This window comes from Nannobrachium achirus (genome assembly GCF_963921795.1).
Source record: "Nannobrachium achirus genome assembly, chromosome: 1".
Lineage (NCBI taxonomy): Eukaryota > Metazoa > Chordata > Actinopteri > Myctophiformes > Myctophidae > Nannobrachium > Nannobrachium achirus.
In genome coordinates, this window is record NC_137810.1 from 3,873,400 (window position 1) to 3,945,488 (window position 72,089).

At 42.2% G+C, this 72,089-nt stretch overlaps 2 protein-coding genes across 2 annotated transcripts; one reads left to right on the plus strand and one right to left on the minus strand.

Annotated features, from left to right (window-relative positions):
* Positions 1–4,684: 4,684 nt before the first annotated feature.
* LOC308306242 (general transcription factor II-I repeat domain-containing protein 2-like) lies at positions 4,685–5,866 on the plus strand (the record flags this gene model as incomplete). Its single annotated transcript, XM_080751141.1, has 1 exon — positions 4,685–5,866. The coding sequence occupies one exon, from the start codon at positions 4,685–4,687 to the stop codon at positions 5,864–5,866; it is 1,182 nt and encodes a 393-aa protein (XP_080607267.1).
* A 20,341-nt stretch (positions 5,867–26,207) lies between these two features.
* Positions 26,208–50,599, minus strand: LOC308306324 (protein NLRC3-like; the record flags this gene model as incomplete). Its single annotated transcript, XM_080751261.1, has 2 exons — positions 26,208–27,988; positions 50,461–50,599. 2 exons carry the CDS (start codon positions 50,597–50,599, stop codon positions 26,208–26,210), a joined length of 1,920 nt encoding a protein of 639 aa, XP_080607387.1.
* Positions 50,600–72,089: the final 21,490 nt, after the last annotated feature.

Here is a 72,089-nt window from a genome sequence, read left to right on the forward strand (position 1 = left end):
CCTGGTCCCAGGGTATGGCAGCTGCATACCCCTGGACCCCCCTGGGCCCAGGGTATGGCAGCTGCATACCCCTGGACCCCCCTGGGCCCAGGGTATGGCAGCTGCATACCCCTGGACCCCCCTGGACCCAGGGTATGGCAGCTGCATACCCCTGCCATACCCAATTGACGCCCCTGGAGTCGGCCTACTCTGTCCATCTCTGGTGTCCTGTAACTGTTAGGCCCATAGCCAATCAACTGTGTCCTATTAGACTCATAGCCAATCAACTGTGTCCTATTAGACTCATAGCCAATCACGTGTTAATTGCCCACAGTGTTCAGCTGTGTCCTGTTAAGAGTTGTCTATATATACTCCAGTGTGTTTGCCCGCCCCTGGCTTAATGTGAGCCAAACTGTTGCAGTGTGAAGATGTGTGTTGTTATGAGGAAAGGTTACTGACCGATGGCCTGTATAGGTCCGGAACGGCAGCCTTTTTATCGATTTATTTTCTAGATATTAGGGCAAGGATGGCAGACACTAGATGAAGTTAGGCTTGGTCCAATCTGCCTATTAAAGGTGGTTGAGCAACCCAGAACATGTGAACACAAAAGACCGTCCCATTTAATTTGACAAACAATGAGCCAAAAACTAACCAACATGACAATTCACTTGTCAAAATAACAAACTAAAACATCCAGATACACACAGGGAAAATGTATAGGCCTACAACAAAAATTGCAAATGTCTACAACTTCAATTGCTATATTTTTGTAACTTGGTCTTCTGTTAATTCACATCTTGACAGCAGACCCAACATGAACTTAACTTGAAAAAACTAAGGATTCTACTCCAGGCTGTAGAAAGAAAATCTAAATGCACACCTAATTAACTGTAATGTTTCTAATAAGACAAACGCATGGCAGCAAGTCAATAATGTATTTATATATACCTATAGGCATGTTCAAGACAGCCTGCTGCTAAAACAAGTTAAAAGTATGTTTTATTTATAAAACACAAAACCAAAGGTTCAGGTTCAGGTTTATTAGTCACATGCATATCCATACAGGTACAGACATACAATCAAATGCTTGTGCCAGGAGCACTCTCAGCCTTATTACACACAAAAACATCAACCCACAACAACAAGACAACAAGTCACCCAAGACAACCCAAAAGGCAGACCACAGTGCTGCACAGCATAATTGTACACAAGATGTAGCCGCCATCAGATGTTTATATATCCACCTCTTTCCGCGGGAATTTACTGGAGAATGTTTTGCACCACACTTCCGGTTAACAGCAGACATACAAGCTCATGTCGCGTCGCAGATGCAGCCGTTGTGAGCTTGTAGATCACACTCGGCTGCAGCGCCGGAAGCTCCGTCCAATTTCTGCGCAATGCACGATGGGATCTTGGAAACTTGTGGATATATATTTTCTTTTGTTTTAATAAGGTTGAATACGTTCATAATGTTCTTGTTTTGGTCCATTTCATGTTTCTATGTGTCTTTGTTTTCCTCCTGTGTACTGAGGTTTTACCAGCCCAGGTCACACTGACTTCTTGACAGCTGATTCAGATCTGTTGATGAGCAAGGGTGCTTTAGGAGCTCTGTTAATTAGAGCTGAGGTAGAGGCAGTTCATAGTTCTGAACAGAGCACTCTGAGGCAACACACACACTCTCAAAACAGCAATATAACATCAGCAGTGCTCTCTGCTGTTCTTTTTTATTGCTGTTTTGAGAGTCAAGAGATATATGATGATTAAGAGTCAAATGAAGATCAAGGAAGAGTTTAGGTTACAGAATATTTCAAGATTTATTTCCCCACACACACACACACACACACACACACACACACACACACACACACATTTGAAATGTTTATTTATGACCACATAAAGAGAAGTACAAGGGTGCCTCATACAAAGGTCATAAACAATGACAGTGCAGTCAGAAAATATGAAAGAACAGCCAGTTACAAAGAGCCTAAACGGCAGAACATTGAAACTGTACATACAGTATAGATGACATACTTGTCAGACACAGCGGACATAAGTCATGGATAAAGGAAACAACGCCTCCTCCAGATTGAGCGGCTTCCTATAATGGCTGACACTGAGCAATATTTTGCTAACTGTTTGGCCCTCCTTTTGGAGAGGCCTGCTATTTGTAAGCCCCTCACAACCAACTTGTGCACATGCCCTAGGCTCCCAAAGATAAAAACCAAAAGTGTACATCTGTAGCCTAGCTGTGAGATGGTCTGCACTAGCTGTTGATATTTCAGCACTTTGGTTAGAAAGGCTTCTTCCAAACTGTAATCAAAAGTGCAGCCAACCTCGAGAATAGACACCTCCCTAAGGGTTTCATTCACAACAAAGACATCAGGGGTGTTAGCTGAAATGTTAGAGAACACAGAATCATCATTACACAGGTTAAACATGCTCGGCCTCACAGAAGAGTGCTTATACAGCAGGATGGAGGACCCAAAAATAGAAGAGATATCTTTTGATATCAAATCTACAATTCTGTCATGCCTACATATGTAGAGGCCCCTGTATACATGGCAACCATTTAAGATGTGGGACATGGTTTCAGCTATTTGCTCATTGCCATGATGAATACAGTGAGGGGCATGATTGCCTGGAAACCAGATGGAGAGATTAAGTTTAGTTGGCAAAACCTGTAATCTTGCTTTCAAAGTAAAGACAACGATGCACTCATCTATGGCAACATTTTTGAACACAGAGTGAGAGACAGAATGGTCCGCAGCAGGGAGACAAGCGGTCATCCCTTGCAATCTCAACTGAGTCCAGTGCTGCCGCTGTCTTTGCTGTTGTGCCCACAGGAGGCGACCTCGGGCATTTATCAGTGGAAGTTGGTGTTCTGTTCCACACACAGTCATAGTTGCTCTCACAGAGATACTGGGGTCAGATATGACATTCTCTGAGGCAGCTACTGCCTCAGAGTTAGACCCTACCCACTCCAGAGTAACATCAGCCCAGCAACACAAGTCATTTAAGTCCGGCCAGTCTGACCACACACCAAAGCCAGGGGAGCGACTGTCCAGCTTTCCATTCGCTTTCCTCTTAAAACCCAGGAAGTTAGAATCCGAACCACGTGCCAGGGGGACCTTGCGTCTTTTTAAGTCCAAAAAAAGAGAAGAACGAGCAAGCCTTCACACATACTGGTCGTCACTGTTCAGCATGTTCAACAGATGGGAGAGCCGTGTAGCAACATGGGAACACCCAGACCACCCTCACTTTTATTATGAAATATAATGTCGCGTGTTGTGTGAGTGTTTAGGCCAGTCCACTGCCTCACTAGATGTACAGTTTTATCAGTCAAATCACTTAGTGATTTTCGTGGGACATGTACATTGGAGAATAGGTGTTGTACTTTGGCCAATGCCATTACTCGGACTGCCTCCAGCTTCATGATGAGTGGCAGGGGCGATGCATGTATTAAATCAAGTCTACTGGAGTATTCAGAGATGATTTCATCGACCTGATCGACCACACACACACACACACACACACACACACACACACACACACACACACACACAGTACAGTAAACAGTATACAGCAGGCTGTAAGTCATATTGAATCATTGTCTCACCTAGTGTAGAAGTAAACGCCTGTTCTTGCGTCCTGCATATACATCCACAATCTTCTCAGGCGACAACTTTGCCGTTAAGTCAGACATGGGCAACATACGGCCCGCGGGCCGGATACGGCCCGCCGACCTTCTCAATACGGCCCGCCACGTCTTCAAAGGAATAATAAAAAACTTTGCAAAAATATATATGCAGCATTATATCAATGGCTTTCAATGAAATGTATTTTTTTTTAAATCCAACAGAGGGCGCTGACGCATTTGCAACTGTGTTCCAGCAGAGGTCACGTGCCGGTCATGCTCAAAAAATAGCAGATTTACAAGCTCAGAATCCTTGTGGCTGTGACACATTGTGAGCTTATAGATCGGCTCGTTTTGGAGCGTGACACTGACACCACGGCGCGACCGGTACATGTTCAGGTTGTGTTGTGTGGCAGAAACAGCGTTGAGATGGATGCAAAAAAAAAGCGGAAAGTTGACTCCGAGTGTCGTGTCTTTAACAAAGAATGGACCGAAAGGTATTTTGCCACAACTGTAGACTCAAAGTTGATATGTATGATATGCAACGAGAGTATTGCTGTGAACAAAGAATACAACATCAAGCGACATTATACGGCGAGGCATGCCAAATATGGCGAAAACATGTCATCGCAAGAAAGAAAAAAAGAAGCAGAGCGCCTGGTCAGACAGTTAACTAACCGCCAGAATACTTTGACAAAGCAGTCAACCATTCAAGAAACGGCAACTAAAGTAAGCTACGTTCTGTCACACAAGCTTGCAAAACATAGCAAGCCTTTCTCTGATGGTGAATTTGTTAAAGACTGCTTGTTGACGGCAGCTGACATGGTATGCCCTGATAAGAAAACAGACTTCGAAAATATCAGTCTCTCTCGACGTACAGTCACACGGCGTGTGGAATTAATTGATGAAGACTTGTCTGCTGGATTGTCAAAAAGGGCAGAGGACTTCACATATTTTGCCATAGCACTGGACGAGAGCACAGACATCAAAGATACTGCACAGCTACTTATTTTTATTCGAGGGATCAATGACAAGTTTGAAATAGTGGAGGAATTTCTTTCCATGGAGTCAATGAAAGGGACAACAAGAGGAGCAGATCTATACGAGCAGGTGGCAGGGTGTTTGGAGAGGCTGAACCTGCCGTGGGTTAAATTGCTGAACGTGACAACCGATGGTTCTCCAAACCTCACCGGCAGGAATGTCGGTCTCCTGCGGAGACTGCAGGACCGGGTGAAAGAGGAAAACGCCAACGCAGATTTGATCTGCCTACATTGCATCATTCACCAGGAATCCCTGTGTAAATCTGTTTTGCAACTTGACCATGTCGCTAAAACGGTGGTAAAAGCTGTCAACTTTATTCGTGCCCGAGGGGGCGGGCTAAACCATCGCCAGTTCATCCAACTACTTGAGGAACGTGAAACGGAACACAAAGACGTGCTGTACCACTCCAGTGTTCGCTGGCTGAGCCTGGGTAAGGTGTTTCAACGTGTCTGGGAGCTGAGAGGAGAAATAGCTACGTTCCTGGCCACTGTTGGTAAAGCTGACGAGTTTGCAGAGTTACAAGACCCGGATTGGTTGTGTGACTTTGCATTCGGGGTGGATCTATTGGGGCATCTTAACGATCTCAATCTGAAGCTGCAGGGAAAGAATGCATTTGTGCACGAGCTGTTTTCAAGCGTGAAAGCCTTCAAAACCAAGCTAATTCTGTTTTCACGACAAATGGGTGCCAAGCTCTTCACGCATTTCCCGACGCTTGGTACACTGGATGTGCCCGCCTGTCACACTGAGAGATACAGCACCACACTCACAAACCTCCACACAGAGTTCAACCGCCGCTTTTCTGACTTCACTAAAATAGAAGCAGAAATGGAGCTGGTGTCCGCTCCCCTTTCATTCGACAGTGAGAAAGCACCCCCAGAAGTGCAACTAGAACTGATCGACATCCAGAGTGACGCTGCTCTCAAAGAAAGCTTTTCCAAATGCACGCTGGACAGTTTCTATGGCTCACTGAACGAAACGCAGTTTCCCAACCTGCGCAAGCACGCACAGAGGATGCTTGTCTTGTTTGGCTCCACTTATGTGTGTGAACAAACCTTTTCTGTAATGAACTACAACAAGTCACGCTACAGATCGCGTCTGACCGATGAACATCTGTCCTCTGTTCTGCGCATTTCCACAACAGACATGACGCCTGACTTTGATGGGCTTGTGAAGAGAGCTGAGCGTCCCAATTGTTCCCATCGCGCTAAATAACGGGTAGGCAAAGCCTTCCATGCTGACTGTGTCATTCATAACCCAATTCTCATATTTGTTCGCCCCTGCTGTGCTTATTGTTACACAAGCAAAACAGAAGAGACAATGACTGTTATTGATTGATTGATTGATTGATTGATTGACGAATTTATTAGAACTAAGTTTGCAATAGAAAAAAAGTACAGTTTCAAAGTACAGTTGCATGACAGCACAAATCACTGGTAAGGTCAACTAATATCAAATACAAAGGCAGAAAATGGGAGGGTGGGTGGTTGCATGGGGGGGTTATGTATACAAAATGCTGCCAAATAAATGTTTTCTGTTTGAATTACTGCAGGTTTTTTTGTTCGTTCCCTGCTGCTTATTGTTACACAAGCAAAACAGAAGAGACAGTGAATGTGATTGATTGACGAATTTATTAGAAGTTTGCAATAGAAAAAACTACCGTTTCATGACAGCACAAATCACTGGTACAAGGTCAACCAACATCAAATACAAAGGTAGAAAAAAGGGGGGGTGGGGTGGGAGCATGGGGGCTATATTTCAAATTGCTGTCAAAATGTTTTCAGTTTAAAATACTGCTTTTATACTTTTTTATTATTATTAAATAAAGTTGTATAATTGTGAAACAGTCAGCCTTGTGTCCATGTGTTTCATCAGTCATATGAAGTGGTGAATTTCAACAACTGGCAAGATGTATAATTGCACATTTAAAAGTTGATAATGAGCTAAAGTGGATGTTTATCTTTTCATTGCAAACACCAGTGTGACATACAGTAACAGAAAATGATTGTGTTGTGAAGTAAGGATGCAGGCCTTCAGGCTTGCTTAATATCCTATTGTATTTAACATCATTCAGCGAATCAGCGCTGTTTCTAGTGTGCGGCCCTCAACTCACTTCATAAAACTCAATGTGGCCCTCAGGAGAATAATGTTGCCCACCCCTGCGTTAAGTCATCCTCAATGTTCAGAATGGCAAGTGTTGTTGAGCGCAGCCAACATGGAATCCTCCTCATGGCAGAGAAACTCCTCTCTGTGGTAGCAGATCCAATTGGCAGAGTCAGTGCCAACTGTAGCATCTTGAACAGATTGGGATAGCTGTCCTTTTTAACTGTCTTTTTAAGATGGTCAAGGTCAAGTGAAACTGTTGTGCTTGACGAGGCGAGGCTTTCACCAGATCCATCTCTGCTCCAAGCAGGACAGGATGGATTTTCAGTGGCTGTGCATATCTTTCTAGGAGAGGTTCCACTCTGTTCTTGTCACATTTAAACACTGCTGCACATGCCTGTGCAAGTTCTATTGACTCCCCCGTGAACCGCCTGTCAAGTTCAGCGATCAGAGAATCCAATACGGGCAGATAAAGGTGTTGGTGAAATGTGTCACTCTCTGTCACACTCTGACTCACTTCTGTGACTGTCTCACTTTCATCATCCATTTGGCGTTGGCCCAAAGTAGACGTTATCAGGAAACCCGACAGGGAGGAGGGGGGTGGAGTCACTGGAGTGGTCTGCAGTTGGGCCAGGGGCAGGGGCTGCTGCTGCTGCTTCAGCATCCTCCTCAGTTACAGTCACCGCCGCCACGTCTTTCACCTTGTCCTCGCTGAACCTTTTCTCTGATTCCCACACCGTGCTCCACGTATCAGTGTTTGCCTGCCTCAGAGATTTGAAGTGAGCTTTTAGATTTTCTGCAGCCTGGCAGAGCGTGGAGTTGCTGGACTGCAGGGCCTTGTGTGTAACGTGGATCACACGCAGTATATCCTCAGATAAAACCAGACATGCAATGAATGACATTCTTGTCATGTGTTCATTTAGGCCAGTGGCATCAACAGCCCATCTCCCTCCCTCATCACTAATGTCTTTTAGGCACCCAGTGATAGCAGAGTAGTGGGTTTTAACTGCATGCACGGCCCTCCACTTCCATGCCCATCTCGTCTCACTGGGCTGTACCATTTCCTTTTTTTCATGTGCAGTGATTTCTGGATTTCAATACATTTATGGTGATTTGACGGTTGTGCAAATACAGAGAACAGTTTATCAATAACGTTCAGGAATGTTTTCACGCTGCGATTGACAGTGCAACACTGATGCGCTGCTGTACTCCTGACAGGTGCCCCGACATTACAGAGGCACCATCGTAACTCTGTGCAACAATTGGGATGTTTTTGAGACCACCCATCTCCAGTCCTGTGTTTATAGCGTCCACGATCCCAGCCGCATCACGAGATGCTGAACAGTCAAGGAAACACAGAAAACGCTCCTTGATGTCAAGCTGCTCTGTTTATCTTAAACACATCGACAACTGTTCCGTTTTGGAGGACCTGGCCTCGTCTGCCATAATAGAAAAAATAAAACAGTATCCTGCACAGTTTTTGCAATGTCTGCATAAACCAAATTAGCACATATTTCAATTATTTCATTCTGGAATTTTGGACTTGTAGAATTAAAATAATTTGACTGCATGCTTTCAAAATCAGAAAATTGCCCTGTGAGTCTGACTCTTTCCCCTCCCTGTGTCCACGGAAAGGCAATCCAAGTTTAGACAACAGACAACAGACATCAACCACTTTGCACAAATAAGATCTGTTCTTCTCAACAGTATAGCTTTATGACTATCTGATAGTTTAGCTGCAATAGAGCCTGTAGACTCTAACTGATGGCCCCGGGCTGGGTGGTGGTTCTGGGGCTGCTGCTAGCGGCCGGGCCTGCGGGCCTGGCGGCTCTGCTGGGGCCGCTGGTATCTCGGCAGAATCTGCTGCTATGGTCGGGACCGGCTGCTGTTGGCTGCCGTCGTCAGGCGGCTGCGGCTCCTGTGTTGGCGTTTTACGCTTCAGAAATCGACGGATATCCATGTTTGCTGCCTGTTTGCTGCCTGTTTAAGCTATCAGTCACGCTACAGGTACACACCACAGATATAAAAAGCTAGATACCTCGTCCACCCACTGCAGTTGATTGGAGCGACCCGTCTCGCCTTGGTGGGCTCAAAAGAGGAAGTGTCGAGGGCAGGCTGCCACTCAAAAACACTACTGGCCAATCACAACGCGTCTTTTCCGGGACTTTTCCATTCAAACCTGCCCACCGACCTTACGCACACAGAAGAATTCCAAGCCTGTCAATCAAAAATGCCCACCAAGGCGAGACGGGTATCAGAGAGCCGGAAGAGGCGTCGACCTTTTTATGTCTGTGGTACACACAGGTTCAGGTAGGAAGAGGGCAGACTCACTTACTTCCGTCTTCCATTCCATCGCACGTGAATGCCAAAAGAAAATCATGTCACATGACATGACTAGGCCTATACTCTTAAATTAAATTATTACAAAACAACTAAACATAATAGAATTCATATGTATTTCCCACAATTGTTTTATTTTTATTGATAGTTAAAAAGTGCATGCAAAAAATATATTTTATTGAACATGTTTTGTCTAAAGTGCACAAGTCTGCCCGCCTGTCCCCCTGGCCATTTTGAGTGCTCTCCTTTTTTTCATTGGTTGAACAAATGTATTTAATTTAAGGTAGATATTTGTTTTGTAGAAAGCAATATATGTTTTTCTAAATTAAGAGATGCTTATAAAATTTGGTATTTTTCCTTCTTTGATGTGATGCTATACACTATATACAGACTAATTTAGCTGTGGACCTCCTTGAACCCCCTCAAGGACCCCTGGAGGTCCTCGGAACCCCACTTTGAGAACCACTGGCCTTTAAATAAAGACAAAAAGTAGTAGGATGAAAGATTAGACCTGCACACTGCCTCTTGCTAGTTCAAGACAATCATGTATTAGAGCAACATTACAATTTACTGCAATCCCTAACTTTTTGTCTCCACCAGCCGAAAGGCATGGGGAGAGACTCTGTTTTCGCCCCTGTCCGTCCGTGTGTGAGTGTCTGTGTGTCTGTGCGTCCGTCCATCAGGTTTTACCAGCTAATCTCTGGCGCCGTTGGCCTGGTCACTGCCAAACGGTGCACACACACTCCCTGGATACCAATTCAGAACCTCTGCCCCACGTTTTTAATTCACATGGGCCTGTTCTAGCGCCACCATGAGGCAGACTTTTGCAAAACTAACTTTTGCCAGTACTCCTGCAGATTTTGTCCAAAAATCACACAAATGGGTAGACAGTATCTCTACAGGCAGCTTGTGATTACAGAGACATTCTGCATGCACATTCCCACTAGCTCAAGGAACAACCACTCTTTTCACATTGGCCTGTTATAGTGCCACCAGCAGGTCGACTTTTGCCAAACACATTTTTGGATCAAAATGCCTCAAATCATGCATGCAATCATGTCACATTGCTGTTAAAGGCCAAAGAAACATGACACCCTTTTCACATGTAGCGGCGCGCCACCAGGACCTACCTGACCTGGTGGAGACCTGTGCTCGGAAGAGCACTGCTTCTAGTTTTTTCTTTTGTGAACAGGACATTATTTTGACCACTCTGGAGTATAGAGTATGTTATGTTATGTTCCTGTGGTCTGGTAGGACACCTACAGGTTGAAGAGGGGTACTGCAGTAACTAAAAACAGAAGGTGATAAATCCATGCTGAAACATGAACGTTAATCTGATTGTATTGAATGTTTCCATTTCCCACAAAAGAATATTAAAAACTAAATGTATTAGTAGGACAGTATGAGTCACCAGAAAAAAGGGTGTTTTTGATGACTTTATCCTGGTTAAAATGGAGTTTGAAGTTACAATGGGTGTGTATGGGAACGGGCCCAGACAGCATAATGCATTTCATATTAATCACACAGCTGATTAGACTTAATGAGCTTGACCCGAGGATTTAAAGTACACCACTATTAAGGAAACTGTAAAGATTTGGTTGTATTCAACATTTATTTTTTATAAAAGTAGAAAAAAGGTCCACAGTAAATGGGAATTGTCTGATGGATATAAACATATTGGTAAAATAATTTGTGACTCTCCCTCTGGCAGAGTCACCTTCCTTTGTTGCAAAGAACAAAAACAAATCACACAACAAATGCTTCACACAAAATTAAAATAATGCATAAGTAAAAGCAAAAACATAGCAATAATAATAATAAAAAACAGTAATAGACACTAGGACAGTGCAAATTGATTGTCATACAAATTATTGCAATCAATGATTTGTGTATTTGGCTTTGGACATTGGAACATTTAAATCAGACTTGCCTTTTAGCTTTGTAAATAAAAGTTGCACAGAACATAAAAAGGTAAATGGTGCATTTATACAGCGCCACCTACTGCTCATCAGGAGCAACTGGGGGTTCAGAGTCTTGACTTAAATATACAAATAAATGACTGACAGTGACTGCGACCAATCATCAACATACATAATGGACTACGCCCACAAATACAACAACCTCTTAACAGACACAAACCCCTGAAGATGTCACATGACTCCTTACAGCAAGGGTCTTCAACAGGGGAGATTTTTTTTCTTCTTTTTTATATTAACCACTTGAACCCAAGCGTCCATATTCAGAGAACTTTAGCCAAAAATAGCAAAAATAGTAGATCTGCTATTTTCGGCAAAGAGGTTTGGTGTAGAGGACAAAAAGAGCAGACCCAGTACAGAGTGAAAGGCCAAATGTATTATGTATTGACGGTTCAAGTGGTTAAATATCTGAAAACACAAATTGACATGAAACCAAAATACACTGATGATTGTGCCGTCAAACGATGAAACTCTATGGAATCTATGAACAGGTTGTGGGGGTCCCTGCTTCATCTCTCTCTCAACTAAGGGGTCCCTGCTTCATCTCTCTCTCAACTAAGGGGTCCCTGCTTCATCTCTCTCTCAACTAAGGGATCCTTGGCCTGAAAACGTTGAAGACCCCTGCCTTACAGGGTATTGTTTGGACCAGAAATTGTTTTTCCAGTGGAAGTTATGCTAAACATAAGCAACAACGTCACGTGCAATATAAACATGGAATGCATTTTTAAACGTGAGTGCAGTGACCACTTATCCATTGCATCATATGGGCAGTGGGGTTCATTTGGTGCAGACCTGCGCGTGCATTTACTGTTAAGGCATCTATAGAGACACACGGGAACCTACAGATTCACACCCACAATTGAGACAGTGACACCACTTGGGGTAAGGGAGAACGGTGCACTGCAAGCCAGCCCATAGAAGTCACATTGCAATTCAACTGTAGTTAGCCTACTTTTAAAATAATCCTACATGAACTGAAGACAATATTGAAGTAAAAATATGTTTCCAAATGTATGGACTGTCTTAGTCAACATATCTTCCTGTTTTCTAAATAGATGAAGTGTTTAACATTTAATTTGATAGTTGAATGTGTTAGCCATACAGAGCAGAGGGGAGACGGCAGACAGAGAACATGTCTAGAGCACCGCGGTGTGACATTACATTGCTTTGATAATGTAAACATAATGGGCCCTATTATGATCCAGGTCTTATGCCTTATGCCTTAACTTCTTTGCCTTTTTTTTACTATTTTGTTTTTGTTTTTTTTAATATTTCAAATAGCTGATCTGCAAGTTCACAATGTGCAGATGTAGATCAGCATTTTAAGTATTTAAAAACGTTTTTCAAAATAGTGAAAAAAAAGGTAAAGAAGTTAAGGCATAAGGCATAAGACCTGGATCATAATAGGGCCCAATATGTTTTCTCATGCCAATAAAGCCCTTTGAATTGAAATTGAAAATTGATTCTATAGAGACACGGACACCTACACATTCCAGCCCACGATTGAGACACCACCACCACTTTTGGTAAGGGAGAACTGTGTACTGCAGCTGCATCCTTATGAGAAGAGGAGGCAGCGGCATTCTGGACCATCTGTAGGCGTCTGAGTAGTGCTTGGTCTATACTGACATACAGGGAATTACAATAGTCCAACCTAGAGGAAATGAAAGCATGAATAACCTTCTCAAGGTCATTATGGGATAACTATGGTTTGATTTTTGCTAAAAGTCTGAGGTGAAAGAAGCTGGTTTTGATGACAGAACTAACCTGTTTGTCCAGTTTGAAAGCTGAGTCAAAAATGACACCGAGGTTTAGGTTTTTAACAGAGGAGTGGATGTATGGACTAAGGGGACCAAGGATGTCAGGGGGGGATGGCAGAGTCTCTAGACCAAAGGTGATAATTTCAGTTTTACTGTCATTGAGATTAAGGAAGTTTGAAGCCATCCATGATTTAATATCTGCCAGGCAGTTTTGTTTTTCAAACCTGTCACCTGTCACGCTGCGTCGCGTTGTGAGCTTGCAGATCTGCTATTTTCAGAGAGCAACACCCGAGCGCAACCAAACATAAAATGACTTGTCTTTTAGTTCTACTGGATCTCTTCTCCACTAATAGTCCCTCCCTGACATTTTATGAAATTGACAATTCTATATTTAGTCTTAGTTTTAGTCATCATAACTCAGTGTTTGTTTAGCTTTAATTTAGTCAGTGAAAAAAGGTAGTCGACAGAAGTTTTTCGTCGTATTTTTAGTTGACAAAATCAACTCTACTTTAAGTACATTTTGATGCCAATACTTTTGCACTTTTACTCCAGCAAATTTGGAATTCCAGACTTTTACTTTTATCAGGGTATTTCTACGCAGTATTGACTGTACTATGGACATATATACCCTATATACATAAATATATATACCCTATATACATACATATACATACACTATGTACATAAATATATATACCCTATATACCGTACATAAATATATACATAAACTATGTTGCTGTTGGCTGGAAACCTTGGATGTCCAAAATGCTTCCTGTGTTCAAACACATCCATAACAACCATATTGGTTGATGTCAACTCATCAGAGACATTATCTGTCCTCACAAAGACACACTGAGGAGGAGGAGTAGGAGGGGGAGGAGTAAGGAAAACTAAACCCAGGGTAGAGTGGTTCAGTGAATGTGGACTGGAAGGTATAAATGGGTGTCAGTGAGTCAGAGGACACCTTATAGAAGGACAGAGTCCCAGCAGCATGGTCTACATACACTGCTACTCTGTTGGAGTCAGAGGTATCAACAGGGAGGAGAGTGTTCCTACTATTGTGAGAGACACTGTAAAGGTAACTCCCACAGAACAGACTCCAGGACAGATCATTGTATCCAAGTCCATTAGGACCCTCTCCTCTCCTGCTGATTCCTCTGTAAGCCACTCCTATACTAACATGTCCACTAGTCTCTACTTCCCAGTAACAGCGTCCAGTCAGACCCTCTGTACACAGAACCTGATCACACTCATCATCAAATCTGTCCTGATGATCAGGGTATGACTGAAGCTCCTCCCCCTCTGGCAGCCGAGTCACCTTCCTGTTGCTCTCAGACAGACAGAGTGTTCTGCTCGCTGTGTTTGGATCCAGTGTGAGACGATGGAAGTCTGATGAGAGAACAAGACAGGAAACATAAAAAAAAAAATCAATATTTAGTATTACCATTCACTGAGAGAGAGAGAGAGAGAGAGAGAGAGAGAGAGAGAGAGAGAGAGAGAGAGAGACGCACACACACCCACACCCACACCCACACCCACACACACACACACACCCACACACACACAAACCCTAAACCTCTATGGAAGTGCTGCCACTCCGACAATAAGAAAACACTGTCGGAATGGAGAGCAGTCACTACATTTCAAAGATACATACTGTATTGTACTTTTAACTCCACTACATTTGTAGAAAGAGAGAATATTATGCCCTATGTTTTATAGTAAAAATAGCTTGTAGATCGGCTATTTTTATTATGATTGATAGGCTATTAGTGTTGATTTTGTCAACTAAAACTATTACGAAAAATGTTTGTCGACTTGTTTCACTGTGGAAAACTAAACACAAATTGAATATGACTAAAACGAAATGTACTGATAATTTTTAAAAAAATACATAAAAATAGACTAAAATGTTAGGGAGGGACTAGTGGAGAAGAGAGCCAGTAGAACTAAAAGACAAGTATGTGCTCAGCTCGGGTGTTGTGCTCTGAAAATAGCAGATCTACAAGCTCACAACATGTCACACATGAGGCCAGTGGTGGACGAACTATTCAAATGTTTTACTTGCCAGTAAGACTCCCTAATCGGGAGATAAGCGACCGTCACGTCGCATACACAAACTTTAGAAGGCAATCGTAGCAAATCAGGAGGGAATATGGGAAATGGGACAGATCCATGCTGATGACATGACTTTAGAGATACGTGTGCAACGTTTGGCATGGATAGGGGCAATGGTGGCAGAGATAAGAATAGAGCCAAAAGTGTGACGTGACGTGTGACGTGACAGACAGACGGACAGACAGCCGGTGGAGCTTTTCATAGTAACTTGCGACCTAACGGTCGTAATTAAGTAAACATAGTAATACCACAGCCGGTATTCAGAATTTTACTTGAGTAAAAGTACAAAAGTAACAGAATCAAAATATACTCAACAAAGTTTAAATATACCAACAAAGTAAGAGCGCTAATGTTTTTCATTTTTCTTTCATAAATAGCATATCTACAAGCTCACAACACACCTGAGATGCAGCGCATTGTGAGCTTGCAAATCTGCTATTTGTTTGAAAAGTCAAATTATAGGCTTTTTAGTTTCTGTGTGTATTTTATTAATAATTAAAATCTGAAAAGTAACTATCAGCAAACCCTGTCAAATAATTGTAGTGGAGTAAAAAGTACAATATTTGCCTCAGAAAGTATGGAGTATAAGTATAGGCTACAAAGTATTGAAGAAATGAAACAACCTGGTAAAGTACAAGTACCTCAATAATACCTGAGGACTGTGAGGAGGCTCTGTCTTAATAAACATTTCTGTTTGTGCATAAAAGCTGGTCTGATCCTCTAAACTGTATGTTTTTAGGTCAAGGTTCATAACAGCATGTTTGTGTTCAGTGCAACTTGCATAATACTGTACCAATTGAGCATAAGATGGTGCCGTTATCACTTTATTAAATGACAACTTTGTTTTTTTACAATAAGGTTTCATATTTTAGATTGTAATTAGAGAAAAGAAAAAGTGAGTGTTAAAATGTTTTCATTTGCTTCGTTCTATTGTTTTATCGCGTTTACCGTGCTAAAATGTGGGGCATGCGTACAAGTGGCTAAATATGTCTTTTTAGACACAATAAGCCAGCAGTTTCTTTATTGCTATTTACAGTAGCACTTCTAGACCCCATAAGTCACATCCAACCATGAAAGGTTACGTTGTATCTTGGGAATGGGCTTATTCTGTGTAAAATGACATATTTAGCCACTTGTACGCATGCCCCCAACCACTGAAATAAGAATCTCTAAAACAATAGATAGAAGTAAATGAAATCAATTTAACACTCATCTTTTATATTCTTTAATTACAATCTAAAATATGAACCCTTGTTGTAAAAAACTAAAGTTGTCCTTTAACACATTGCCTGCCCCACGTTTTTTATTAAACTCTTCCAAAACATGTCAGGGTTTTGGAGCATTTTGACTAATTTTCAATGAATATTTAAAAAATGTGTTTCTTAGCTATGAACAAATGGAGTATACCGATGGAAAGATGAAGAAATATACTTTTACCAATAAATAAATGGGGTTTAAATGTTGTTTCCTGATTTTTCCCTGATTTTTTAAGTGACTACTGTACTGGCCCAACATGGGCTAATTTGAATAAAAAAGCCTAAAAAAAGCCTTTTTATGAAACCAGCATGAATAAGTCGCTTATTTAGTTTCAAGCCAATAGATGGCGCTGTGGTACTGTGTGCTCACTCAACACACGCACACACACTCACTCACACTCACATGCACGCGCATGTCTCAAGCAACAAGGAAGGTCACGTGATTTCTCAGATAATGAAACCATGACATTTTAGGGTAAATGAAACCAAGTGCTTACACACACACACACACACACACACACACACACACACACACACACACACACACACACACACACACACACACACACACACACACACACACACACACACACACACACACACACACACACACACACACACACACACACACACACACACAGACGAGCCCCCCCAGCTGATCCCTGTGTTCAGTGGCGTCAGTTCAGAACAAGCTAAGGTATGGCAACATGACTGGTGTCACCAGGCATGTTGCCATACCTTAGCAACAGGCACGATGAAAAGTACATTTTTATTATTTCCCCCTGTAGCCAAGGTATGGCATTGGCAGCTGCATACCCCTGCCATACCCAATTGACGCCCCTGCCTGTGTTATGTCACGTGATTTCTTAGCTAACGGAAACTCAGATCGATGCAGAGAAAAGTTTGCTGGACCATTGGATCATTTTCCTTACTGTTGTTTAGCCACATGGATTATAGTTTTACGAGCCAGCAGACTGTTTGTTTATCAATGGAATATCTTTACGAGCCAGGAGTGCACTGGGGGGGAGGAGGTGACAGTGTATCAGGTAGGACCCTGGTTTTTTCCGTTTTTTTCATTGTGTGTCGTGTCGTATGGATGGATGTTGTTTTGCTGCGTGTGGCCAGGGGTGTCCCACCAAAATCTGGGCCCTGGCCACAAGGATTCACTGCGGGACCCCCATGATTGTTCTTCATAGGGGGGATTTCAAAAATAGCAGATGTACAAGCTCGCAGAGTGCCGCGCTGTGAGCTTGTAGATCTGCTATTTTTCAATAGCTAAAGTATAAAATAATTATGTCCCCTCCACCTTGGGCCCTAGTAGTGTAGGGTTTCCACTCGCACTCCCCCCTTGTGACACCCCTGTGTGTGTGCGCGTCCTCCTCTCCCACTATAAATACAGAGTGCCTTCACCTAAATACACTCAAATCTAAACGAATTCTACTGTCATCTCTAGGCTATCAATCAACTATCTAAACTCTAACTCTAACTATAAATATCCTATATTCAAATCTCAACCAGCCTCCCAACCGATCTTTTTTTTTTCTTTTTTCTCCTCAGCTGGCTAGCTGGCTAGCCTGGCTTGTCGCGTCTAAAACAGCTGCAGACTTTTTCTCCCTCTCTCTCTGTTGTATTTGGATTGCCTGATAACATGTATTTCAATGCAGTTTTTTGACCTTTTTTCTTCATTCACGTGAATGACCTGGTTCCCTTTGATGTTGCCCTACTGTATTAAGTCACAGGCAGCACGAGAGCACCATCAATTGTAAAACAATGAAAAGACTATAGAACGTTTATAAACGGGCTGGGCGGTAAATAGCTGGGCAAAATAGAACGTTTATAAACGTGCTGGGCGGCAGATGAGTTAAGGAATATGAGCTTGTTCAAAATAGGGCCTAAAAGTCTCCATTTCCAGTCTTATTTGCATCTTGTTCCAGTCATGGTCTGTAGCCAACTGAAAGGAGGAGTGACCCAGAGACAGTGGCCCTCATTTATCAATGGAGTGTAAAAAACAGTTTTTTTCCCCAACTTTTGCGTAGGCCAAGTTCAAGTGGCATTTATGAACACGTCCTAAACAGACACACCTGGCGTACATTTGATCCCAGCGTTGATAAATAAGCAGGCCCGACTTTACGACCAGAACAAACGGAATACGTCCTAACAACAAAAGGAAAGCTAATATGTCCCTTCATGTCTGCGTCCCAAACCGACATGAATGACACAAGTCACTGCCATGAATACTTTGGGATATTAATTTAAACCATATCCGCGCGCGTTCATTTGGTTACAAACAACCATAATTCCCCATGGTCATGATCTCACAGGCTCGCCACATTAATGACAGATATCCTGGAAACTAAAGGTCATCTGAATGCAGTGGTTGCAGAATGAATGAGGCTCTAAGCATTGATGGATGAAGGCTGGCTGGTGTTGAGTGATCTCCAGGTGGCATAAATAAATCCACGGCGCCCACGGGGAAGATGGTGCGCTGTGGGCACAGGTGGAGCGTCGGGTTTCATCATTAACTCCAGCATAGTGTACAGTAGCTACTGTATACATTGAGAGACCCCACGGTTATGTTTGGATATTCATTTTAACCCAATATCGGCGAAGAGCGCAATGCACGTTTGAGTTTTCAAACTATAGCAATCATGTACCGGTATATACAATTCCCGTGGGCCGTGGACCCCCAAATAAATCATCCACAGCGTGATCTGGCCTGGGCACAGCCAGGTTTGGACCTTCGGGTTTTATCCTTAATAAAGGACTCACGTCACTTTTGGAGGCTCACGGTCCACGAAAATGTAAGATTACAGCCGCGCCGCACTCTGTGTGTGTTAAAACACTTAATGTAGATTGCTTCCATATCGCTAGATTTTAATTGCTTGTCATTGTAACTTGGAAATAAAATCAGCGTGCATGTCCATGATGTAGCCGGCTATATGCTTTTATAAAATTTTATATTTTCACAGGATTATTTATTAGTGTGTTAGATATGCATTTTCGAGTGGATACATGTGTCCATTGCCTGTCAGATAGTTAGACAATGCTGCCCCGCATGTCTACAATGGAATAAGAGGTGTAAGATGAATCCTACACCACCTCTGAACTTGATGTGAGATTTGATCCTACCCTACGCCAACGTCAAAGTCACATTGAAATGATAAATGCAGAGACTTGCCTAAATTTCGGTGTACGCCAAAAATGTTATCTGCACCACGTTGATAAATGAGGGCCAGTGTGTTTGGGGGACATTAAGCAGAATGTGTGGCAGAAGGAGGGTTGAACATTACAGAAGGTGTGTCAGGTAGAGGGAGTGTTTTGTAAACAAGCATCAGCTGGTGTGAAGGACCAGGCCAAGAGCAGAGAAACCTCCTGCATTCACTGGAAGCTCTACTGAAGAGCTTTCAGGACAGCATCCAGGGAGGGAGGGGCCAACAGAGGATAACACACTGTATACAAATACAGACAGACAGACAGACAGACAGACAGACAGACAGACAGACAGACAGACAGACACTCACATCTTGTAAGGAGTTGAGGATTAGGATCAGAATTCCAGAATTCTCCACCATGTTTCACTCTGTAGGAAGTAGAACAACAATGCATCAATGTCTGAGGCTGGACTCACACATATGCGTGAAACATCGTCTGAGAATGGCCACTGGGGGCGCCGTACTAATGCATTGTCAATGCAAGGTTGTTTGGTTTTTTGTCGTTGCCGTGTCTCAAGCTAGCTAGGCTAGCTTGAGACACGGCAACGACAAAACACCAAACAACCTTCCACTGACAATGCATTGGATCCCCCCCTCATTCTGACACGATAGCTGTCGCAAATGTGTGTGGCGCGCCTGACTGTCTAACACAACGTCTCCACTACCTGACACTACAGTGTTTCTGTTACTAGTGAAATGACAGGAATTTGCTAAAATTGTGGGAACTTGCAAAAGAAAAATATGTGATTTGATTAAAAAAAGGTGATTGAAAAGGTGACTCACCCTTTTCTTACTAGGCTACTGTAGTATAACTTTATGAACAAAGTACTCTGTTACAAGTAGCAGTCCAGATTTCAAAATTTACTTGAGTAAATGTATGAATGAATGGAACATTGTAAGCGCTTTGAGTTCGCAACTTGCTTAGAAAAGCTCTATAAAATGCAATCCATTATCATTATTATTAAAAGTACAAAAGTATTGGCATCAAAATCTACTTAAAATACTAAAAGTAAAAGTCCAAAATGTTTGAAAATAGCAGATCTACAAGCTCACAAGGCGGCGCGATGTAACGCGTTGTGAGCTTGTATATCTGCTATTTTCAAATAGCCTCTGTATAAAATAGGGCTAAAGTGGTTTATGTATGTTTTAACATATTAGTAAGTAACTAGTAACTATAGTTTTAGTATTGGAATTTGGAAATACAAACCTCAAAACTGTAAATAAGTACAGTACTTAAGTAAAAGTGGTGTAAAGTAGTTACTTTACACCACTGAAAAATGCAGGGTTAATGAAATCATGCAAGCCCAGCTTATTTTATGTATTTTGCCAGGATATTTTACTGCAACAGATTATACACATAAACATGAATCTTCAGCAGGTGCATGACTGTATAAATGGGGTGGGAGGAGGGGATTGTTGGGGCAGACTAGCACAATAGACGTTATGCCATTGGAACATGAAACAAGGGAATCACTGCACTAACCAACATGGACACAGTCCAAGTCTACTCACTGCAGAGACTCCAGTCCAGAGAAGTTCTTCAGTCCAGACACCGGCAACACGTTGAAGTTCAAGTCTAATTCTCTCAAATGAGAAGGATTAGATCTGAGAGCTGAGGCCAGAACTTCACAGCTTCTCTCTGACAACCAGCAGTTCATCAGTCTAAATGAGAAATAAAACACACAATGTTTGATTGTCTGCTATAAAATACATTATTCTGAGAACCTGCTTACAACCACCTATTAAAGGACCTGGTCTGGATGGACTGTCTGGGTTTTAGAGTAGAAAACCAGACAGAGTAACATGAACTAAATAATCTTTACTTAATCTCCCAACAGACAGGAAACAGCAACAGGTTGAAAACAGATGATCCAGCAAAGTGACTGAAAACAGAGTTTCTAAATGGTCAGTTCCAATACTTGATTCTGATTGGCTGGTTTCTGATTAAACCAGTGTCTAAATGACACAATAATCCACACCTTGAATCAGTTTATATCAAACCCAGGTGTGTTATTTCTTTCCACAGTGTTGTGAAGCTGAACTAGAGAAGGGAGTGCTTGCTTAAATCCTGCCGTGCGGGGCTTCTAAGCACCACCCACTAGAGTTCTCAAATTCTGCCCGAACCCAACCATAGCCGAACCCGACCGGCATTTAGGGTAGGGTAGGGCCTAAAATGTATGCTAATTAGTTGGGCCGGTAGGGCCTCAGGCTCAATGAAAAAAGAAAATATATATTTTTATTTTTTTATTGCTAAATTCTTTCCAAACCCGACCAAACCCGAACCCGACCGACATGTAGCCCGAACCCAACCATAGCCGAACCCGACCGGCATTTAGGCTAGGGTAGGGCCTAAAATGTATGCTAATTAGTCGGGCCGGGTAGGGCCTCGGGCTCAATGAAAAAATAAAATATTAGTTTTTATTATTTTATTACTATTACTATATGATAGACCCGACCATGACACTGGGGCAGTCATTTCTGAAGCCACTACTTTAGACCAGGGCTGAAATTATTATTATTATTATTTTGTTCCTAAAATGTGATAAAGCCACAAAAGCATGTCATAAATATCGGGCTACATTTCACTTAAACGCCAGAGCTTAACTCTGCATGTAAATAAGACTTTTTTTTAATTAATGTGAGAGATCGGGACATAATTCTGTTGGTCCTCCCAAATTTAGTACTTGAATATCTCAAAAGTAGTATTTCAGCATGGCATCATTCTATAAGCCATATCTTCAAAACTGTTGGGTCAATCTCCACAACCAATATATCATTTTGTAGCTATGATTCCCAGCTTTCAAAAAAATGAAAATGAAAAAAGAATTCAATGACTAGCCGTCAGCCGCGCTGGGACACATATACCCGACTCGACCCAAGGTTTTCGGGCCGGGTAGGGCCTAAAATGTATGCCAACTCAGGGGTTGACACTAAGGTCTCAGAGGCACTTGCCCGTCGGGCAAGTACAGGTCATGTTCTACTTGCCCTCAGGTCATGGCCACTTGCCCTCATAATCGCAAAATCGCAACATTTGAATTAATGTTCATTTTAACATATTTGTTACCTTCTACTTACAGTGATGTTGCTAGGTTTTCAATATAATGGGTCACGGGACCCACAGGTGGTCATTCAAATAGGTCCCAGAAAAAAAATATGGGTCCCCAATTAAATGTTTTTGAGAGTTGTGAGCTTGTACATCAGCAATTTTCCAAAATTTGCATCTTTCTTGTATTATTTTACAATTTGGCTAGTGTTTGTTTTTATAGTATAGTTTGATTACTTTTGATGCAGCAATGGTCTTTTTTTCTTGTCTTTAAATGTATTAAAAAAGTCCTTAAATTATGACTTGGTTGTCATCTAGGGACCCCCCCAAAATCATTTGGGGACCTCTGGGGGGTCTCGACCCACAGGTTGACTCACTTGACTGAAGTGGAAGGGAGAATGTAGTTTTAGTGGATGAATGAAAGTGGAGCAAAGATATTTGTTTCAAGACAGTTAGAAAGTGTTTATTGCTCTGGTGTTTTCTCTTTATAAACTGTGATTCTCTTCGAATGCTTTATGCTTGTGTCGCAACGTGAATGATCTGAAAACAACGTTGTGCGTCAGAGCGGCTCTTGGCTCGCTCCGATGCCGACGACCGTGTGCGGTTCGCGGCTAGCTTTTCTGCGTGGTTCGCTGCAAAGAGAGGCGGCCACGGCACGTCGCAACGGTAAAATCTTGCTCTTTCGAAAGACTATCATTTCGTCCGGACGGAGGGTTTTACCAACTCACCCCATGGAGGTTAAGGTTAGAGTTGGGTGTCAAAAAGATGACATATAGAAACAGCGAAGCTATCCCCGTCGAGACAGACACTCTTTGGAGAGAGGATTGATCCTGCAAACGTATTCACATTTAGGTTTTGCGCGAATGAAACCCACTGATTTATACCTAGTTGCAGCTGTGTGCGCGTCGTGTCTTCATCATAATGTGATCTTGTATATTAGCTGTTTTCGACGGAGGCACGGAGCACGCACGTGTTTGCGTGTGTGTGTGTGTGTACTTGGGAGGAGGGATGGACTGAGGGGAGAGAGAGAGAGAGAGAGAGAGAGAGAGAGAGAGAGAGAGAGAGAGAGAGAGAGAGAGAGAGAGAGAGAGAGAGAGAGACGGAGCAGCACTCTAGTCCTGTTCAAGTTTCTAAAGACGGATAATCTCATTATGTTACTCAAAATGTGCGCTTGCCCGGTCGGGCAACCTGGTAACAACCTTCACCTGCCGACCATTTTATTTGCCTGCCCCGGGCAGTCGGGCAAGCGTTAGCGTCAATCCCTGCAACTAGTAGGGCCGGGTAGGGCCTTGGGCCTGCCCAGTTAGGGCCCAGTTAGGGCCGGGCCTTAATTTTCAGGCCCGTTGAGAACTCTACCGCCCACACACAAAGGACGGTAACTGAGTGACTCTGGATGGGGCTTGTAAAAACACCAAGCGCCCCCCATATACCCCATTCTGATTGCAACAGGTGTTTCTGCAGCCTGGCCGGGAACTACTTTCTTGTAGCTGGGAACTACTTTCTTGTAGCTGGGAACTACTTTCTTGTAGCTAGGAACTACTTTCTTGTAGCTGGGAACTACTTTCTTGCAGACCTTGTAGTGAATTATTATTGAAATAGAACAGTTTTAATTGGTACATGTCTATGATTTTTCATGTTGCCATATTGTAACCATTTTAGAAAAGCAAGAAGCCACGCGAGGCATGTGGTTACCTGTATTTTATAACGGCTGAGAGGGTTGGAGACACTCGGCTTGGCTTCGTGTCTCACCACGCCTTTCAGACGTTATAAAATACTGGGTAACCACATGCCTCTTGTGGCTTATTGCTTCATTATACACATAAGACCTAACAGGTCAAAGGTCAATTGATGGACAGTTTAAGACAAGTGAAGCTGATAACTGCTGATGTCACACTGATGACACAGGAAGGACATCTGCTGGAGAAAGAGACGATACAGACCAGTGGTGGAATGGAACTAAGTACATTTACTCAACTTCAGTACTTAAAGGAGTAGTTCACCACTTTTCAACCTGTCTTCATATAATAGGTCCTCACTAATGTTCATAATAAAATAGCACAATTTTTTTCTATTCAGTCTGGGTCTCATAGGAGAGCTGTCAAATCCTTCCTACCGGTGACATCATCGTTTGACAAAAAAAAATGTAATAATATTTTTGAAAAAAAAATATATATATATATTATCACGAGAACAATGGCTTCCACTTTAACATTGCAACTTTTTCAGGAATAGAAAGCCTGCAGTTTCTATTAGCTTGCATTTCCCATTGATGATGTCACCGGTAGGAAGGATTTGACCCACCCACAGCTCTCCTATGAGACCCAAACTGAGTAGAAAAAAATTGTGATATTTTATCATGAACATTAGTGAGGACCTATTATATGAAGATAGGTTGAAAAGTGGTGGAGTGCCCCTTTAAGTACAAGTTTAGTTTACTTTATTTACTTTACTTGATTATGTCAACTTTGTATATTTTATACTTCTACTGCACTACATCTATAGAGGCAAATACTGTAATTTTACTTATTCATTATTTAGTAACTTTAGTAACCATTTTACTTTGCAGATTTAGATTACTGCAATATACATAAACCACCTATTTTATCACCTATTATACACTTTTTTTTTTTTTTTGACACATGTTGAAAACATAAAAAGGGGGCATTCTGCATATTGAGTTTTTGGTAATAAAGTTTATTTATTACTTTTACTAGTAACAGAGCTGCATTGTGCATTGTGTGTTTTTTTATTTTGTCTTTGAATGGTTTGAGTGAATTTAGTGAACATGTACACACTGTAGTTACTGTACCTCCTCATTATCCCAGTCAATGTGTTACTATGATATCAACATTATTCATGCCACAATATTCATATTATAATCACATGATAAATCACTGATGGAAATAATGATTGTAAATGAATCTCACCGTAGAGTCTCCAGTCTACAATGAGGACTTTTCAGTGCAGCACAGAGTAGATCCAGTAGACCCAGGTGGTCCAGGTCCAGGTGGTTGGAACTTAAGTCCAGGTGTCTCAGATGGGATGGATTAGAACTGAGAGCTGAAGACACAACTTCCATGTGTTCCTTAAAGAGGGCAGTACCAAAGCCAACAAGTCTGTAATTAGAGGTGGTCAATCAGACCACCCACACACACACACACACACACACACACACACACACACACACACACACACACACACACACACACACACACACACACACACACACACACACACACACACACACACACACACACACACACACACACACACACACACACACACACACACGTCAAGTCCATTTATTGATAAAGCAGATTTATGCTGTACATCATGAGAACGCAGTAAAGACAAATACAATACAAAGCAAAAACAATAGAAACATTTGTAAACATTTAAAACAGCTATAAAAACAAAACATTTAAGATATAAAACAATGACAGATAAAAGGCACAGGGAGGGAGGGGTCTAGGGCTCAAATGCTAGGGTGAAGAGGTGTGTTTTAAGTCGGATGGAAGGCTGTTCCAGAGAGCTGGGCCAGCCACAGAAAAAGCTGTCACCCTTTTGCCTTAGATTGGCCGTTGCAACTTTAAGGGGTGTGTGTGTGTGTGTGTGTGTGTGCGTGTGTGCGTGCGTGCGTGCGTGCGTGCGTGCGTGCGTGCGTATCACTGTTGATTTAACTATCATGTTTAGTTATAGTGTAGTGGTGTGAAGGTACAGTACATTGTTTCTGTTCTAAGTTTTCTATTCACATGACTACTAACCGAGCCTTTCTGCTGTTCCTCACAGCTGGGATGAGTCTGCTTCGCCCCTCCTCTGATGTGTTGTATTTGTCCAGGTCCAACTCCTCCAGAACATCCTCTGACATCTGCAGCATGGCGGCCAGAGCTGAACACTGGGTTGGAGACAGTTCTGTCTTTGATCTGTCCCCTGACTTCAGGTACTGTTGGATCTCCTGATGCACTGAGTGGTCGTTCATCTCCATCAAACAGTGGAAGATGTTGATATATCTGTCAGGAGAGGCATCGTCATCATCCATCTCCTTCAGGTTGTTGATGGCTCTCTGGATGTTCTCTGGACTGTACTGTGTCTGAACCAGTAGACCTCCTAACAGACTCTGGTTGGACGGCAGTGAGAGACCATGAAGGAAGCGGAGAAACAGGTCCAGGTGACCATTCTTACTCGTTATGGCTTTACAGTTGGCTGAGTCCAGGAAGTCCTCCAAGGACATGTCACTGGTGTCATCATGTCCCCTTATGTCACGTCCCAGGAATGTCTTCAGTACCTCCATGTTCTTCTGTGTGAAACAGTGGAACAGGTAGACTGCAGCCAGAAACTCCTGGATGATCAGATGAACAAAGCAGTAGACTGCTCTCTGGAAGAGCACGCCCTCTCTTTTGAAGATCTCTGTGCACACTCCTGAGTACAACGAGGCGTCTCTCACATCCAGACCACACTCTTCCAGGTCTTCTTGGTAGAACATGATGCTGCCTTTCTCCAGATGTTCAAACGCCAGCCTGCCCAGCTTCAGAAGAACTTTCCTGTCCTTCTCCATGATCTGCTGTTGATTCTCTCTCTCTTTTTTGTTTCTTTTCTTGTTTCTTTTTCCCCCCCGACGAGGCTCATCATACTTCAGCTCCTTCCTCTTTGTCTGGACCAACAGGAAGTGGCAGCACATGGCAGTCAGGGTCGTGGGCAGCTGTCCTGTCTCGTCTGTCTTCACCATGTCCTCCAGAACGGTAGCGCTGATCCAACAGAAGACTGGGATGTGACACATGATGTGGAGGCTCTTTGACGTCTTCATGTGTGAGATGATTCTGCTGGCCAGCTCCTCATCACTGAATCTCTTCCTGAAGTACTCCTCCTTCTGGGGATCTGTGAACCCTCGTACTTCTGTCACCAGGTCAACATATGCAGGAGGGATCTGATTGGCTGCTGCAGGTCTGGTGGTTATCCAGATGAGAGCCAATGGGAGGAGATTCCCCTCGATGAGGTTTGTCAACAGCCCGTCCACTGATGATGTCACTGTGACATCAGAGATGATGTCATTGTTGAAGTTGAAGGACAACCTGCTTTCATCCAAACCATCAAAGATGAAGCCAACCTTCCAGACAGCGAGCTGCTCTGCTGTGACCTTCTTCAATGTTGGATGGAAAACATGGATCAGTGAGAGAAGACTGTGCTGCTCATCTCTGACCAAGTTCAGCTCCCGGAATGAGAAGGGAACCAGGAGAATGACATCTTGATTTTCCAAACCCTTTGCCCAGTCCAGAGCGACCTTACGCACAGAGAAGGTTTTTCCAATGCCAGCGACTCCCTTGGTCAGAACTCTTCTGATTGGTGTCTCTCTGCCAAGGAGGAGGGGCTTAAAGATGTCACAGCAGTTGATTGGTTGGTCATGGAGGGTGTTCTTCTTGGAGAGCGTCTCAAGCTGGTAGACCTCATGTTGGTTATTAACCCCTTCACTCTCTCCCACTGTGATGTAGAGCGCTGTGAAGATGCTGCTGAGGGAGGGCACTTCAGTGACGTCTGTCACACGATCCAGACTGTTCAAAGTGATCTTATAAACCTTTAAATCCTCCTGCACACTGACACCTGCTATGAGAAGACAATGAAGACATTTTAAACATTCAGTTGAATTTATAACTTTACATTCTTACAGATGTGTACACACATTAGTGTTTTTTTTTTGTTATCAATTATTTTTATTTTCCATAACATGAAATTAGAGACATACATATGAATAGAACAAGAAAAAGTGAAACATTAATCAAAAGAAAAATGCAATTAACAGACAAACACAAACAATAGCAAAACAAGAAAAGGAAAAGAAAACCCACCCACCCCCTTTCCCCGGACCAACACGGAATGTACAATAGTGCATGCCTGTGCTAGGCTGTTACCACTATATAGTGATTTCTTGAATCATAGCCTTAAGCTTATCTGCAATGTCCGACCACATATTAATGTTTTCTTCTTTTGCTCCGTGTAACCTTGCTATCGACTGCTCTAAATATACTATATCTAGAAAGGTTAAGGCCCACTGGCGAAACGTTAACGTATGAGGAGGTTTCCACCGCGTAGCTACCATACACACATTAGTGTTACATGTCCTCTGTTAGAAAAACTAAAATACAAATAGAACCAATAAGACTCCCTAAATTTGGGAGATAAGCAACCGTCAGTTCGCATACACAAACTTTAGAAGGCAATCAGGAGGGAATATGGGAAATGGGACAGATCCATGTCGATGACATGACTGTAGAGATACTGTGTACTGCTTTTCATTATTTGAGGGCAAAATCTGTAGGAGCAGTGTCCAAAAATGTGTTTTTCAAAAATCAGCCAGATGGTGTCGCTAGATGGGACAGATTCATTTTGATGACATGACTGTAAAGATACGGTGTACCGGTTTGCGTGATTTTAGGGCAAAATTTGTAGGAGTGTGGCGGAGAGAGTCGCAGCCCCAGCCTGAAGCCTCAAAAGTCAAGTATCTGCTCTCGTTCCATAGGGATATCCCTTTGGAGTGATGGTTAAGATATTGGACTTTCACGCGGGAGACCCGGGTTCGTAACCGGGTAGGGAGGTTCAGATCACCTCCGTTACATTGGTGCCGTGACCCGGATCCGGGCTTCCCCGTAGGAGGAGGTCAAAGGGGGGTGAGTGTGGCGGAGAGAGTCGCAGCCCCAGCCTGAAGCCCCAGCCTGAAGTATCTGCTCTCGTTCCATAGGGATGTCCCTTTGGAGTGATGGTTAAGATATTGGACTTTCACGTGACCCGGGTTCGAAGCCGGGTGGGGAGGTTCGGATAACCTCCGTTACAGGAGCAATGTCCAAAAATATGTCTTGCAAGAATCGGCCTCATGGTGGCGCTAGAAGAGGGCCATGTGGTTTGGCAGCCAAGGAGTGTGTGTGTAAAGTTTGGCATGGATCGGGGCAACGGTGGCGGAGATATGAGTAGGGGAAAAGTGTGACGTCACGTGACGGAGGGACGGACTGACTGACTAACTGAGGTTTTGATTGTAACTGCGACCTGACGGTCGCAATAAGAAAATGAATGCCAGGAAAATAATATTGTGTGATATTTTTGTCTTTAGCTGAACTATTTGAAAATGTCTTCTACCATCTAAATATTAAAGTAATTAACATGGAATGTTAATTAGTGTAAATTGTGTCCAGTCTTACTGTGTCCACTGCTGGTGTGACTGGGTGTCTTCAGTCTGGTCCTGAAGATCTTTCCACACTGGGGACAGTCATGGTGTCCTGTTGGAGCAGACTGCTCCCAGTATGAGGTGATGCACTGTCTGCAGAACCAGTGTCCACAGCTGCTAGAGACTGGATCTGTCAGAACCTCCTCACACACTGAACACCTGGACGCCTGCTCTGTCACAACACACACCCTCTTCCTCTTCCTGTGGAGGAGAAGAATCATTTATTATGACTATAGTCCTGCTGGATAGAAGGATATTTGTGGGCTTGATGAAAGGCTCAGTGAGATCAGTGAGATCAGTGATCTTACTGTGTGTGTGGAGGTCCAGGTTCATTACTGAAGTCTGGAGGATGATGTTTAGACCAGTCACTCTTCATAGACACACAGCTGGGTGTTGGAGACTCTGCTCTGTGGTGAACAGACAAAAACACACATATTATTACTCGTAGACAACCACTGAACAGAAAGAAACAGGAGAAACGCTATTTCATCTTTGTGTGGGTGGATGAGTGTTTGGAACACAAACAAAGTCTGCCCTGATCTCAGTCAGCAGCATGTGGCTGTTGTGTCACAGCGTTGTCAGCGAGGCACAGAACGAGAACATGCATGTGGGGGGGGGGGGGGGGGGAGTGGGACTAGGACCCAAGGTGCCTTAATAGTCGGGGGCGTTAGGGAGATGACATGGCAATCTCGCGCTAATCAGTCTAAAAGCGCGAAATTCTGCACAGATGTAGCCCAGGGTATGCTCTAATGATTTAGCTAGGGCGCCCGAGTCAGCGACCTTCGGGGTCGCCACAGCGACCAAATCAAGTTGGGCTCCCACCGACTTTCTATACAGGAGGAAAATACCCAGAAAAACACTTTTTTTTCTGGGTATTTAAGTTGGATTTGAGGGGTCTAACTAGGGGTATGTAATGTTGCTGAATCCATTGCAAGCATTTGTTTTGCACAAAAAACATTCCTTGGGCTACAAATGGCCCAAGAAAACGATGGTTTAGTGATGAAAAGTGATGAGTCATCACTTTTCAGAGTTTTTTGGGTGTTTTCTGGAGCTGTGGCGACCCCGAAAGTCGCCGACTCGGGCGCCCTAGCTAAATCATTAGAGCATGCCTTGGGCTACATCTGTGCAGAATTTGGCGCTTTTAGACTGATTAGCACGAGAAAAAAAACCCTAAGGCCTCCGACTAACATGAATGCTCACCCATACATGCATCGTTTTCTGATGCCATTTCTAGCCCACGGAATGTTTTTTGTGCAAATGCTTGCAATGGATTCAGCATGATGACAAACCCCTAGTTAGACCCCTCAGATCCTACTTAAATACACAGAAAAAAAAATAATTTCTGGGTATTTTCCTCCTGTATTGAAAGTCAATGGGAGCCCAACTAGATTTGGCCGCTGTGGCGACCCCGAAGGTCGCCGACTCGGGCGCCCTAGCTAAATCATTAGAGCATGCCCTGAGCTACATCTGTGCAAAATTTTGCGCTTTTAGACTGATTAGCGCGAGATATCCTTAAGTCCCCCGACTATAATTATTAAGGCACTTGGTGCCGCGCTGTGAGCTTGTATATCTGCTATTTTTCACAACATAATGTGTAATAATGCGTTCCCAGTCTAAATGGGTTAAACCCCATCCCCCTATGAAGAACATTCATGGGGAGCCCGCAGTGAATCCTTGTACCCAGGGCCCAGCATTTGGTGTGACACCCCTGCCAACAGGAGCGGAATTGGAGCGGAGGACGGTCCTCAATCGCTCCAAGCTGTTCTGGTGCATTTTAAAACTACTTATTAACAGTCACAATTAACCGTTAGTGTTTACTGGTAACCTATTTGGCTTTCCCTACTACTGTGATATTCTGAATAGGCCTATCACGTTCTGATAATATATGTTTCATGAAAAAAATAGTAAAAATGAACCCATTAATTTAGAACTTTGATTGCCAACATAACAAACGGAGGTTTGAACCTACGAACGTTCGGTTACAGCCCTGGCAGTTACAAGACATTGTTTGTGTTGTTCCAGTTGAAGTTCACAGAGATCAATGTTTCACTATAATGTGTGTATTTGGTATTTTCTTACAATCCATATCTGTAACCAAACACTTTCCAGTTGAACTTCACAGATATACGTAGGTGATCTTACCTTGTGTGTGGAGGTCCAGGTTCACTGAAGTTTGGAGGATGTATTTTAGACCAGTCACTCTTCATAGACACACAGCTGGGTGTTGGAGACTCTGCTCTGTGGTCAACACTTCTGGAATCACAACAATATTCATACAATGATCATTGTGAAGTCAATGTGTTCATGATCATTTGTTGTCCCATTACAGAACAATAACATAGCACAACATCTCAGGGTTTATCTCCCGTACATTGTTGCAGTGATGTCATTACGTGCGCATCCCGCATCAAAAACTCATTCAAGTCGCCCAGGGACTCATTCATGTCATGGTCCTGGGGTCACGGGGATGCGCCTCCATTGGAGTCCATGTTAGAATAATTTACCGGGTCGCGGTAAAAGAAAAACATTCTAAAATTCCACAGACACCACCATTGTTCATGGGTGAAAGCATCCTACTTTACCCTACGTTAACACAAATAAAATCCACATAGAAAGTCTTAAACAGGCGATAGAAACGTCAATGTTTTGATTCTACCGACGTCTGACGCCATTTTGCGCGCCCAAATTCATTAGGGGCACATGTTTTAGTAGTTCTAAGTTCAAACATTAGCAAAATTGTAAAATAAATATAAGAAATAGGCAAACATTTTGAAAGTAGCCGATCTACAAGCTCACAGCGCTTGAAAACATTGTATTGAGGACTCATAAAACTTTTCTGGGACCCATTTGAATGACCACCTGTGGGTCCCGGGAGATTAAAAACCTAGTAACATCACTGTTGTTGTATAGTTGAACTTCATGTAAACAAAGGAACACGACACAATGATAACTGAATAAACATCAATATGGATGAAATACAATCATATAAACAAAGTAACACGCAGTCAGTCTGTATACTGAACACATTGTGAATTGTACAATTCTTTCACAAACAGCACACAGTGGCTTGAATTCTATAGATTAGTGGTTCTCAACCTGTGGGTCGGGACCCCCAGGAGGGTCCCCATATGATTTTTGGGGGGTCGCCAAATGACAGTCACAATTTAAGTAAACTTTTTCATAAAAAAATCCAAAAAAAAGTTGAAAAAAAGAAGAACCCTTTATTACTCCATCAAAAGTAATCAAACTATAAGAAAGTAAGAAAATGGTCAAATAATATAAGAGAGAGGCTAATTTTTTGAAAATAGCCAATCTACAAGCTCACAACACCTCACATCTTAAGGCATTGTGAGCTTGTATATCTATAGCGTTGGGTATATTGTAGGGATGGCCAACGGTTAACCGTTACCGTTAGACCGATAAGAAATTGGTTACCGGTAATCACTAACGGTTAATTGTGACCGATAAAAAAAGAAAAGCAACCCACGTGTCACACCAAAAGCCCCGTACACCAATATCTATGCAACATCAAGTCATCAACCATGCAACTATACGCGCTGTGGTCACACATTTCTGGACACCAATGTCTGTGTAACATCCATGCATGCATGCCCTACTGCGAGTCTGCGGCGCTGGATTTGGAATCGTACTTGTTCTTCAGGAAACAAATGCTCCGATTGGATTTTCCAAAACAGACCGTCATTTTGAATCCCGTTTAAGAAGAGCTTAAAACACAACTTTCTAATGTTACATGACGTGTGGAACGCGTCGCAACTCGTCTTGGTTACAGAGGCTATGTGAAAATAACACAAAGCTCAAAGTGATCGCTGCATCAACACACAAAACACGGGCGAGAGAGAAGAAAATGAATGAAATGGACATCACGTTTAGCCGATGTTTCAACCATTCCAAAAGTCATAGGATTGTAAGTTATTGCTCTACACAACACACACAGAGGAGAGGGGGAAGTGCCAAGTAGATGTGTGAGCGTATTGCTGCTGCAGCCAGGGACGTGCAGAGAATGTTAGAGAGGCAGTGGCTGACATTTCTAAAAGGTGGACAATTCTCTTGAATGCAGCCTTCAGTTATCGTATGGAAAGGGGAAATTTGCATTTCTTTTACCATAGTAAAAAAATGCATTCATGGTCTGAAGAGGGCACTTGGATAAAAGGGCAGGGGCTCAAGCCCCCCTTTGTCTATGTGTGCATGTGCCTGGCACAGCCACATCACATTAGACTTTTTATTTCAATCCCATTGTTTCTTTGCAAAAACACATTTCTTTTAGGAAACATTTGTATTCTTGTTTCTCCTAGTTTTATTGTTTTTAGTGTGTAAATATGGCACTTTATTATGGGGAAAAACAGTATGGTGTATTTTCCTTTTTTAAATCTCTAAAATAGCTTATTTTTTAACACATATCCTTAACGGTTAACGGTTAATTAACCGATAGGGCCTTACGGTTATCGGTTAAGAAAGATTCTCCATTTGGTCATCCCTAGTATATTGTATAGTGTTATAGTGTGTATTGTATAATAGGAGGATTGACATACTGTGTGTGTGGAGGTCCAGGTTCACTGAAGTGAGGAGGATTTCCCATAGACCAGTCACTCTTCATAGACACACAGCTGGGTGTTGGAGACTCTGCTCTGTGGTCAACACTTCTGGAATCACAATAATATTCATACAATGATCATTGTGAAGTCAATGTGTTCATGATCATTTGTTGTCCCATTACAGAACAATAACATAGCACAACATCTCAATTCTTTCACTCACTGTAAATTGTACAACAAAACGTACATTGAAAATAGCCGATCTACAAGCTCACAGCACCTCACATCTCAAGGCGTTATGAGCTTGTAGATCTTCTATGTTCACTCTATTTATATATGGAAAGGAGTGAAACTAAATTGAATGCCTCAACTACTACATTCCAAGTCAGGGTGTGGGGGTCCCTGTTTCAAATAGAGCTGTCCTCGACTCAGGATTTATCAAGTCGACTCGAGTCGTGGGGGTTATTCCGACGCGTCGACGAATCATTTATGTAAAAAAAGTGAAAAAAAGACTGTATCAAGTACATATAGTATAAGTATCTTTTACCAATTATAGCGGGTTTAAATGGTACCGGATATGCAGCTCAGTAAATTAAAGGTGAATTGATCCCAGTGAATGACGGAGGACGATATCACAATGAATTAAATCTTTTTTATCACGATAAACGATAACGATAACGATTAAACGATAAACGATAACAGGGATATTATCCCATCCCTACTGTCCACATCTGTGAGCAGGTACAAGACATTGTTTGTGTTGTTCCACAGAAGATCAGTGTTTCAATATAATGTGTGTGTTTGGTATTTTCTTACAGTCCATATCTGTAACCAAACACTTTCCAGGTGAACTTCACAGATATACGTAGGTGATCTTACCTTGTGTGTGGAGGTCCAGGTTCACTGAAGTCTGGAGGATGAGGTTTAGAGCGGTCACTCTTCATAGACACACAGCTGGGTGTTGGAGACTCTGCTCTGTGGTCAACACTTCTGGAATCACAACAATATTCATACAATGATCATTGTGAAGTCAATGTGTTCATGATCATTAGTTGGCCCATTACAGAACAATAACATAGCACAACATCTCAGGGTTTATCTCCTGTACATTGTTGTATAGTTGAACTTCATGTAAACAAAGGAACACGACACAATGATTACTGAATGAACATCAACATGAATGAAATAAAATCATATAAACAAAGTACACACAGTCAGTCTGTATACTGAACACATTGTGAATTGGACAATTCTTTCACAAACAGCACACATAGTACCTTGAATTCTATAGATTAGTGGTTCTCAACCTGTGGGTCGGGACCCCCAGGAGGGTCCCCATATGATTTTTGGGGGGTCGCCAAATGACAGTGACAATTTAAGTAACCTTTTTCATAAAAAAATCCAAAAAAGTTGAAAAAGTTGAAAAAAAAGAACCCTTTATTACTCCATCAAAAGTAATCAAACTATAAAAAAGTAAGGTGGACAATTCTCTTGAATGCAGCCTTCAGTTATCGTATGGAAAGGGGAAATTTGCATTTATTTTACCATAGTAAAAAAGAAATGCATTCATGGTCTGAAGAGGGCACTTGGATAAAAGGGCAGGGGCTCAAGCCCCCTTTTGTCTATGTGTGCACGTGCCTGGCACAGCCACATCACATTAGACTTTTTATTTCAATCCCATTGTTTCTTTGCAAAAACACATTTCTTTTAGGAAACATTTGTATTCTTGTTTCTCCTAGTTTTATTGTTTTTAGTGTGTAAATATGGCACTTTATTATGGGGAAAAACAGTATGGTGTATTTTCCTTTTTTAAATCTCTAAAATAGCTTATTTTTTAACACATGTCCTTAACGGTTAACGGTTAATTAACCGATAGGGCCTTACGTTTATCGGTTAAGAAAAATTCTCCATTTGGTCATCCCTAGTATATTGTATAGTGTTATAGTGTGTATTATATAATAGGAGGATTGACATACTGTGTGTGTGGAGGTCCAGCTTCACTGAAGACAGGAGGTATTCCCATAGACCAGTCACTCTTCATAGACACACAGCTGGGTGTTGGAGACTCTGCTCTGTGGTCAACACTTCTGGAATCACAACAATATTCATACAATTATCATTGTGAAGTCAATGTGTTCATGATCATTTGTTGGCCCACTCAATTCTTTCACTCACAGTAAATTGTACAACAAGAAAGTACATTTGAAAATAGCCGATCTACAAGCTCACAACACCTCACATCTCAAGGCGTTGTGAGCTTGTAGATCTTGATCTATGTTCACTCTATTTATCTATGGAACGGAGTGAAACTAAATTGAATGCCTCAACTAATACATTCCAAGTCAGGGTGTGGGGGTCCCTGATTCAAATATGATTATTTTGGGGGTCAAGGCCTGAAAAGGTTGAGAACCACTGCTATGAATAAAGCTTGAAAGGGGAGGATACTGTTATTAGACTGTGTATTGTGTTATGGTGTTGTGTATATTGTATAGTGTTAATAGGAGGATTGACATACTGTGTGTGTGGAGGTCCAGGTTCACTGAAGACAGGAGGTATTCTCATAGACCAGTCACTCTTCATAGACACACAGCTGGGTGTTGGAGACTCTGCTCTGTGGTCAACACTTCTGGAATCACAACAATATTCATACAATGATCATGTGAATGAACACATAGACTCCTCTCCTCCCAATTCCCCTGTCCTCATCTCTTGACCATATGTCCTCCACTTCCAACAATGTGACTGAGTCAAGAAACGTAAAAGACATGTTAGCATGCTTTGGAGGCAATGGGCTTTGCTTTGGACTTTCTTAAAAAGCCATAATTAAAGTTGTCATATAATTGTAGTGGAGTAGAAGTAAAAGTACTGCAAATTGGATGTACCCATAAAGTATAAATTAGGGCTGGGACTCGATTAGAAAAATAATCAAATTAATCAGAGGCTTTGTAATTAATTAATTGAAATTAATTGCATGTTTAATCGCATATAAATATTTGACGTGAGAAGCTTTTTTTTCAAGTAAAACACATTTTGTTGTACGAGTGAATCAACAAGTGAGTTTTTTTTATCTAAATTTCGCATCCACTGGGCAAAGCAAAGCGCTCTGATCGGCTACTTCTCCCTTTGCGTTTGTTGTCTCTTCTTGGTTGGTGCATCGCTATGATCGGTTTGCCCGAAACTGAAGGTTCTGTGGTGCAAAAACTAAGTGCGATTAAAATAAGTAATTTTTTTAATCGCGTTAATGTTCTGTCATTAATTAATCGCAATTAATCAGTTAAAGTCCCAGCCCTAGTATAAATACCTCAAAAGTGTACTTAGTTACTTTACACCGCTGCCATTGTGTGTATATGGTACAGGAGGATTGTCTTACTTTAAGCGTGGAGGTCCAGGTTCATCTTTAGACCCACAGCTGGCTGTTGGAGACTCTGCTCTGTGGATGAGATGTTTGTCTCTTCCCTCCTCCTCCTCTCTCTCCACACACTCACTCATCTTTGGTCTTTATTTAACCTGTCAAGATTAGCAGAAAATAGTAAATGATTAATGAATGAATGTACAAAACACACACACACACACACGCGCGCACACGTGACGCTGTGAGCTTGGAGGTCGGTTATTTACGGAGCTTGATACCACACTGAACTAAGCAATCAAGTGAATACTGTAGATGTGGTGTAACGGCATGGATTTCTACACAGAGAGGGTAATGCTTTCAATATAAGTTCTTTCAACATAATAACATGCTGCATTCAAGTTCAAGAGAGTTGGACTAGGCCTAGGCCATTCACGAATAGTGATTTTTAGAATTCGAATTATTCAACCTCAAAGTATTTGAATAGTTGAATATTCGGCAGGACTGGCCAAACTGTCAAATATTAAGTAAGCAAGAGGTGAACATTGTGAAAATAGCCGATCTACATGCTCACAACACATGTAGATCTGCTATTTTTACAATATTTATCTGCGGAACCGAGTCACATTAAATGTAATAACTACAATTCTAAATGCTTGTCAGGGTGGGGGTCCCCAGTTCAAATATATTTATTTTGGGGGTCACAGCCTAAAAAGGTTTGAGAACCCCTGGTATAGAGCATTAACAAATTCATCCACCAGGGGCATTGACAACTCATTCTTATGACTTCCTATCTACCCAAACTTTATAAACTATATATTTTTAAAGAGAAAAATAAATAAAGAAATAAGCGAATATTCGACTTCGGTGAAAAAGTTCGAATAGTGACTTTGATATTTGAATATTTGAATATTTGGTGAATGCCCTAGTTTGGACATGGCATTCTCTTGAATGCTGCCTTCAGGTATGGCATGGAAAGAGAGCATTTGCATTTCTTTCACCATAGTAAAAACTGCATTCATGGTCTGGAGAGGGCACTTTTTTATAGAGAGATAAAAGGGCAGGGGCTCAAGCCCCATTTGATGTCTATGTGTGCACAAGCCTGCACACGCACACACACACACACACACACACACACACACACACACACACACACACACACACACACACACACACACACACACACACACACACACACACACACACACACACACACACACACACACACACACACACACACACACACACACACACACACACACACACAGCAGCCACTAGGGTTGTGCAAGTGGTGCGGTTGCAAAGGCCTCGCACCTGGCCGCCTTTTTTTTGTTTGTTTAGTTGCCGACAACAACTAGAACAGTGTCGGTAATATAATATGTTCAATCTCATTCTGTATTATCAATATGCCATTGACATAGGATGATATGTTGAAATATTAACTGTGAGCTGCTATGAGGCAACAATATCACCACATAATGCTGAGACTACAGTAGATTAACAACAATATCACCATCATAATGATGAGACTACAGTAGATGAACAACAATATCACCATCATAATGATGAGACTACAGTAGATGAACAACAATATCACCATCATAATGCTGAGACTACAGTAGATGAACAACAATATCACCATCATAATGATGAGACTACAGTAGATGAACAACAATATCACCATCATAATGATGAGACTACAGTAGATGAACAACAATATCACCATCATAATGATGAGACTACAGTAGATGAACAAAAATATCACCATCATAATGATGAGACTACAGTAGATGAACAACAATATCACCATCATAATGATGAGACTACAGTAGATGAACAAAAATATCACCATCATAATGATGAGACTACAGTAGATGAACAACAATATCACCATCATAATGATGAGACTACAGTAGATGAACAACAATATCACCATCATAATGATGAGACAGTAGATGAACAACAATATCACCATCATAATGATGAGACTACAGTAGATGAACAACAATATCACCATCATAATGATGAGACTACAGTAGATGAACAACAATATCACCATCATAATGATGAGACTACAGTAGATGAACAACAATATCACCATCATAATGATGAGACTACAGTAGATGAACAACAATATCACCATCATAATGATGAGACTACAGTAGATGCAGATGCATGCAGTAGCTCTTGTCAACCAACAGGTGTCCTACTGCACCACAGAATTGAAATATCACAATAGAAGAACAGGGAGACACTCAAGTTTCAACAGAACAAGGTAGACCTTTGAATATCATGTTAATAATAATATTGATTAACATACTGTACCCTGGTTAAAATAATGTTTCATTCACTAAACCAAGTCATGGACTGCTGGCAGCTTTGAGATGTCAGCTAGTTCAACAGTTCCTTTGTATTAAAATATTTAAAATATTCAGTACATATTTTTCTTGATTGGATTACAATTATTTTTATTCCATAACTTTTAATTGTAACATTGCTTACTACATTCACAAACACTAAATACTCAAAAGGAAACCAACCAAACCACACAAACAACTTCTCCCTCACATAGTTTACAGTTTAGGCATTTAGCAGACGCTTTTAATCCAAAGCGACTTACAATAAGCAGGTAATACATCACTATAATAAACAAGATAATATGTCAGAACATCAACAACAATATAACAAACGCATATGAATATCAATCCAAAAACGAAATAAAAAAAAATATATAATCAGTAAAGAAAAAGAGATTCTAAAAAACCTAAAAACAATGCTAACTAGCTTCATGTATGGTCATTGAGTGTTTCAGTAGTGCTATGGGTTTAGGTGGAGTCTGAAAAGGTGAGTCATAGGCATAGGCAGACATAGGCAGCCTCCTCTTATATTCAAGCAGAGCAGACCATAGAAACTGGGATCAAGTCTATCTGCATGTTGCACATCTGGTCTGCAACGGAAACGCTCTGTGTTTGCATGTGTGCTCCGTTCCACTAGCAGTGTGTGTGTGTGTGTGTGTGTGTGTGTGTGTGTGTGTGTGTGTGTGTGTGTGTGTGTGTGTGTGTGTGTGTGTGTGTGTGTGTGTGTGTGTGTGTGTGTGCGCGCGCGCAAATAACAGGATACAGTAGGCTGGCTCCAGACCGGATGACACTGTTAACTCACAATGAAAACCAAAGGTTTCAGCCGAGTGGGAAAAGACTGCAGAGTGCAACACTGAAGCGGCAGGTTTACCGTCATAAAAGGTCATAAATAATTATACCAAATACATGCGTCACTTATAGGGTTAAATAATCAACATAATTATGTCATAATGTTCTGCTCTGTCTAAATAAGTATTTTGCTGGTGACATCAATCATAAGATTCATAACCAGATTAACCACAGAGAACAAGTACAGACAGGCAGACTAGACAACAGGGAGTGGTAGCTTTAGTAGAAACCAGAAGCATAAAGTAGCCTATAAACTGTTCCTGTGAGAACCAAGTGGTTCTAGTAGTGAATATTAAAACAACAACACTTACTTTACGTTAGCTTTTGGTCCTTATTGTGTTTTGTTTTGTCTTCCTCACATGTTGTCCTCACTGTCAAGTTCACAGTTGTTGTCGTGTCTCAAAATGGCTCCCTGAGATACGCTGTGCACTTTCATTTCCTTATAATGTGACTTTGACCTGCCTCTACATCTCTAGGGCTACAGTCAGTTAGATGATATCATGTCATCTATTCTCTACAGCTCTAGGGCTACAGTCAGTTAGATGATATCATGTCATCTATTCTCTACAGCTCTAGGGCTACAGTCAGTTAGATGATATCATGTCATCTATTCTCTACAGCTCTAGGGCTACAGTCAGTTAGATGATATCATGTCATCTATTCTCTACAGCTCTAGGGCTACAGTCAGTTAGATGATATCATGTCATCTATTCTCTACAGCTCTAGGGCTACAGTCAGTTAGATGATATCATGTCATCTATTCTCTACAGCTCTAGGGCTACAGTCAGTTAGATGATATCATGTTATCTATTCTCTACAGCTCTAGGGCTACAGTCAGTTAGATGATATCATGTCATCTATTCTCTACAGCTCTAGGGCTACAGTCAGTTAGATGATATCATGTTATCTATTCTCTACAGCTCTAGGGCTACAGTCAGTTAGATGATATCATGTCATCTATTCTCTACAGCTCTAGGGCTACAGTCAGTTAGATCATATCATGTCATCTATTCTCTACAGCTCTAGGGCTACAGTCAGTTAGATGATATCATGTCATCTATTCTCTACAGCTCTAGGGCTACAGTCAGTTAGATCAGTGGTTCTCAACCTGCGGGTCGGGACCCCCAAATTATTTGGGGGGGTCCCCAGACGTTTAGCTAAATGTTAACATTGTTTTCTCTCTCAACAGTTAACAGACCAACATACATTATAACTTATAATGTATGTTGGTCTTATCATTTATAAGTGTATCTCACATTTATAAAGTGACAATTTAAAGACTTTAAAGACCTTTTTAGTACCTCTGGTCAAACATTGGTCAAACTGTCAAATATTAGACGCAGACATTGTGAAAATAGCAGATCTACATGCTCACAGAACATGTAGATCTGCTATTTTCACAATATGGAACAGATCGAGTCAAACTAAATGTTATGCCAACTGCCAACTCCTACAATTCCAAGTGCTTGTGCAGGGGGGTCCCCAGTTCAAATATGATTATTTGGGGGGTTGCGGCCTGAAAAGGTTGAGAACCACTGAATTAGATGATATCATGTTATCTATTCTACACAGAGGAACCAACACATAATAGTCAGGGAACGAGTTGGGCAAGTCCCACCATGTCTCATTCCAACTCCAAGTTATTATGTTATGAGTAGCCTATGCTATGACTGTAGTCTGTGTTTAAACACACAATAGAAGATCATTGGGCTGACTGACGTGAGGACAGGGTTCACCCTGCATGAAAACAAGCTCAAATACAACGCCATGCATTTGTTGTCTTTTGTACTGTAGGAACACTATAGCCCAGTGGTTCTCAACCTTTTCACACCGCGACCCCCAAAATAATCATATTTTAACTGGTGACCCCCCCCCCCCCCCACCCCCACCCTGACGAGCATTAAGAGTTGAGGCATTACATTTTGTATAACACGGTTCTATTGTGACTATAGGATCTACATGCTCACAGCGTGTGTTGTGAGCATGTAGATCCTATAGTCACAATTTCTGCCTCTAATATTTGACAATCCATGCCAAACTTTGCACACAGACTCCTTGGCTGCCAAACCACAACATCCACCCCTCATTTCTCACATGCCCTCTTCTAGTGATTTTTTGCAAAACACATTTTTGGACACTGCTCCTACAGATTTGGCCCTAAAATCACGCAAAGCGGTACACGGTATCTCTACAGTCATGTCATCAAAATGCATCTGTCCCATCTAGCACCACCATCCGGACGTTTTTTAAAAACACATTTTGGGACACTGCTCATACAGATTTTGCCCTAAAATCACACAAAAAAGCGGTACACAGTATATCTCCAAAGTCATGTCATCAACATGGATCTGTCCCATTTCCCATATTCCCTCCTGATTGGCTACCATTGCCTTCTAAAGTTTGTGTATGTGACCTAAAAAAGTCCTTAAATTGTCACTTTAGAAATGTGCAGATACCCTCGATACACTTAAACTTTATGTTGGTTTGTTTACAGTTACAGTGAGAAAACAATGTTTCACATTAAGTTAATCATCTAGGGACCTCCCAAAATAATTTGGGGACATAAAGTACAGTCAGTGATTATAAACTAAAACATAAAGTGCAGTCAGTGATTATAAACTAAAACATAAAGTACAGTCAGTGATTATAAACTAAAACATAAAGTACAGTCAGTGATTATAAATAAAACATAAAGTGCAGTCAGTGATTACACTAAACAGGTAGCAGTCCCTCTGGAACCATCGATAATCCGTAGGCATATCGTGTTGTTGGGTTATCCAGTCTGTGCGTGTTTCCTTTCTGCACCGACTCTGTGACAAGCACTTTAAACACCTCCCCTCTCTCTCTCTCTCTCTCTCTCTCTCTCTCTCTCTCTCTCTCTCTCTCTCTCTCTCTCTCTCTCTCTCTCTCTCTCTCTCTCTCTCTCTCTCTCTCTCTCTCTCTCTCTCTCTCTCTCTCTCTCTCTCTCTCTCTCTCTCTCTCTCTCTCTCTCTCTCATGGCCATTGGCCAACTCAACTGCTGCTGAAGACACGTGGTTTACAGTAAAGTAGAGAGAGGGAGGGAGGCAGGGAGATTTGGCACATCAAATCATTATGATTATGAATAGGCCTACCAGATAATAATAAACTAATGACAGAGTACAGCATCTTGCAATGGGCCTGGTGTACAAGATACACTACACCTCCAAGATACCCATGTACCTGACAAACTAAAGGTCAAGGATGTACACAATCACAACACCAGAGGCAGCTCCACTTATCATGTTCAACCTAGATTTATCACTAAATAAAAATGGTTGCACACTGCTGCGTTTTTCGTTGCGAAATGCGTTTTTCAGGGCAAGGAGAGAGAACCCCCATCTGTTGTTTTTAGTGCCCTGTTTTTTTATTTAATTTTCTGCTTTTGTAATAGATGTTATCCTATACAAAGTACTCTGTTCTATCCGTCTGTCTTTCAATGTTATATGAGATACATAAAGTGGTTCCTGTGTAATTAAGCCATAAAGCATACTAGGATCTCCTTTCACGTTGTTGACTTTGTGTAGCGGGACGCCGTGACCACGAGACAACAACCGGGAGGCGAACCCGGGCCGCTACTTAACAGGGCACGTACGTTAACCAGTCAGCCAAAGAGCTGAGCTCGTTGGCGGGTGACCAACGCAGCACCCAGGAGCCTAATGTGACTTTGACCCGCCTCTACAGCTCTAGGGCTACAGTCAGTTAGATGATATCATGTCTTCTACCACTTTTTCTAGTCACGTGTTCAAATACTGGATTGTGATTGGCTTAAAACAGTAGTAAATGAGGCCACAATAGCCGGAATGTGTGAAATGCCCGGATGTACATGCAAATGAGGCACATTTCCGAGATCAATACGCGATGAACGCATCCGGGGACTTCAGGAGGGAGTCGGAACCCTATGGTCGGAACACCTTTCCCCCCACCAACAAATGACGGTCGCAGCGGTCCTTTGTTTACTAACGTGCGTACTATCGTCGCCGATTTATTTGGATCCAATGCAATCCGCCAACTTTAAAGCCCCTTTTCTCTGAACCTATGCCTTTCTGGAAGCGAACAGCCTCTATTTACGGCCGGAACGGTGCTTTTAACTGACGTTAGCTTAGCTGTAAGCTAGGCGACCGAGTATTTCCCGGTGAATCTGTGCGCAAAGGTGGGGGCTTGGGAGTGTGGGGGTCTGGGGGACACGCACCACCACTGACTATTGCTGATGATGGAGAGGTTCTATAGCTTAGCCTTTATGTATTGAAAATGAGAGGCACTCTTGCCGATTTAGTAAGAGACTCGTCTCCAATTGCAAGATATTTAAAAGTTATTTGGGGCCATGATGATGATGATATCCTTTTCTTCCCACAACTAGACTAAGGATTTTATATTCACGTGTGGCAAGATTCACTCGTTTTTAGTAGGCTATATAGTGTAGGCTTAGAAGAAGCCTTTTCAGAAGTTAATTTAATGATTTCCATTTAATGATTTCATTTATCCTCATCTAATGCACCGTATGCACGCTGTTTAAAGGCCGTGTAGGCTTTTCAGAAGTTAATTGAATGTTTTCCATTTGCGCTAATGCACGCAACTGTTTTCGCCAGGTTTTAAGGTCTTATTTTAGTTGTTTCTCATAAGCTCGCAACCCTCCTTGCCCATCGGCCCCCACCTTTGCGCACAGATTCACCGGGAAATACTCGGTCGCGTAAGCTAGACATCTGTCTCAGCATGGAGTTGGCGCCATCTGGTGGTGAGTAGAAGATGTTGTTTGTGGCACTATTTGTTGTTATGGCGGAAGTTTTATAGGCAATAATGATTGTAACTTAAGATCCTTGCAAGTTACAACTATGTGTTTTCTTTCATGTATATGGGAAAAAGTGGTAGAAAAGCTATTTACCACTCGGGGTCGGACATTATGCTCTGATAATGTCCTGTGTTAGGGGGTGATCGGACTCGGCTTCGCCTCGTCCGATCACCCCCTAACACAGGACATTATCAGAGCATAATGTCCTCTCACTCGGGGTAAATTGCTTACATCTATTCTACACAGAGGAACCAACACATAATAGTCAGGGAACGAGTTGGGCAAGTCCCACCATGTCTCATTCCAACTTTATGTTATGAGTAGCCTATGCTATGACTGTAGTCAGTGTAACCTAGGGCATTAACGACTTCTGAATTTTGCAATTCGACTCGACTCAGTAAAAACTTGAGTTGAAGTTGACTTTTTCATTTGATGACATCATCACATCACACACGACCCCCCAATTATTTTGGGGGATCCCCAGATGATTAACTTAATATGAAACATTGTTTTCTCACTCAACTGTAAACAAACCAACATAAGGTTTAAGTAAGAGGGTATCTTCACATTTCTAAAGTGCCAATTTAAGGACTTTTTAATACCTCAGTCTAAAATGACAAATTAAACATTGTCCAAATTGTCAAATATATAGAGGCAGAAATTGTGAAAATAGCCGATCTACATGTGAGCTTGTAGATCTGCTATTTTCACAATAGAAAGTTTTTGTTTTTTGTTTTTTTTTCAACTTTGACGTTCTCTGGTGGGAGTCGACTTGTGTAATGAAGTCGACTGAGTCGACTTGTCGACTTTTTCGTTAATGCCCTGGTGCCTATGCTATGACTGTAGTCAGTGTTTAAACACACAATAGAAGATCATTGGGCTGACTGACGTGAGGACAGGGTTCACCCTGCATGAAAACAAGCTCAAATACAACGCCATGCATTTGTTGTCTTTTGTACTGTAGGAACACTAATAGCCCAGTGGTTCTCAACCTTTTCAGGCCGCAACCCCTAAAATAATCATATTTTAACTGGGGACCCCCCACCCTGAACCATTACATTTTGTATAACACGGTTCTATTGGGACAATAGCAGATCTACATGCATAGGCGGACTTTGCCATTTGCCCTAGGGGGGGCAGTCTTGAGCAACATGTCAATTGTCAACCGTTATTTGGAAGCACACCACAGCTCTCAGCCCAACGATGACTGCAGGTCTTAATCATAGGATTCATATGATATTGATCTTAATCATAGTATTCATATGATATTGATCTTAATCATAGTATTCATATGATATTGGTCTTAATCATAGGATTCATATGATATTGATCTTAATCATAGTATTCATATGATATTGGTGAACACAACACAAGGCATAGAAAAGAAAGATCTCACAACAGCATATGGCTGCTCATGCAGACCATGATGTTTACTGTAACAAATAAAACGAATACGAGTGAAAACGAGTGAACCAAATTATGAGCAGCCGTGCACGCACACACACGCCCACACACAGACACACAGACACACACACACACACACACACACACACACACACACACACACACACACACACACACACACACACACACACACACACACACACACACACACACACGCCCACACATAGACACACACACACACACACACACACACACACACACACACACACGCCCACACATAGACACACACACACACACACACACACACACACACACACACACACACACACACACACGCGCGCCCACACATAGACACACACACACACACACGCCCACACACACACACACACACACACACACACACACAGTACAGTAAACAGTATACAGCAGGCTGTAAGTCATATTGAATCATTGTCTCACCTAGTGTAGAAGTAAACGCCTGTTCTTGCGTCCTGCATATACATCCACAATCTTCTCAGGCGACAACTTTGCTGTTAAGTCATCCTCAATGTTCAGAATGGCAAGTGTTGTTGAGCGCAGCCAACATGGAATCCTCCTCATGGCAGAGAAACTCCTCTCTGTGGTAGCAGATCCAATTGGCAGAGTCAGTGCCAACTGTAGCATCTTGAACAGATTGGGATAGCTGTCCTTTTTAACTGTCTTTTTAAGATGGTCAAGGTCAAGTGAAACTGTTGTGCTTGACGAGGCGAGGCTTTCACCAGATCCATCTCTGCTCCAAGCAGGACAGGATGGATTTTCAGTGGCTGTGCATATCTTTCTAGGAGAGGTTCCACTCCGTTCTTGTCACATTTAAACACTGCTGCACATGCCTGTGCAACTTCTATTGACATTCCCGTGGGTAGCCAGATAAGACGACCTCTTTTCAAGTCGACCTTAATCGCTGAAAAGTCACTCGGGAAGTGTCGACCCCCAGTCTAGGAAATCACAACCTAAAAATTTGGAAGTGTCACCCCCCAGTATGGGAATCCCCGACCTCAAGAAAATCAAGAAAATTGGAAATCTCATCCCCCATTATATGAAAACCCGACCGGTTATAATATTTTCTCTTTCAACAGAGAACGCCTAAACTTCTCTCTAGTCTCCCCCTGTGTCTCTCCCACTCTCTGTCCAGGGGGGGGGGGCTTCTCTCTCCCAGCACGCAGCAGCTCTGTCTCTCTCCCCTTCTCTCTCCCCTCTCTGTCCGCGCTGGGGGGGGGGCAGAACGCATTCCCACCTAAACGATCAGATGCTTATCAACGTAATCATGCAGCTATGAGCTTTTACCTGTGGTCAAAGTGCGTGGAAACTAACCTTGGATTGCCTAAATGTATTTCCTTTCAAGCAGCACCATGCGTTTGGGTGTCTCTCTCTTTCTGCACAAGTAGCCTCCCTCGAGCAGCTGCGATCACTTCTCTAACGACCTATTTGTCGACGTGCAGGGGTGTTGCGCAATGAATGTATGTGATGTTGTTGCCTACTGGCAGCAGAGAAGATCTATAGATCATATCTATCTATATCTATCTATCTATTATATATATATATATTTATATATATTTTTTTTTATTTTTTTTTATTATCATAGATGCCTGTGTCTTGTATAAGGCAGTCTGTCTTTGAGTTCTAGTAACATTGTTTAACTATGAATTTCTCAAATTATCCTTTCATTATGCTCTGGCCTGCCAGATCATGGCTAGAAAGAAATTGGCCCGAGGCCAAATCTAATTGCAGACCCCTCAGTGGTTCTCAAACCTTTTCATGTCAAGGACCCCCAGATTGATATGTATGAAATAATCAAAAGTATTCAAAAATATGGTTAAAAATATAACAAAGTTTGTTCATTTTCGGGAGCCATGAACTTTAGTTCAAAATGTGGAATTATGAACTATGAATATAGTGATTGATGGCAAGATTATGTTGATTTGAGCAGCTGTAGTGACTACTGTGTATTTCAGTACAAACAATTCTGATAGTATCAAAAATGTAACCACATGAACGCAAAAACCATAATAACACAACACAAGAGGTCAAATGTAGGAATAGAACAGTTTATTTGAGGAAAGAGACAGTGTAAAACAACAGCTCACAACACAGTTACTATAACATAACCGCATAGGGGGGAAAACAATATTGCCCAAAGTAGCTATCTGAGCTCTAATAATAGAAGAAAAAACGATTGTCCACAATTTTGGTAAGTATATGCAAAAAAGTAATAAAATGGTTGGGGTAAAAATGGAAAGAGCTAGTCAAAAATAATAAAAACAAAATAGGCAAAAAGTTGTCAGTCAAATAAGGCTTTTGGCTGTAAATGAGTCACAGCAATGAAAGATGAACATGACATAGTATATACAGTATATAGTACTGTAATACATTCTCCTTACACACACACACACACACACACACACACACACACACACACACACACACACACACACAGAAGGAGAAATAGTCACAGCAAGGTACAGTTAAAAAGGCTACTTGTGCAGAAGAGAGAGACACCCAAACGCATGGTGCTGCTTGAAAGGAAATACATTTAGGCAATCCAAGGTTAGTTTCCACGCACTTTGACCACAGGTAAAAGCTCATAGCTGCATGATTACGTTGATAAGCATCTGATCGTTTAGGTGGGAATGCGTTCTGCCCCCCCCCCCCCCCCCCCCCCCCCCCCCCGCGCGGACAGAGAGGGGAGAGAGAAGGCCCCCCCCAGCGCGGACAGAGAGGGGGGGGAGACAGACCTGCTCCGTGCTGGGAGAGAGATTTTTTTACGGACCATACATACATGAAGCTAGTTAGTATTTGTTTTTAGGTTTTTAGAAACCTTTAATACGGATTATATAGTTTTTCTTTCTAGATATATATTCATTTACATTTGTTATATTGCTGTTGATGTACTGACACTTAATCTTGTTTATTATTGTGATGTTTATTTGCTTATTGTAAGTCGCTTTGGATTAAAAGCGTCTGCTAAATGCCTAAACTGTAAACTGTAAGGTTTACAGTTGCTTAAGGGTGCTTATTGCAATAAATGGTGGAAAAAGATCTTTATTTTTTTCAATCATTTTTTGGGATAGAACAGGTTGCTTGTGTTTTTCCCCAAGATCATCCACCGAAGGCCCCGCGGCCTCATCCACTCTAACTGATGGCCCCGGGCTGGGTGGTGGTTCTGGGGCCTCATCCACTCTAACTGATGGCCCCGGGCTGGGTGGTGGTTCTGGGGCCTCATCCACTCTAACTGATGGCCCCAGGCTGGGTGGTGGTTCTGGGGCCTTATCCACTCTAACTGATGGCCCCAGGCTGGGTGGTGGTTCTGGGGCCTCATCCACTCTAACTGATGGCCCCTGGCTGGGTGGTGGTTCTGGGGCCTCATCCACTCTAACTGATGGCCCCGGGCTGGGTGGTGGTTCTGGGGCTGCTGCTAGCGGCCGGGCCTGCGGGCCTGGCGGCTCTGCTGGGGCCGCTGGTATCTCGGCAGAATCTGCTGCTATGGTCGGGACCGGCTGCTGTTGGCTGCCGTCGTCAGGCGGCTGCGGCTCCTGTGTTGGCGTTTTACGCTTCAGAAATGGACGGATATCCATGTTTGCTGCTGAATTTGTTTGAGCTATCAGTCACGCTACAGGTACACACCACAGATATAAAAAGCTAGATACCTCGTCCACCCACTGCAGTTGATTGGAGCGACCCGTCTCGCCTTGGTGGGCTCAAAAGAGGAAGTGTCGAGGGCAGGCTGCCACTCAAAAACACTACTGGCCAATCACAACGCCTCTTTTCCGGGACTTTTCCATTCAAACCTGCCCACCGACCTTACGCACACAGAAGAATTCCAAGCCTGTCAATCAAAAATGCCCACCAAGGCGAGACGGGTACCAGAAGAGAGCCGGAAGAGGCGTCAACCTTTTTATGTCTGTGGGTTCAGGTAGGAAGAGGGCAGACTCACTTACTTCTGTCTTCCATTCCATCACACGTGAATGCAAAAAGAAAATCATGTCACATGACATGACTAGGCCTACTCTTAAATTAAATTATTACAAAACAACTAAACATAATAGAATTCATATGTATTTCCCACAATTGTTTTATTTTTATTGATAGTTAAAAAGTGCACGCAAAAAATATATTTTATTGAACATGTTTTGTCTAAAGTGCACAAGTCTGCCCGCCTGTCCCCCTGGCCATCTTGAGTGCTCTCCTTTTTTTCATTGGTTGAACAAATGTATTTAATTTAAGGTAGAAATTTGTTTTGTAGAAAGCAGTATATTTTTTCTAATTAAGAGATGCTTCTAAAATGTGGTATTTTTCCTTCTTTGATGTGATGCTATACACTACAGACTAATTTAGCTGTGGACCTCCTTGAACCCCCTCAAGGACCCCTGGGGGTCCTCGGAACCCCACTTTGAGAACCACTGGCCTTTAAATAAAGACAAAAAGTAGTAGGATGAAAGATTAGACCTGCACACTGCCTTTGCTAGTTCAAGACAATCATGTATCAGAGCAACATTACAATTTACTGCAATCCCTAACTTTTTGTCTCCACCAGCCGAAAGGCATGGGGAGAGACTCCGTTTTCGACCCTGTCCGTCCGTCCGTGTGTGAGTGTCTGTGTGTGAGTGTCTGTGTGTCTGTGCGTCCGTCCATCAGGTTTTACCAGCTAATCTCTGGCGCCGTTGGCCTGGTCACTGCCAAACGGTGCACACACACTCCCTGGATACCAATTCAGAACCTCTGCCCCACGTTTTTAATTCACATGGGCCTGTTCTAGCGCCATCATGAGGCAGACTTTTGCAAAACTAACTTTTGCCAGTACTCCTGCAGATTTGTCCAAAAATCACACAAATGGGTAGACAGTATCTCTACAGGCAGCTTGTGATTACAGAGACATTCTGCATGCACATTCCCACTAGCTCAAGGAACAACCACTCTTTTCACATTGGCCTGTTATAGTGCCACCAGCAGGTCGACTTTTGCCAAACACATGTTTGGATCAAAATGCCTCAAATCATGCATGCAATCATGTCACATTGCCGTTAAAGGCCAAAGAAAACATGACAGCCTTTTCACATTTAGCGACGCGCCACCAGGACCTACCTGACCTGGTGGAGACCTGTGCTCGGAAGAGCACTGCTTCTAGTTTTTTTCTTTTGTGAATAGGACATTATTTTGACCACTCTGGAGTATAGAGTATGTTATGTTATGTTCCTGTGGTCAGGTAGGACACCTACAGGTTGAAGAGGGGTACTGCAGTAACTAAAAACAGAAGGTGATAAATCCATGCTGGAACATGAACGTTAATCTGATTGTATTGAATGTTTCCATTTCCCACAAAAGAATATTAAAAACTAAATGTATTAGTAGGACAGTATGAGTCACCAGAAAAAAGGGTGTTTTTGATGACTTTATCCTGGTTAAAATGGAGTTTGAAGTTACAATGGGTGTGTATGGGAACAGGCCCAGACAGCATAATGCATTTCATATTAATCACACAGCTGATTAGACTTAATGAGCTTGACCTGAGGATTTAAAGTACACCACTATTAAGGAAACTGCAAAGATTTGGTTGTATTCAACATTTATTTTTTATAAAAGTAGAAAAAAGGTCCACAGTAAATGGGAATTGTCTGATGGATATAAACATATTTGGTAAAATAATTTGTGACTCTCCCTCTGGCAGAGTCACCTTCCTTTGTTGCAAAGAACAAAAACAAATCACACAACAAATGCTTCACACAAAATTAAAATAATGCATAAGTAAAAGCAAAAACATAGCAATAATAATAATAAAAAACAGTAATAGACACTAGGACAGTGCAAATTGATTGTCATACAAATTATTACAATCAATGATTTGTGTATTTGGCTTTGGACATTGGAACATTTAAATCAGACTTGCCTTTTAGGCTTTGTAAATAAAAGTTGCATAGAACATAAAAAGGTAAATGGTGCATTTATACAGCGCCACCTACTGCTCATCAGGAGCAACTGGGGGTTCAGAGTCTTGACTTAAATATACAAATAAATGACTGACAGTGACTGTGACCAATCATCAACATACATAATGGACTACGTCCACAAATACAACAACCTCTTAACAGACACAAACCCCTGAAGATGTCACATGACTCCTTACAGCAAGGGTCTTCAACAGGGGGTCCGGGACCCCTAGGGGGTCCTCAGAGTTACTACAGGGGGTCCTCCAAATCTTTGTGTGATAGAAGCTTTTCTTTCTCCTTTTTTATATTAACCACTTGAACCCTAGCGTCCATATTCTGATAACTTTTGCCAAAAATAGCCGTTCGCAGCGCGAGGCGTTGTGAGCTTGTAGATTGGCTATTTTTGGAAAAGAGCGTTGGTGTAGAGGAGAAAAAGAGCAGACTAAGTACAGAGTGATAGGTTAAGTTTATTAAGTATTGACGGTTCAAGTGGTTAAATACTATATCTGAAAACCCAAATTGACATGAAACCAAAATACACTGATGATTGTGCCGTCAAACGATGAAACTATATGGAATCTATGGGTTGTGGGGGTCCTTGCTTCATCTCTCTCTCAACTAAGGGGTCCTTGGCCTGAAAACGTTGAAGACCCCTGCCTTACAGGGTATTGTTTGGACAAGAAATTGCTTTTCCAGTGGAAGTTATGCTAAACATAAGCAACAACGTCACGTGCAATATAAACATGGAATGCATTTTTAAAGGTGAGTGCAGTGACCACTTATCCATTGCATCATATGGGCGGTGGGGTTCATTTGGTGCAGACCTGCGCGTGCATTTACTGTTAAGGCATCTATAGAGACACACGGGCGCCTACAGATTCACGCCCACAATTGAGACAGTGACACCACTTGGGGTAAGGGAGAACGGTGCACTGCAAGCCAGCCCATAGAAGTCACATTGCAATTCAACTGTAGTTAGCCTACTTTTAAAATAATCCTACATGAACTGAAGACAATATTGAAGTAAAACTATGTTTCCAAATGTATGGACTGTCTTAGTCAACATATCTTCTTGTTGTCTAAATAGATGAAGTGTTTAACATTTAATTTGATAGTTGAATGTGTTAGCCATACAGAGCAGAGGGGAGACAGCAGACAGAGAACATGTCTAGAGCACCACAATGTGATTCTATAGAGACACGGCCGTTTACACATTCCAGCCCACGATTGAGACACCACCACCACTAGGGCTGTCACGATATGACATTTTACATGACGATTAATTGTCACTCAAATAATTGGCGATTAACGATTTAATTGTGTTTTTGTCGTTGATAATTACATTTCTGTTTGGCTTTTAGGTTTTGAAGTTGTACATGGCAGATATGACACATAACCTAAATATACAAAGAAATTACTGACATATTTGACAACTTACTACTTAAAAAATAACTTTGATAGTGGAAATAGCCGATCTACAAGCTCACAACGCGTCGCAATGCGACGCGTTGTGAGCTTGTAGATCGGCTATTTCCACTATTTCTGACATTTTTCAACATTCACGATGATGACGATTATGACAAAATAATTGCGATAATGTCAAATAATCACGATTAGACGATTATGTAATAATTGTGACAGCCCTAACCACCACTTTGGGTAAGGGAGAAATGTGTACTGCAGCTGCCAATGCAATCCTTATGAGAGCCCCCCCCCCCCCCTCCCCCCTCCCATTTGGGACACCATATACATTGAGTGACATATATTGTGAATCTACATGAGTAGAAAGTCTTTATTTTTAGGTTTAGCTTATAACTTTTTATCAATTTCACCACTTTTGCAGTAAAATGTTATACAAGAATCCATGTCATGTATGGGAGGCCTTAGAGAGGAGGAAAAGCTATGTTGTGTTTGGTTCTGTCTCATAAACTGTTTACTGTCAGGCAGAAAAACCTTTTCAGTCAGCCAGCCAGTCTATGTACATTTCAGACATTGATCTACAAGCTCACAATGTGTCTCAATGCGACACATTCATTTGTGATGCTTGTGAATCAGCTATTTTCAAGTCAGTGTTGATCTTGACAGCAAATTATTATGTAGTTTTAATCAGTCTTTTGAATAAAATTCCATTTAGTTTTAGTCATATTTTTATTTATTTTAGTTTTAGTCTAGTTTTAGTTGACTAAATATTTTTTTGGTGGGCCGTGATGGCATGCCTGATTTTATACTTGGTTGCGTGCTGAAAATAGCCGATCTACAGGCTCACAACCCTTTCGCACTGTGTCGCGTTGTGAGCTTGTAGATTGGCTATTTCAACACCCGAGCGCAACCAAACATAAAATGACTTGTCTTTTAGTTCTACTGGATCTCTTCTCCACTAATAGTCCCTCCCTGACATTTTATGAAATTGACAATTCTATATTTAGTCTTAGTTTTAGTCATCATAGCTCAGTGTTTGTTTAGCTTTTATTTAGTCAGTGAAAAAAGGTAGTCGACGGGTATTTTTCATCATATTTTTAGTCGACAAAATCAACACTACTTTAAGTACATTTTGATGCCAATACTTTTGCACTTTTACTCAAGCAAATTTGGAATTCGGGACTTTTACTTTTATCAGAGTATTTCTACGCTGCAGTATTGACTGTACTATGGACATATAAAATATATATACCCTATATACATAAATATACCTACACTATATACATAAATATATACATAAACTATGTTGCTGTCTGCTGGAAACCTTGGATGTCCAAAATGCTTCCTGTGTTCAAACACACATCCATAACAACCATATTGGTTGATGTCAACTCATCAGAGACATTATCTGTCCTCACAAAGACACACTGAGGAGGAGTAGGAGTCACCCCATAGCCTAAACACAGGGTAGAGTGGTTCAGTGAATGTGGACTGAAAGGTGTAAAGGTGTATCAGTGAGTCAGAGGACACCTTATAGAAGGACAGAGTTCCAGCAGCATGGTCTACATACACTGCTACTCTGTTGGAGCCAGAGGGATGAACAGGGAGGGCAGTGGTCCTACTATTGTGAGAGACCCAGTAAGAGCCTCCCCAACAGTCCATACTCCAGGACAGATCATTTTTCCCAAGTCTATTAGGACCCTCTCCTCTCCTGCTGATTCCTCTGTAAGCCACTCCTATCTCAACCCTTCCACTCGTCTCTACCTCCCAGTAACAGCGTCCAGTCAGACCCTCTGTACACAGAACCTGATCACACTTATCATCAAATCTGTCCTGATGATCAGGGTATGACTGAAGCTCCTCCCCCTCTGGCCGAGTCACCTTCCTGTTGCTCTCAGACAGACAGAGTGTTCTGCTCGCTGTGTTTGGATCCAGTGTGAGACGATGGAAGTCTGATGAGAGAACAAGACAGGAAACATTAAAAAAAATATATATTTAAAAAGTATTAAAATATTCACAGAGAGAGAGACAGAGAGAGAGAGAGAGAGAGAGAGAGAGAGAGAGAGAGAGAGAGAGATTACAGTAACTGAGTACACAATAAGTTAATGTTGTGTAGTTAAAGTACTAATACGTCAGTATTTGTATTACTGGATACTTGTGACATCCCCTACATATGAACAATGTTTGTCAACTTTTTTTCACTGTGGAAAACTAAATAAAAACTAAACATAGATTTAAGATAATATGACTAAAACTGTACTGTCAATTTTGTAAGAATAAATAATAGTAGACTAAAATGTTAGGGAGGTATAGTTTTTAACGGACAGACTGACTGACTGACAGCTTTAGAGATACGTGTACCGCTTTGTGTCATTTCAGGCCTAAATCTGTAGGAGCAGTGTCCAAAAATGTGTTTTTCAAAAATTGGCCTGATGGTGGCGCTAGAAGAGGGCCATGTGAGAAAAAAACGTGACGTGTGACTTGACAGACGGACGGACAGACAGCTGGTGGAGCTTTTCATAGTAACTTGCGACCTGACGGTCGTAATTAAGTAAACACAGTAATAGCACAGTAACAAATAAAAGGCCGGTATTCAGAATTTTACTTGAGTAAAAGTACAAAAGTAATGGAATCAAAGTTTAAATATACCAACAAATTAAAAGCGCTAATGTTATTATTTTTTCTTTCACAAATAACATATCTACAAGCTCACAACACACTGAGATGAAGCGCGTTGTGAGCTTGCAAATCTGCTATTTGTTTGAAAAGGTTTAAGTGGTTCTGTGTGTATTTTATTAATAATTTAAATCTGAAAAGTAACTATCAACTAACCTTATCAAATAATTGTAGTGGAGTAAAAAGTACAATATTTGCCTCAGAAAGTATGGAGTATAAGTATAGGCTACAAAGTATTGAAGAAATGAAACAACCTGGTAAAGTACAAGTACCTCAATAATACCTGAGGACTGTGAGGAGGCTCTGTCTTAATAAACATTTCTGTTTGTGCATAAAAGGTCTGATCCTCTAAACTGTATGTTTTTAGGTCAAGGTTCATAATAGCATGTTTGTGTTCAGTGCTACTTGCATAATACTGTACCAATTGAGCATAAGATGGTGCCGTTATCACTTTATTAAGGAATATGAGCTTGTTCAAAATAGGGCCTAAAAGTCTCCATTTCCAGGCTTATTTGCATCTTGTTCCAGTCATGGTCTGTAGCCAACTGAAAGGAGGAGTGACCCAGAGACAGTGGCCCTCATTTATCAATGGAGTGTATTTTTTTTTTTTTTTTCGTAGGCCAAGCAGCATTTTGGTTTACACAGCAGTCTATGACAGTGGGAAAGTGGGATTAACCAACGGTACACTCTTCGACAAGGAGGCTATAGCACTGCAGCCGACATGAATGACACAAGTCACTGCCATGAATACTTTGGGATATTAATTTAAACCATACCCGTGCGCGTTCATTTGGTTACAAAAGTTACAAAAATGATTAAGCAATCATAATTCCCCATGGCCATGATCTCACGGGCTCGCCACATTAATGACAGATATCCTGGAAACTAAAGGTCATCTGAATGCAGTGGTTGCAGAATGAATGAGGCTCTAAGCATTGATGGATGAAGGCTGGCTGGTGTTGAGTGATCTCCAGGTGGCATAAATAAATCCACGGCGCCCACGGGGAAGATGGTGCGCTGTGGGCACAGGTGGAGCGTCGGGTTTCATCATTAACTCCAGCATAGTGTACAGTAGCTACTGTATACATTGAGAGACCCCACGGTTATGTTTGGATATTCATTTGAACCCAATATCGGCAACGAGCGCAATGCGCCTTTGAGTGCTTAAACTATAACAATCATGTACCAGTATATACAATTCCCGCATGGGCTGGCCATCTCCCCGGTGGGCCGTGGACCCCCAAATAAATCATCCACAGCGTGCGCTGGGCTGGGCACAGCCAGGTTTGGACCTTCAGGTTTTATCCTTAATAAAGGACTCACGTCACTGTTTAAATTGGAGGCTCACAGTCCACGAAAATGTAAGATTACAGCCACGCCGCGCTGGTCCCGAAAATGCTCTTGCATGCGTTCGTATCTGTGCTTGTTCTGAGCCAGATCTGCAATAGACTGTTAGTGTTAAAGCACTTAATGTAGATTGCTTCCATATCACTAGATTTAAATTGCTTGTCATTGTAACTTGGAAATAAAATCAGCGTGCATGTCCATGACGTAGCCGGCTATATGCTTTTATAAAATGTTATATTTTCACGGGATTATTTATTAGTGTGTTAGATATACATTTTCGAGTGGATACATGTGTCCATTGCCTGTCAGATTGTTAGACAATGCTGCCCCGCATGTCTACAATGGAATAAGAGGTGTAAGATGAATCCTACACCACCTCTGAACTTGACGTGAGATTTGACCCTACCCTACACCAACGTCAAAGTCACATTGAAATGATAAATGCAGAGACTTGCCTACATTTCGGTGTACGCCAACATTTTGATCTGCACCACGTTGATAAATGAGGGCCAGTGTGTTTTGGGGACATTAAGCAGAATGTGTGGCAGAAGGAGGGTTGAACATTACAGAAGGTGTGTCAGGTAGAGGGAGTGTTTTGTAAACAAGCATCAGCTGGTGTGAAGGACCAGGCCAAGAGCAGAGAAACCTCCTGCATTCACTGGAAGCTCTACTGAAGAGCTTTCAGGACAGCATCCAGGGAGGGAGGGGCCAACAGAGGATGAAACACTGTATACAAATACAGACAGACAGACAGACAGACAGACAGACAGACAGACAGACAGACAGACAGAATATACAAATACAGACAGACAGACAGACAGACAGACAGACAGACAGACAGACAGACAGACAGACAGACAGACAGATACTCACATCTTGAGAGGAGTTGAGGATTAGGATTAGAATTCCAGAATTCTCCTCCATGTTTCACTCTGTAGGAAGTAGAACAACAATGCATCAATGTCTGACTGTCTAACACAACGTCTCCACTACCTGACACTACAGTGTTTCTGTTACTAGTGAAATGACAGGAATTTGCTAAAATTGTGGGAACTTGCAAAAGAAAAATATGTGATTTGATTAAAAAAAGGTGATTGAAAAGGTGACTCACCCTTTTCTTACTAGGCTACTGTAGTATAACTTTATGAACAAAGTACTCTGTTACAAGTAGCAGTCCAGATTTCAAAATTTACTTGAGTAAATGTATGAATGAATGGAACATTGTAAGCGCTTTGAGTTCGCAACTTGCTTAGAAAAGCGCTATAAAATGCAATCCATTATCATTATTATTAAAAGTACAAAAGTATTGGCATCAAAATCTACTTAAAATACTAAAAGTAAAAGTCCAAAATGTTTGAAAATAGCAGATCTACAAGCTCACAACACGGCGCGATGTAACGCGTTGTGAGCTTGTATATCTGCTATTTTCAAATAGCCTCTGTATAAAATAGGGCTAAAGTGGTTTATGTATGTTTTAACTAGTCCCCCCAGGAATCCGCGATTCCGCGATCACGGAATTTTTCGCGGAAATCGAAGCCCTCCGCGGATATCAGAGCCTCCCGCGGATATCATAGTAGTCCGCAGAATAGGACAAGACGAGGAGCAGAATATTACATTTTACATGTAGTTTTCATCTCGGCCGCTAGATAGACGGACAAGACTCACAGCCTAGCCGGTCCTCGTGCCGGATACGGAAACGGAAATGGCTTTGTTTGCCGTGGCATGCATTCATGTGCTGTGACTCGTGTGTGTGGTGACGATACCAGAGCGGATGGTGCTGATTTTTAATGGACTAGGAACTAGGCACATCGTCTGACTGTTTATATTGGCTCACAAGCCTCAAATGGTGAGAAAGACACACTCACGTATGCTATACATGGACCACCCGCGGATTTCTCGGCCATTCGCGGACTTTTCTGACGTCCGTAGAATAACGGTCGCGAGTGGCAGCAGAGCGGCGGGAGTAGTCATTACTACTATTATAAAACAATGTGTACATGGTCTGGCCAGTGGCCACCCCAGAGCCTGGGGGAATAGCTTAGCTTCCTCCTGCTGGTTGCACTGACGCTGTATTGGTCCGGTCCCACATTCGTTCCTGACAGAAACTGTGTCCTGAACTATAGTTCCTCTATGTCTATGGTCCTGGCAATAATGCAGAAGAGAATAAATAAATATTACACCCATACTAGGTAGTAGGTAGGCTATCCTCTAAAATGTGGTTACTATGGGCAGGGTTTGCATGACAATATAGTCTTTGCAACAGAAAGTAATTATTAAAAACAATAACAATTAAAAAAAAAGAATAGATTTAATATTAGATTTATATTCTCAAAAATGATTATTTGATTATTCTAACCACTAATTAAAATTAATTGTAGCTATTTCATGAAGGGTTTTACTTGATTATTAGAACTATATCATTTTTAGCTTGATAACTGGTCATTTTAGGTTGTTTTTTAATGTCCGCGGAATCAAGAATTGTTCACCACAGAATTCCGCAGAATCAGGATTGTTCTCCGCGGAATTAAGAATTTTTCTCCGCGGATTCCTGGGGGGACTATTTAACATATTAGTAAGTAACTAGTAACTATAGTTTTAGTATTGGAATTTGGAAATACAAACCTCAAAACTGTAAATAAGTACAGTACTTAAGTAAAAGTGGTGTACCACTGAAAAATGCAGGGTTAATGAAATCATGCAAGCCCAGCTTATTTTACGTATTTTGCCAGGATATTTTACTGCAACAGATTATACACATAAACATGAATCTTCAGCAGGTGCATGACTGTATAAATGGGGTGGGAGGAGGGGATTGTTGGGGCAGACTAGCACAATAGACGTTATGCCATTGGAACATGAAACAAGGGAATCACTGCACTAACCAACATGGACACAGTCCAAGTCTACTCACTGCAGAGACTCCAGTCCAGAGAAGTTCTTCAGTCCAGACACCGGCAACACGTTGAAGTTCAAGTCTAATTCTCTCAAATGAGAAGGATTAGATCTGAGAGCTGAGGCCAGAACTTCACAGCTTCTCTCCGACAACCAGCAGTTCATCAGTCTAAATGAGAAATAAAACACACAATGTTTGATTGTCTGCTATAAAATACATTATTCTGAGAACCTGCTTACAACCACATATTAAAGGACCTGGTCTGGATGGACTGTCTGGGTTTTAGAGTAGAAAACCAGACAGAGTAACATGAACTAAATAATCTTTACTTAATCTCCCAACAGACAGGAAACAGCAACAGGTTGAAAACAGATGATCCAGCAAAGTGACTGAAAACAGAGTTTATACACATAAGACCTAACAGGTCAAAGGTCAATTGATGGACAGTTTAAGACAAGTGAAGCTGATAACTGCTGATGTCACAGACACAGGAAGGACATCTGCTGGAGAAAGAGACGATACAGACCAGTGGTGGAATGGAACTAAGTACATTTACTCAACTTCTGTACTTAAGTACACGTTTAGGTTCTACTGCACAACATCTAAGAGGAAATTTCAATTTAATCGAATAATTTTTACTTATTTGAAAACGTTAGTAACCATTTACCATTTACTAAGTGCAGCACTTTTAATAGCACTTTTACTAGTCACAGAGCTGCATACATTTACTTCAGTGAAGTTGATTCCTTTTTACACTGATACAGACAGACAGACAGACAGATAAACAGACAGACAGACAGACAGACAGACAGACAGACAGACAGACAGACAGACAGACAGACAGACAGACAGACAGACACAACTGTGACATGGATATCCAATGATAAACCACAACCTGCTCTAAATGCTGAGTGGGAGTCTCTGATTGGTCTATACTGGTCTGTAATGTTCGGTTAAAGTGTCAGAGGCTCAACATTGCGCAACAAAAGAACACACAAAAGTGAATTAATCTAAATGATAATTGTAACATGTACACACTGTAGTTACTGTACCTCCTCATTATCCCAGTCAATGTGTGTTACTATGATATCAACCTTATTCATACTCTTTAATTAAAGTCTCACCACAATATTCATATTATAATCACATGATAAATCACTGATGGAAATAATGATTGTAAATGAATCTCACCGTAGAGTCTCCAGTCTACAATGAGGACTTTTCAGTGCACCACAGAGTAGATCCAGTAGATCCAGGTGGTCCAGTTGGTTGTAACTTAAGTCCAGGTGTCTCAGCTGGGATGGATTAGAACTGAGAGCTGAAGACACAACTTCCATGTGTTCCTTATAGAGGGCAAGACCAAAGCCAACAAGTCTGTAATTAGAGGTGGTCAATCAGACCACACACACACACACACACACACACACACACACACACACACACACACACACACACACACACACACACACACACACACACACACACACACACACAGTTTGTATCAATGACATTTTGAATTTATTCTAGCACTCTACCCAACATTCTACCCAGCTGTGTGTGTGTGTGTGTGTGTGTGTGTGTGTGTGTGTGTGTGTGTGTGTGTGTGTGTGTGTGTGTGTGTGTGTGTGTGTGTGTGTGCGTGCGCGTCACTGTTGATTTTGTCGACTAAACGGAAACATTTTGTTGACTATTTTTCGCTGACAAATACATTCTGTACAGACAAAGCTGTGATGACTAAAACTAAGACTAAATGCATTGACAATTTCATCAACAAATAAAAGCTAGACTAAAATGTTAGGGAGGGACTATATATATATATGTCACGGTTTGTTAGAGAAACAGGACGGTCGAGAAACGGAGCACTCGTGGTGCCGCACGGGGCGGAACAAGCGGTCGCCCACAACAACGTCCTCCAGGCGGAGCCGCTCGATTGTCCACGACATTGCAAGCGGCGCGAAGGCCAGCGGACCTTGGTCCTGCTCTTCGCCCCCCGAGCGCCGCAGGCGCGAGTGGCCGTGAAGAGCGGGCCAGGGCCGCGCGGCCGGCGGAGCGCCGCGCGAGTTACGAAGCCGTGGTGAATGCAATCGTTATATTTATGCCCAGGCCGTAAGGCCTGGGCAAGCCCACGATAAACGCTCATAGTAAGCTAATGGCTAAGCTAATGGCTAAGCTAATGGCTAAACACCGCCCAGCTAGGCTAGTAAATAAAGAAAGAGAGTCGCAAACGAGTGACGTCAGCGCCTGCACTAGTGAATGGCTGTCTATGGGCTGTCGTCGCCATCTGGTGGTGATTAGTGTGTGGTGAACGACAAAACAAGCGCTCTTACTCTTACCGTCCTGAGTTACCCAAACATACTGTAACATATATACTAGTGGAGAAGAGATCCAGTAGAACTAAAAGTAATTTTATGTTTGGTTGCACTCAAACTAAACGACTGAAAATAGAAGATCTACAAGTTCACAATGAATCACGCTGGGATGTGTTGTGAGCTCATAGATCTGTTATTTTAGGCTTGCAACCAAGTGTAAAATCAACCATTACTACACCATCAAGGCACCGCAAAAATACAACTGCATATAGTCGACTAAAAATTACATTACATTACATTTAATTCAAAAGACTAGCGACTAACGAAATGTGTGTAATAACATATAGCAGCAATCTTTCTTCCTTAAAACAAAACTGAAAAGACTGCTGACAAAAAAGTAATTAAAAATAACATGTAATATGTAATATATTGTCTTTTTTAATAATAACCAGTAATAAAACATAATATTACTGTTCTGGCAGAGTAATCCCTTACCTTACTCATTACTGGGTAAAGTAATAGCATTAATAGCAATAATATATTACTTGTAAATAGTTACTGCACAACACAGAGTATTATTGCCTCTTGTTATGGTTCTGTGAATTGATAGATCTTTTATCCACCTTTTTCCGCGAGAATTTACTGTAGCATTATCTGTGGGATACTTCCGGAGAACAGCAGACATACAAGCTCACGTCGCGTCACAGAGGCAACCGTTGTGAGCTTGTAGATCACACTCGGCTGCTGAGCCGCATGCTGCCGCACACCTTCTGCGCAATGCATGATGGGACATTGGAAAGTCGTGGATATGATGTTTCTGTACTTTGTGATGTGTCTGGGTCAGATATGTGACCAAAATGAACCATCATGTCTAGTTTTCTTTTCACATGACTACTAACCGAGCCTTTCTGCTGTTCCTCACAGCTGGGATGAGTCTCTGTCGCCCCTCGTCTGATGTGTTGTATTTGTCCAGGTCCAACTCCTCCAGAACATCCTCTGACATCTGCAGCATGAAGGCCAGAGCTGAACACTGGGATGGAGACAGTTCTGTCTTTGATCTGTCCCCTGACTTCAGGTACTGTTGGATCTCCTGAAATACCGAGTGGTCGTTCATCTCCATCAAACAGTGGAAGATGTTGATCATTCTCTCAGGAGAGTAATTATTAGTGGTCATCTTCTTCAGGTTGTTGATGGCTTTCTGGATGCTCTCTGGACAGTTCTGTGTCTGAACCAGTAGACCTCCTAACAGACTCTGGTTGGACGGCAGTGAGAGACCATGAAGGAAGCGGAGAAACAGGTCAAGGTGACCATTCTCACTCTCTATGGATTTACGGTTGCTCCGGACAGGAAGTCCTCCAAGGACATGTCACTGGTGTAATCACGTCCCCATGGGTCACCTCCCAGGAATGCCTTCAGTACCTTCATGTTCTTCTGTGTGAAACAGTGGAACAGGTAGACTGCAGCCAGAAACTCCTGGATGATCAGATGAACAAAGCAGTAGACTGCTCTCTGGAAGAGCACGCCCTCTATTTTGAAGATCTCTGTGCACACTCCTGAGTACAGCGAGGCGTCTTTCACATCCAGACCACACTCTTCCAGGTCTTCTTGGTAGAACATGATGCTGCCTTTCTCCAGATGTTCAAACGCCAGCCTGCCCAGCTTCAGAAGAACTTCCCTGTCAGTCTCCGTGATCTGATGTTGATTCTCTCTCTCTTTTCTTTTTCTTTTCTTGTTTCTTTTTTCCCCCTGATGAGGCTCATCATACTTCAGCTCCTTCCTCTTTGTCTGGACCAACAGGAAGTGGCAGCACATGGCAGTCAGGGTCGTGGGCAGCTGTCCTGTCTCGTCTGTCTTCACCATGTCCTCCAGAACGGTAGCGCTGATCCAACAGAAGACTGGGATGTGACACATGATGTGGAGGCTCTTTGACGTCTTCATGTGTGAGATGATTCTGCTGGCCAGCTCCTCATCACTGAATCTCTTCCTGAAGAACTCCTCCTTCTGGGGATCTGTGAACCCTCGTACTTCTGTCACCAGGTCAACATATGCAGGAGGGATCTGATTGGCTGCTGCAGGTCTGGTGGTTATCCAGATGAGAGCCAATGGGAGCAGATTCCCCTTGATGAGGTTTGTCAACAGCCCGTCCACTGATGATGTCACTGTGACATCAGAGATGATGTCATTGTTGAAGTTGAAGGACAACCTGCTTTCATCCAAACCATCAAAGATGAAGCCAACCTTCCAGACAGCGAGCTGCTCTGCTGTGACCTTCTTCAACGTTGGATGGAAAACATGGATCAGTGAGAGAAGACTGTGCTGCTCATCTCTGACCAAGTTCAGCTCCCGGAATGAGAAGGGAACCAGGAGAATGACATCTTGATTTTCCAAACCCTTTGCCCAGTCCAGAGCGACCTTACGCACAGAGAAGGTTTTTCCAATGCCAGCGACTCCCTTGGTCAGAACTCTTCTGATTGGTGTCTCTCTGCCAAGGAGGAGGGGCTTAAAGATGTCACAGCAGTTGATTGGTTGGTCATGGAGGGTGTTCTTCTTGGAGAGTGTCTCAAGCTGGTAGACCTCATGTTGGTTATTAACCCCTTCACTCTCTCCCACTGTGATGTAGAGCGCTGTGAAGATGCTGCTGAGGGAGGGCACTTCAGTGACGTCTGTCACACGATCCAGACTGTTCAAAGTGATCTTATAAACCTTTAAATCCTCCTGCACACTGACACCTGCTATGAGAAGACAATGAAGACATTTTAAACATTCAGTTGAATTTATAACTTTACATCCTTACAGCTGTGTATGCACATTATTAATTTAATAAAACTAAGAAAAACAGGCAAAAGAAACAACAGTGGATCACTGGTTTCCTACAGAGTTGATACATCTTTAGCATTATTATTTAAACATACTGATGACACATTGTGGACATTTAGTATGACAGTGTCTTCTGTAATTTCAAACATTCCAGTTATTAACTGTGTTAATTAATGTACATTGTTTCCGGTCTTACTCTGTCCACTGCTGGTCTGACTGGGTGTCTTCAGTCCAGGTGTGGTCTGACTGGGTGTGCCGATCTGCATTCTACACACACAAATGAATTACATTATTCAGTGAAATCGAGAACATGAAACTATGATTCCATTATTCACCAGCAAGCACTGCAGGAACATAATGGCTTATCTACAAACTCACACTGCAATGTGTTGTGTGCTTGGAGGCTATTGCCTCGTCTATATTTGCTGTGTGTGGCTGTGTGCATGTGTCTGTGTGCGTCGACTTGACATTGTTTTGGTGTGTGTGTGTGTGTGTGTGTGTGTGTGTGTGTGTGTGTGTGTGTGTGTGTGTGTGTGTGTGTGTGTGTGTGCGCGCGCAGCGCGCGCATGCACGTGCATGCGTGCGTGTGTGTGTGTGTGTAAAGGCTCAGTGCAGATTGAAATGTTTGCAATAAAAGATGCTGATAGTTCATGTCTTGTGTCCATAATGTTTGTACAGAACCAGACTGGGAACAGAACATGTAAATGACATGTGACACCATGACTGACCAACATGACATGAGAATAAGTAGAACACGAAGCATACTGTATCTCCACCAGGCCGGGTTGGCTACATTATCATACTTTGACCGATGGTTGAAGACTCATAGGCCAACATATAAAGTGGGCTGGTATAGCGCCACCATGAAAATATAAACATAATGCAGGGATCGGCTTCCTTGGCCTATTGGCAGGGTGCACAAGAAATGTGTCTCTTTTCACTTTGTCATGTTATAGTGTTATATATTGTATAGGAGGATTGACATACTGTGTGTGTGGAGGTCCAGGTTCATCACTGAAGACAGGACCATGTCCTTTAGAGCGGTCACTCTTCATAGACACACAGCTGGGTGTTGGAGACTCTGCTCTGTGACTTCTGGAATCATACAATGTTTATACATTTATCATGTGAATGAAAAGGTCATTTTATTTGTATGAGAGAGTAGAACAGTTTTGGCTCTTCAATGTTGAAACCACAGGAAAAACAGTAAACATATCAATAGAAACAGTAATAAAAAGTCAGACAGACAGATATTCCTATTTATTTCCTGCTCTATATTTGCTGAGTGTGTGTGTGTGTGTGTGTGTGTGTGTGTGTGTGTGTGTGTGTGTGTGTCTGTGCGTGCGTGCGTGCGTGCGTGCGTGCGTGCGTGCGTGCGTGAAAAGGCTCAGTGCAAATGTGATGACATGTTTCCAACAGGGTTTCCGCTAGGCATTTTTGGGGCCGGCCACCTTGGCCGGCAGGATTATATTTTACCGGCCAATCAATTAATTTATCGGCCATATTATAATGAACGTCACATACGTGTTTGCAGATGAGATACTGTATGTGCAATGTGCACGGTGCACCCAACTGATAATTACACCATTTTATGTTAGCACTGGGCTTCTTTCCTCTTTATCACAGATGCAATTGCAATCTGTTCCTGAGTTAATTAAATAATAGCCTAACTATCTACTTATGTAGGCCTAGAGAGGTATCGCTTGCCAAAAAAGTGAATAGTTTAAAGTTGGCGCAACTCAATCGAACCGTTTGCGCGTCCTGCTACACAGTGGCCTACAAATTAATACGTTAATATTATATGATGTTGGCTTCACGTCTCATTAAACCTTAATATGCAAACATACAACCTTTGTTTTGTGATTCCACAGAGTTCGGGTACCTTTTTTATTATCGTCTACTGGGTCCAGCTTGGTCCAGATTACCTCGGAAGAACCCCAGTTCTGTTCGGATCATAACACTAAACCCACGCTGTATAGCGCTGATTGTTACAAGCTGCTGGAACTGTCAGCTGTGAAACTTGATGTGTGCTTCTCTGTATGGCCGTGTGCGTATCTAAAATAGCAGACATACAAGCTCACAGCGCAGCGCGATGCGACGTGTTGTGAGCTTGAAGCTCTGATATTTTCAATGCGCGTAACCATCGTACGATGAATATAGACTGATCTAATGCGCACAGCACAGCATGAAGCAGCAGCAGTGGCGGTGAGCTCCGCTGTCGTCAGACTCACAGAACATGATACAAATTTTAAATTATGATAGGTTTTAATGGTTGTAGCTTTACTTTAGACAAATAATTATGTGAATAATAAGATTAAATGATAAAATAGCCTAAGAGCCTTTTTCCCAGCCGGCCACGGTGGCCGGTGGACTTTATAAGTACCGGCCAATTAAACAATTAACCGGTCAATGGCCGGTAAATACCGGCTAATTGAATCTCTGGTTTCCAATAAAGGATGCTGATAGTTAATAGCCTGATTTCAGACTCAGCTCACGCTTTAGTCTGAAGCTGTGCTCTATTCTAAGCGATTTACAGGGAGGGACTTTTTTTGCGAGCGTGCACGGAGTGATCGCGATGCACGGTGATCGAGACGCACGGTGGACGCGACGCACGGTCGCGGACTGTGTGTGTGATTGTGTGTGTGTCTCTGTCTGTGCCAGTGACAGAACTGCGACCAGAAACATGTAATCAACATAAACAGCTTGGTGAACTCAGCGCGTGCGTGTGTGTGCGTGTGCCTTCCTCAGCCTGCCTGTGTGTGAACTTCGTTTGAATCGTTTCAACTGCTGCGCGGATTGGATATTCGTTAGACCCACCCCCACCCCCCGCGCTCATTGGAGCAACCGAAAATAAAAAGTGATTCCTGTACTCAGCTCCAGACCAGAGAAAGAGTCCACTCTGAGAGTGGGCGGGGTCTCTGGTCTGGAAGCAGGCTAGATAGTTAATGTCTTGTGTCCATAATGTTTGTACAGAACCAGACTGGGAACAGAACATGTAAATGACATGTGACACCATGACTGTCCAACATGACATGAGAATAAGTAGAACAGAAAGCATAATGTTTCCAGTGGTGTGATATGGACTTTTGATGTGGTGGCCCTCTAAATTCATGACGTCACGTGCGCGTGTGCACGTGACGTTTATGCGCATGTGTGCATGCAGATGTTATTGCGCATGCCTGCCGCACGGTGCTATAGTTGAAATACTGTAGGCTATTCAACAACAAAACATTTTTAATGTAATTATATTTCTTATTATTTAGTTACATTTGTTTCAATTCATGTATTTTCCTTTAAGTTTAATATACAATATCTTTACATAGACTTTACATAGACTCATCCACACACAATAAAGTCTGCTAGCTCCTTTCCTCTCCCTCCGCTATGCAGCTCTGACAAAATGAGCGATTTAAACTCTTTATTTCAACACGCTGCTTCGTTTTTCTTCCACGCTTGAGAAGTAAACAGATGAGAGACCGGTAGAGGACCTTTACTTTATGGATAGAATGTTCACAAAAGGTAAGAAGTGTTCACGAACGGCAGAGCTTCCCCCCAATTGACCGATTGTGGATGACAAGAGTGAGGAACCTCATCTCGGAGCTGCATAGCGGAGGGAGAGGTTCCCAAAGGAGCTAAAAGTCTACAAAGAATGCAAGGCCAACGTTCTGCTGGCCGCATATACAAGTGTAAATGAGGACGTAGGTGAGAACTGCCTACCAGAGTATTGTTATGCAAAGCAGCAAGGTAGGGGATTGAAGTGTAGTGTTGACCGTGGGTCACACACCTTGACCACGTGCGTGCACACGCGTGTGTGTGTGCGTGCATGTGGGGCACGTGTGTGTGTGTGTGTGTGTGTGTGTGCGTGCATGTGGGGCACGTGTGCGTGCAGCTTGATACGTCTGGGCTCACTGAGCCCAAGCGAGCCCACGGCATCTCACCCCACACTGTATCTCCACCAGGCCGGGTTGGCTACAGTATCAGTCTTTGATGGTTGAAGATTCATTTGCCAAAATGTAAAGTGGGCTGGTATAGCGCCACCATGAAAATATATACATAATGCAGGGATTGGCTTCCTCTGCCTATTGTCAGTGAGCACAAGAAATGTGACTCTTTTCAATCTAGTAGTTTGCTAGATTAGCCACAGACAGAGAGACAGAAAACAGGCAGATGCTTGGCCTTCAGTCTGGCAGAGATAAAAATCACTTCACCACTGAAAACCATATTGTTGTGATTTGTACCACTTCAATCACAAACTGAACACTAAGTTAATAGCTAATGATTGAATACGAACACGTCTTGTTTTATAGTAGTTTGCACATATAACTTAGCATGAGATCACTTTGTCATATTATAGTGTTATATATTGTGTAGGAGGATTGACATACTGTGTGTGTGGAGGTCCAGGTTCATCACTGAAGAGAGGACCATGTCCTTTAGAGTGCTCACTCTTCATAGACACACAGCTGGGTGTTGGAGACTCTGCTCTGTGACTTCTGGAATCATACAATGTTTATACATTTATCATGAGAATGAAAACATATTTTTATTTGTATGAGAGAGTAGAACTGTTTTGGCTCTTCAATGTTGAAACCACAGGAAAAACTGTAAAAATAGCAATAGAAACAGTAATAAAAAGTCAGACAGACAGATATTCCTATTTATTTCCTGCTCTATATTTGCTGTGTGTGTGTGTGTGTGTGTGTGTGTGTGTGTGTGTGTGTGTGTGTGTGTGTGTGTGTGTGTGTGTGTGTGTGTGTGTGTGTGTGTGTGTGGGAGTGTGTGTGGGAGTGTGCGTACGTGCGTGCGGTGTGAGTGTTTGCGCATGAAAAGGCTCAGTGCAAATGTGATGGAATATTTCCAATAAAGGATGCTGATAGTTAATGTCTTGTGTCCATAATGTTTGTACAGAACCAGACTAGGAACAGAACCCATGTAAATGACATGTGACACCATGACTGTCCAACATGACATAAGAATGAGTAGCAGAGTGCATATCTCCACCAGGCCGGGTTGGCTACAGTATCAGTCGTTGATGGTTGAAGACTCATTTGCCAAAATGTAAAGTGGGCTGGTATAGTGCCACCATGAAAATATAAACATAATGCAGGGATTGGCTTCCTCTGCCTATTGTCAGTGTGCAGAAGAAATGTGACTCTTTTCAATCTAGTAGTTTGCTAGATTAGCCACAGACAGAGAGACAGAAAACAGAATGATGCTTGGCCTTCAGTCTGGCAGAGATAAAAATCACTTCACCACTGAACACCATATTGTTGTGATTTGTACCACTTCAATCACAAACTGAACACTAAGTTAATAGCTAAGGATTGAATACGAAGACGTCTTGTTTTATAGTCATTTGTACATATAACTTAGCATGAGATCACTTTGTCATGTTATAGTGTTATATATTGTATAGGAGGATTGACATACTGTGTGTGTGGAGGTCCAGGTTCATCACTGAAGACAGGACCATGTCCTTTAGAGCGGTCACTCTTCATAGACACACAGCTGGGTGTTGGAGACTCTGCTCTGTGACTTCTGGAATCATACAATGTTTATACATTTATCATGTGAATGAAAACGTATTTTTATCTGTATGAGAGAGTAGAACTGTTTTGGCAAACAGACAGATATTCCTATTTATTTCCTGCTCTATATTTGCTGTGTGTGTGTGTGTGTG